Source organism: Eumetopias jubatus, unplaced genomic scaffold (assembly GCF_037043125.1).
Source record: "Eumetopias jubatus isolate StellerSeaLion01/CBP00866 unplaced genomic scaffold, mEumJub1_p1.0 scaffold_14, whole genome shotgun sequence".
Lineage (NCBI taxonomy): Eukaryota > Metazoa > Chordata > Mammalia > Carnivora > Otariidae > Eumetopias > Eumetopias jubatus.
In genome coordinates this window covers 16504824-16576912 of record NW_028274820.1, presented here as the reverse complement: position 1 = coordinate 16576912, position 72089 = coordinate 16504824, and positions in this window count along the sequence as shown.

Sequence of the window (72089 nt, the reverse complement as noted above, 5' to 3'; positions counted from 1 at the left end):
ACTACCATCTTGTTTCATGAAGAGAGAAGCGCTTTCTTGTTCTTTTAATAAATTGTACTTTTACTCACCATACAGTACATCATTCGTTTTGGATCGGGGTTCCCTGGTTCATTGTTTTCCTAGAACACCCAATGGTCCATTCGATACCTGCCGTCCTTATACCCACCACTGGGTTAACTCATCCATCCACCCGTACCCTGTAAAACCCTGCATTTCTTGGAGTCCGTACCGTCTCATGGTTCGTCTCCCGCTCCGATTTGCACCCCTGCATTTTTCCCTTCCTTCTCCTCACGCCCTCCATGCTATTCCTTATGTTCCACAAATCCGTGAAGCCCTATGATATTGGATTTCTCTGCTCGGCCAATTTCATTGAGCATGCTCTCCCCCAGCCCCATCGATGTTGATGGCAAAGTTGGGTATTCATCCTTTCTGATGGGTGAGAATTATTCCCTTGTAGAGATGGACCACATCATCTCTCTCCATTCATCTGTTGAAGGGAATGTCGGCTCTTTCCACGGGTTCGCTCGTGTGGACCTTGCTGCTATGAACATTGGGGTGCATGTGGCCCTTCTTTTCACCCCACCTGTGTCTTGGGGCAAATACCCAGGCGAGCAATTGCTGGGTCAAAAGCTAGCTCTGTTTTGAATTTTCTGAGGAAGCTCCACTCTGTTTCCCAAAACGGCTGTTCCAACGTGCATTTCCAATGCAGGGTTCGATCCCAGGACCTTGTGGTCATGAGCTGAGCCGAAGGCAGACGCTTAATCGACTGAGCCACGCAGGCTTCCCCCTTGCCCTTTGTTCGAACAAGATCTTGAGTCGCCATCAGAGGCCATCGTGCTGTCCCACACGCAGTCAGCACCCAGGGACGGGTGGCCAGTTCCAAGCGTGATCCCGTGCTAAGCAAGAGCTGACGTCCTAAGGGAAGTATGGCTCTCCTGTTCCTGAGCACTTGGTTTTTGGCCAGCTAAGTGCCGTGATTCCTAGCCGGCTTCCCCACATCCGCTGGATGATTGAGATGTCTTCATTTTGAAGAACAGACCATCACCACAAGGGCATCGTGTTCCTGGAGCTGGTCAGTGCAGACACAAAATTTTTCAAGGAATATGGCACCAAGAATCAGTTCCCAATACTTGGTCGTCAGGTGGCAGAACCAACAGGCTACCCCTGAATCACTGCTACCTCTAACCACTGATGGAAAAGGGCAAATAACAGCCAGCACCAGGAGCATCCCTTCCCTTTATGGAGGAGGAAGACAGGCCTCGAGCTAAAGCTTACCTGGGGTGGCACATGGCACTTTCCCTGAAGCCAAGTCCACAGCTGATTCTTATTCCCAAAAGTGCCAACCTGTTAGGAGAGTGTGCTAGTCACTCTGTGTCCCATTTGCGGTTGACATGGGACTCTGTCACTCTTTGTGGTGTTTCCCATGGCCTTGCCTGTTTGTTGAACAAAGGCTATGGGCACCTTCATGGGCCAAGGTGTTGTGACTCACCTTTAGAGCACCCAGGGATTGGTGGTGAGTTCCCACTCTGGACCTTTCCTAAGATAAGACAACCAGAGTCTCCTCTTTGAAAAAATGTTTGCCCTTCTGGCCCTGAGGACTTGGTACTTGGCCGGCTGAAGACGCACAGAGATGGGTGTCTAGCTTGCCATACTGGCTCCTGGGTGGTGGAGATGCCTTCATTCTCAAGAACAGATGGGATGTGGACGGCCTACTATGCTCTAGGGCCTGTTCAGGGCAGAAATAGCTTTCTTCAAGGAATAATGCTCCAAATACCCATTCCAAACATTGGATCCGCAGCTGGGAGTTGCAGCCTGCCACCTCAGAATCACGGCTGCCTCAAGGCACTGATGGAAAGGGCGGAAAACCTCCAATGTCAGAAACTTTCCTCTCCTTGGAGAAAGCTCAAGACATTGGGTGTAGGCATGGCCAGAGGGTTTGGGAGGGAGCTTGCCTCCATTTCTGGGGCAAGGGGAGCTGAAGTTAGACACCTCACTCTCAGATAACTTTCATTCCCATTGGAAGAGTTGAACTTTGGTTTTCCTTGAAGCCATCCCATCCTCTTGCTGTTTTGGTAGCTACGTTGTTTCACATGGAGGAATACTCTGGGTGGCATCTCACAACCCGTGTGTCCACCATACACACACGGTTGGTGGCAGGTTCCCATTGAGATCCTGTGCTAGGGGAGAGCAATGTGTCTGAGAGCCGAAAGGAAAGTTTCCCCTTCTGCCTCGGAGTGCTTGGTTCTTGTCCCGATCTTGGAAATGCTCTGTTTGGCAGCCAGCTGTTCTCCCTCCCCTGGCTGCCAGAGATGCCTTCGTTCGGAAGAGCAGACAGTTGACACATGTGCGGTGTGCTCCGGGACCTCTTCAGTGGAAAAAGAGCTCGTGCCAGGAATGCTCCTCCGATGGCTACTTCCAAACGCATCATCAGCTGGGAGAACCAGTCTGCTAACACTAAAGCGTTTCTGGTTTTGTTGTGTCCCCCCTCCCCGCCACAGACGGAAAGGCAGCAGGAGTGACATCCGATTCCAGGAGATTTCCCACTCTTTACGAAGGAAGAATGAAGGCCTCTTGTTTCTGTGGCTCCCAGGGGGAGGCCCTGGAGTTTTCCCATTGCCAAAGCCAACAGGCCTTTCTGATCCCAGATACTAACAGGTTTTGCTAGGTATTTTCGTCTCAACATTGGTGTATTCTCAACTCTAGGAAAGTCCGCATTGCCTCTCTGTCCGTTTCCATTCTTTGAACGCTATTTCGAACTAGGTTGTCCAGAACGGAGGCATCTCACCGAGCTAGGGAGGCAGGTGCCTTTCCTACCTGTCTACACACTTACCCAAGGGAGCCACACCACAAGCTCAGGGATAAGAGGGCCAGGGAACTCCCCAGGAATCCTAGGCGCTGCTGTGAGGAAAAGCACCTTCCAGTTGGAATGTGAACCAGGAGCGACATCAACAATCTGCAAGACTACAGGAATGTATATAAGCAGGGCCATTTTAAGTGAGATAAATCTGTAATGAGACATCTAATTTTTTCCCCTCCCGCAAGAAATGAGTCTTCTGGCCAAGCCTACGCACAGACATTCACTGCTTGCAAGCTTCCAATGCCTTAGGCCTCCTCAGGCGAACATAGTTCTGAACAGCATTCCCATGGGGCTCTGTGGCCAACACGTCCCCACAGTGACAAAAAATCTTCCAGATCCTCTAGCTGCATGAACAGGATATTGCTCTGAGACACTGGAGCACAAGGCCTACAAGGGGATCCTCGGCAGAAAAACAGCAAGAGGGTGGAAGTGGGTAAATCCTGGGCCAAATGTGTTGATTAGAGATGCGATGAGACACCATGTTTAGATTGAGGTGAGTAGGCCCATCTCCTCGCCACCCAATTTTCATTCCCAGGAATGAGAAACCACTGCGGCCTTGGGGAAAGGAAACCGTGCTCTAGGCGTGGGAGCCCTGTCACCAAGAACTCTGCGTTCTTCTCTTAAAATGAGAGGGAAATTTGGCGGTAGTGTTGTGTTGGTGCTGGTGGTGGTTGTGGGTGTGTTTGTTTTGCCCTTCCCATGAATGGATAGAGGCTGCAGTCATTCAGCTATACTAATGGGACTCCCAGGTGATGCTCAAGGTTTCAGATGCAAGCATTGGTGCTATAGTCCTGGAAAGGGCACCTCCTGAACGTACCAGATGCTCCAGCATGAAGCATATGGGTGAACTTTCTGTTCCTCAAAAGGAGGGCATCTCAAGGTCAAGGAGAGAAGAGCCACCTTTCCTTTCCTTTGGGCTATCACATAAGGAGAGGCTGACTGAGCACAGGACTGAAGTAGGAACTCACGACCAATCGTTGGGTCCTGGCTACTTGGGTAGAATCCCCTCCTCGCCGTGCGTAAACCAGCTCTAAATTTTAAAAAGCATCGGCAAGGGCATGGAAATGATTCCAGTGAAGGCCGAAATTTGACAATACAATTGGGACTAGGATACATCTGGTTAGGAAGTGTGTCACTTCATTTCCTTTTACCCAAGAAAGGAGGCCCAGTCCCTCTAAAAACCTGGGGCCAAGCCTGCACAGAAACATTCCTCGCAGGGTACGTCCAAATGGCTGAAGCTCTGAGGTCCCCATAGTTCTGAAAGCCCGTTACAAGGGGCAACGTGCCCCAATCTCTCCCACAGTCACAAGGACTTAGCTGGACCTTCTTAAATAGAGGCTATTACTCTGAGACACTGGATCGGAATGACGCCCAGGGCAATCTTAGATTGAAAAAAGAGCTAGAGGGTGGAAAATGATGCATGGAAGGCCAACGTTCTTCATTAGCGATGAGAATGGGCTAATGTGAAGAAAGCACAGTCTGCTGGCAAGCAGTCTGCCGCAGGGAAAGCGTACACCTGTGGGCTTGGGCCAAGGTCAACGTTCCTGCCCTGCACTTGGGAGCCCTGTCATTAAGAGGCCGGCATTCCTCCTTCAGAAAGCGGAAAGTCTGCTCTTGGTTTTGTTTTCTGTTTTTAAAATGGACCTTACCGTGCATGGGGAGACACAGAAGCAAATGAGGGTGACGCTTTTGTCCTCTTGGCTGATGTTCAAGTGTTCCAAAGCAGGCCTTTGGTGTAGTATTCCTTGAAAGGGCTCTGACTGTGCTGCTTCCTGTCTAATCTTCAGCATAATGGCACCTCAATCATCTAGGGGAGAACTAGAAGCTGGCTATCATTCAGCAGGCTTATGCCCCGAGAGCTCAGAAGCAGCTCAGGAGCAATAGGGCAATCTTCCTTTAGGATATCAGACCCTGAGACTCTCTCCTTGCACAGGACAAGGATGTGAACTTTCCAGCAATCCCTGGGTACGGCCTATGGGAGGAAAATCCCCTGGCTCCTTGAATGTAAAGCTAAACTTAGGAATTCAACAAGGTTTTGGAATTGTCTGGATGGATGGCCAAAAATCAACAATTTAAATGAAAATGCGACCAAGTCCCCAAATGAGAGGTGTCACTTCATTTTCTTTGAGCCCAGAAATAAGGAGAGCTCCTTCTAAATACCCATGGCAGAGCCCATATATAAACACCGTCCGTTGGGCAACTTCAAGTGCATCGGGACTCCAAATGTTAACAGATTTCTTCCAAGAAAAAGAATTTAAATACGACCAATTTAACCTAGAGCGCGTTACTAGGATCAGGGTTAGAATTTAGCGATCCATCTGTTGTGTATAGCACCCAGTGCTAATTACAAGTACTCTCCTTAATGCCCATTCCCCACTTTCCCCATTCCTCACCCACCTTGCTTCCAGCAATCCTCACTTTGTTAGCTGGAGTTAGGATACTCTTACGGTTTGTCTTCCTCTCTGGTCTTGTCTTATTTGATTTTTCCTTCCATTTCCCTTAGGTTCATCGGTTTACTTTTTATTTTTTATTGTATTTTTTCATTTAGACAGCATATAGAACAGCCGAGAATTCTGTCGTAGTGCTCAACAATGATTCCTAAGTTGCCGATAATACTCAGTGATCATGCCAACACCTGTCCTTCTTACTACCCAACACCTGTGTCGGGCTGTTTAGCTTCCCTTTCAACAGGTGTGAGCCCTAGACCACAACTGCTGGTTCCTGTTCCAGTGAGATTTCGAAGAGATCAGACGAGATTTGGAGGGAAATCTCACCCGACGTCCATAACATCTCCCGAGTTTTGGAGTGAATTCGCGCCCGATGTCCATGAGATCTCACGGGATTTGGAATGAGATCTCACCCGACATCCAGGAAATCTCAAGAGATTGCAAGTAAAATCTCGACCGCGGTCCATGAGATCTCACGAGATTTACAGTGAAAACTTTTGCAATATCCATGACATCTCACGAGATTTGGACTGAGCTCTCCAAGTTGTGATGAGATCTCACGAGATGTGCAGGAATATCTCGCCCGATGGCCATGAGATCTCACGAGAATTGGTGTGAAATCTCACCCGATATCATTGAGACCACACGAGATTTGGATTTGAATCTCGCCCAATGTCCAGGAGATCTCACGAGATTGGGACTGAAGTCTCCAAGGCTTGGATTGGATCTCACGAGACTTGGAATCAAATCTCGCCCGAACTCCAAGAGATCTCACGAGATTGAGAGTGAAATCTCGCCCAAGGTCCCTGCTCTCTCACGAGATTAGGAGTGAAACCTTGCCCAAGGTCCCTGATATCTCTCGAGTTTTGTAGTGAAATCTCGCCCGATGTCATTGTGACCTCAGGACATATGGAGTGCAATCTGGCCCAAGGTCCATTGTCTCACGAGTTTTGGAGACATATCTCACCCGATGTCCATGACAGCTCCCAAGATTTGGAGTAAAACCTCGCCTGATGTCCTTGAGATCTCACGAGATTTAGATTAAATCTCCATCCATAGCCATGAGATCTCAGGAGATTGGCACTGACGTCTCCAAGGTTTGAAGGAGCTCTCACAAGACTTGGAGTTAAATCTCGCCAAAGACCAAGAGACCTCATGAGGGTTGGAGTGAAATCTCGCCCATGGTCCCTGATATCTCACGAGATTTGTAATGAACTCTCACCCAATGTCATTGAGACCTCACGAGATTTGGACCGAAATCTCGACCAAGGGCCCTGATATCTCACGAGATTTCTTGAAACCTCGCGCGATGTCATTAGAACCACAGGAGATTTGGAGTGAGTCTCGCCCAATATCCATGAGATCTCGTGAGATTGGGACTGAAATCGCACCCGATGTCCATGAGATCTCACGAGATTTGGTGTCAAAACTCGCCGGATATCCATGAGATCTCACGATATTTCGATTGAATACTCACTCAATATCCATGAGATCTCATTCGATTGGCACTGACGTCTCCATGTTTTGGATGAGATCTCACGAGACCTGGAGTCAAAGCTCACCCAAAGTCCAAGAGATCTCGCGACAGTTGGAGACAAATCTCACCCAAAGTCCATGATATCTCACGAGATTTGAGGTGAAATCTCGCCCGATGTCCCTGTGACCTCAAGGAGATTTGGAGTGAAATCTCGCCCGATGTCCATGAGATCCCAAGTTATTTGGAGTGACATCTCAGCCGATGTCCATGCGATTTCACGAGATTTGGAGTAAATTCTCGCCTGATGTCCATGAGGTCTCACGAGATAAAGATTGAAATCTCGCTCAATATCCACGAGATCTCACGAGATTTGTACTGATGTCTCCAAGGTCTGGAGGAGCTCTCGCGAGACTTGGAGGAAAATACCCCGAATTCCAAGAGAGCTCACCAGAGTTGGAGTAAAATCTCAACCAAGGTTCCAGATATCTCAAGAGATTCCTGCGGAAATCTCGCCCGATGTCATTGGTACCTCACGAGATTTGGAGTGAAATATCGCGCAAGGTCCCTGATGTCTCACGAGATTTGTAGTGAAATCTCGCCCCATGTCATTGTGACCTCAAGAGATTTGGCGTGAAATCTCACCCAATGCCCATGATCTCACGAGATTTGCAGAGAAATCTCACCCGATATCCGTGAGATCTCACGAGATTTGGAGTCAAATCTCTCCTGATGTCATGAGATCTCACGAGGTTGAGATTGAAATTTCGCTCCATATCCATGAGATCTCATGAGATTTGGACTGAATTCTCCAAGGTTTGGATGAGATCTCCGAGACGTGGAGTCAAGTCTCGCTCAACGTCCAAGAGTCCTGGTGAGAGTTGGAGGTAAATCTCGCCCAAACTCCCTGATATCTCACGAGAATTGTAGTGAAATCTCACGCGATGTCATTGAGACCTCGCGAGATTTGGATTGAAATCTCGCCCGAGGTCCCTGAATATTACGAGATATGTAGTGAAATCTCGCCCGAAGTCATCGGGAACTCAGGAGTTGGGAGTGAAATCTCGCCCAATGTCCACGAGATCTCACGAGATTTGGAGGGATATCTCGCCCGATATCCATGAGATCACACGAGGTTCAGATGGAAAACTCGCTCGTATCCATGAGAATTCACGAGGTTGGCATTGACGTCTCCAAGGTTTGGAGGAGATTTAACGGGATGGGAGTCAAATCTCGCCCAAAGACCAGGAGACCTCACGAGAGTTGGGGTGAAATCTCGCCCAAGGTCCTTGATATCTCACGAGATTTGGAAGGAATCTCCCCCGATGTCATTGAGATCTCACGAGATTTGGATAGAAATCTCGCCCAAGGTTGCTGCTATCTCATGAGATCTGTAGTGAAATCTCGCCTGGACTCATTGGGACCTCAGGAGATTTGGAGTGAAGTCGAGCCCAATATCCATGAGCTCTCATGAGATTCGGAGTGAAATCTCAATCGATGTCCCTGCGATCTCAGGAGATTTGGTGTCACGTCTCGCCCGATTTCCATGAGATCTCACGACATTTAGATTGAAACCTCGCCCCGCGTCCCTGATAACTCACGAGATTTGGAGTGAAATCTGCCCGAGCTCATTGAGACCTCAGGAGATTTGGAGTGGAATCTCACCCGATATTCGTGAGTACTCACAAGATTTGCAGTCATCTCGCCTGATGTCCCTCAGTGCTCACAAGATATAGATTGAATTCTCGCTCCCTATCCTGAGATCTCACGGGTTTTGGACTGAAGTCTCCAAGGATTGGATGAGATCTCACGAGACTTGGAGTAAACTATCCGCGAATTCCCAGAGATCTCACGAGAGGTGGAGTGAAATCTCGCCCTAGGTCCCTTTTATCTCACGAGAGTTTAGTGAACTGTCGCCCAATGTCATTGAGACGTCCCGATATTTGGATTGAAATCTCGCCTGAGGTCGCTGATATCTCACGAGATTTGTGGTGAAATGTCGCCCAACGTGATTGTGACCTCAGGCTATTCGGAGTGAAATCTCACCTGATGTCCATGAGATCTCACGAGATTTAGATGGAATCCTCACTCAATATCCATGAGATCTCACGAGAATGGCACTGACCTCTCCAAGTGTTGGACGAGTGCTCATGAGACCTGGAGTAAAATCTCGCCCAAAGTCCAAGAGATCTCACGAGATTTGGAGAGAAATCTCACCCAAAGTCCGTGACATCTCACGAGATTTGGAGGGAATTCTCGCCCGATGTCCATGACATCTCACGAGATTTGGAGGAACATCTCGCCCAATGACCATGCGATATCTCAAAAGTTAGAGTGAAATCTCACCTGTTTTCCATGAGATCTCCAGAGATTTGGACTGAGGTCTCCAAATGAGGAAGAGAGCACACGAGAGATGGAGTAAAATCTCAGCTGAATTCCAAGAGATCTCACGGGATTTGGAGTGAAATCTCGCCCAAGTTCCCTGATATCTCACGACATTTGTCGTGAAATCTCGCCCGATGTCATTGGGACCTCAGGATATTCGGAGCGAAATCTCACCCGAATGTCCCTGAGATCTCTCGAGATATGCAATAAAATCTCACCTGATGCCCATCAGTCTCACGATATTGAGATTGAAATCTCGCTCAATACCCAGGAGATCTCACGAGATTGACAGTGATGTCGCCAAGGTTTGGAGGAGATCTCACAAGACTGGGAGTAAAATCGCGCCCAAATTCCAGAGATCTCACGAGAGCGGGAGGGAAATCTCGCCCAAGGTCCCTAGATCTCATGAGATTTGTAGTGACATCTCGCCCAATCTCCTTGTGAGCTCAGGAGGTTTGCAGTGAAATCTCGCCTAAATTCCATGAGATCTCATGAGATTTGGAGTGAAATCTGAACCGAGGTCCATGAGATCTCAGGAGATTTGGTGGCAAATCTCGCCCGATGTCCATGAGATCTCGCGAGGTTTAGGTTGAAAGCTCGCCCACGGTCGTCCCTGATATCTCCCGAGATTTGGAGTGAAATCTGCCCGAGGTCATTGAGACCACACGACATTTGGAGTGAAATCAGGTCCAATGTCCATGACATATCACGGGATTTGGAAAGAATTCTCACCCGATGTCCATAGGATCTCACGAGTGTTGGAATTACCTCGCCTGATATCCATGATTTCTCACGAGATATAGAGTGAATTCTCCCTCATTATCCTGAGATCTCATGAGATTTGGACTGAAGTCTCCAAGGATCGGATGAGATCTCTCGACACCTGGAGGAATTGATCCCCGAATTCCAAAGGATCTCACGAGAGCTGGAGTGAAATCTCGCCCGATGTCCATGAGATCTCACGAGATTGAGATTGAAATCTCGCTCAATATGCATGAGATCTCATGAGATGGGCACTGACGTGTCCACGTTTTGGATGAGACCTCACCAGACTGGGAGTAAAAGCTCACCGAAACTCAAGAGATATGACCAGCGTTGCAGGGAAATGTCGCCCAAGGTCCCTGCTCTCTCACGAGAATTGTAGTGAAATCTCGCCCGATCTCATTGTGACCTCAGGTGATGTGGAGTGAAATCTGGCCCCAGTTCCATGAGATCTCATGAGATTTGGAGTGAAATCTCAATCTTGTGAGATGATCCCAATGCTCACGTGAGGTCGGGATAGGACAGAGGTATCTTTCCTTTAGTTACACTGGGGTTGTGAGTTTAGTAGACAAACTTCGTGGTTTGAAATCCTTTTTTTTTTTTTTCATGAAGCAATCTCGTTCCAGGAAGAGAGGATGCTTACAAATGTATGCGTGGAAGCCAAAGGAAGGTGCCAACTACTTAACTGTCAGATATCACACTGTGAGGGAATGCATATTTCAACTACCATCTTGTTTCATGAAGAGAGAAGCGCTTTCTTGTTCTTTTAATAAATTGTACTTTTACTCACCATACAGTACATCATTCGTTTTGGATCGGGGTTCCCTGGTTCATTGTTTTCCTAGAACACCCAATGGTCCATTCGATACCTGCCGTCCTTATACCCACCACTGGGTTAACTCATCCATCCACCCGTACCCTGTAAAACCCTGCATTTCTTGGAGTCCGTACCGTCTCATGGTTCGTCTCCCGCTCCGATTTGCACCCCTGCATTTTTCCCTTCCTTCTCCTCACGCCCTCCATGCTATTCCTTATGTTCCACAAATCCGTGAAGCCCTATGATATTGGATTTCTCTGCTCGGCCAATTTCATTGAGCATGCTCTCCCCCAGCCCCATCGATGTTGATGGCAAAGTTGGGTATTCATCCTTTCTGATGGGTGAGAATTATTCCCTTGTAGAGATGGACCACATCATCTCTCTCCATTCATCTGTTGAAGGGAATGTCGGCTCTTTCCACGGGTTCGCTCGTGTGGACCTTGCTGCTATGAACATTGGGGTGCATGTGGCCCTTCTTTTCACCCCACCTGTGTCTTGGGGCAAATACCCAGGCGAGCAATTGCTGGGTCAAAAGCTAGCTCTGTTTTGAATTTTCTGAGGAAGCTCCACTCTGTTTCCCAAAACGGCTGTTCCAACGTGCATTTCCAATGCAGGGTTCGATCCCAGGACCTTGTGGTCATGAGCTGAGCCGAAGGCAGACGCTTAATCGACTGAGCCACGCAGGCTTCCCCCTTGCCCTTTGTTCGAACAAGATCTTGAGTCGCCATCAGAGGCCATCGTGCTGTCCCACACGCAGTCAGCACCCAGGGACGGGTGGCCAGTTCCAAGCGTGATCCCGTGCTAAGCAAGAGCTGACGTCCTAAGGGAAGTATGGCTCTCCTGTTCCTGAGCACTTGGTTTTTGGCCAGCTAAGTGCCGTGATTCCTAGCCGGCTTCCCCACATCCGCTGGATGATTGAGATGTCTTCATTTTGAAGAACAGACCATCACCACAAGGGCATCGTGTTCCTGGAGCTGGTCAGTGCAGACACAAAATTTTTCAAGGAATATGGCACCAAGAATCAGTTCCCAATACTTGGTCGTCAGGTGGCAGAACCAACAGGCTACCCCTGAATCACTGCTACCTCTAACCACTGATGGAAAAGGGCAAATAACAGCCAGCACCAGGAGCATCCCTTCCCTTTATGGAGGAGGAAGACAGGCCTCGAGCTAAAGCTTACCTGGGGTGGCACATGGCACTTTCCCTGAAGCCAAGTCCACAGCTGATTCTTATTCCCAAAAGTGCCAACCTGTTAGGAGAGTGTGCTAGTCACTCTGTGTCCCATTTGCGGTTGACATGGGACTCTGTCACTCTTTGTGGTGTTTCCCATGGCCTTGCCTGTTTGTTGAACAAAGGCTATGGGCACCTTCATGGGCCAAGGTGTTGTGACTCACCTTTAGAGCACCCAGGGATTGGTGGTGAGTTCCCACTCTGGACCTTTCCTAAGATAAGACAACCAGAGTCTCCTCTTTGAAAAAATGTTTGCCCTTCTGGCCCTGAGGACTTGGTACTTGGCCGGCTGAAGACGCACAGAGATGGGTGTCTAGCTTGCCATACTGGCTCCTGGGTGGTGGAGATGCCTTCATTCTCAAGAACAGATGGGATGTGGACGGCCTACTATGCTCTAGGGCCTGTTCAGGGCAGAAATAGCTTTCTTCAAGGAATAATGCTCCAAATACCCATTCCAAACATTGGATCCGCAGCTGGGAGTTGCAGCCTGCCACCTCAGAATCACGGCTGCCTCAAGGCACTGATGGAAAGGGCGGAAAACCTCCAATGTCAGAAACTTTCCTCTCCTTGGAGAAAGCTCAAGACATTGGGTGTAGGCATGGCCAGAGGGTTTGGGAGGGAGCTTGACTCCATTTCTGGGGCAAGGGGAGCTGAAGTTAGACACCTCACTCTCAGATAACTTTCATTCCCATTGGAAGAGTTGAACTTTGGTTTTCCTTGAAGCCATCCCATCCTCTTGCTGTTTTGGTAGCTACGTTGTTTCACATGGAGGAATACTCTGGGTGGCATCTCACAACCCGTGTGTCCACCATACACACACGGTTGGTGGCAGGTTCCCATTGAGATCCTGTGCTAGGGGAGAGCAATGTGTCTGAGAGCCGAAAGGAAAGTTTCCCCTTCTGCCTCGGAGTGCTTGGTTCTTGTCCCGATCTTGGAAATGCTCTGTTTGGCAGCCAGCTGTTCTCCCTCCCCTGGCTGCCAGAGATGCCTTCGTTCGGAAGAGCAGACAGTTGACACATGTGCGGTGTGCTCCGGGACCTCTTCAGTGGAAAAAGAGCTCGTGCCAGGAATGCTCCTCCGATGGCTACTTCCAAACGCATCATCAGCTGGGAGAACCAGTCTGCTAACACTAAAGCGTTTCTGGTTTTGTTGTGTCCCCCCTCCCCGCCACAGACGGAAAGGCAGCAGGAGTGACATCCGATTCCAGGAGATTTCCCACTCTTTACGAAGGAAGAATGAAGGCCTCTTGTTTCTGTGGCTCCCAGGGGGAGGCCCTGGAGTTTTCCCATTGCCAAAGCCAACAGGCCTTTCTGATCCCAGATACTAACAGGTTTTGCTAGGTATTTTCGTCTCAACATTGGTGTATTCTCAACTCTAGGAAAGTCCGCATTGCCTCTCTGTCCGTTTCCATTCTTTGAACGCTATTTCGAACTAGGTTGTCCAGAACGGAGGCATCTCACCGAGCTAGGGAGGCAGGTGCCTTTCCTACCTGTCTACACACTTACCCAAGGGAGCCACACCACAAGCTCAGGGATAAGAGGGCCAGGGAACTCCCCAGGAATCCTAGGCGCTGCTGTGAGGAAAAGCACCTTCCAGTTGGAATGTGAACCAGGAGCGACATCAACAATCTGCAAGACTACAGGAATGTATATAAGCAGGGCCATTTTAAGTGAGATAAATCTGTAATGAGACATCTAATTTTTTCCCCTCCCACAAGAAATGAGTCTTCTGGCCAAGCCTACGCACAGACATTCACTGCTTGCAAGCTTCCAATGCCTTAGGCCTCCTCAGGCCAACATAGTTCTGAACAGCATTCCCATGGGGCTCTGTGGCCAACACGTCCCCACAGTGACAAAAAATCTTCCAGATCCTCTAGCTGCATGAACAGGATATTGCTCTGAGACACTGGAGCACAAGGCCTACAAGGGGATCCTCGGCAGAAAAACAGCAAGAGGGTGGAAGTGGGTAAATCCTGGGCCAAATGTGTTGATTAGAGATGCGATGAGACACCATGTTTAGATTGAGGTGAGTAGGCCCATCTCCTCGCCACCCAATTTTCATTCCCAGGAATGAGAAACCACTGCGGCCTTGGGGAAAGGAAACCGTGCTCTAGGCGTGGGAGCCCTGTCACCAAGAACTCTGCGTTCTTCTCTTAAAATGAGAGGGAAATTTGGCGGTAGTGTTGTGTTGGTGCTGGTGGTGGTTGTGGGTGTGTTTGTTTTGCCCTTCCCATGAATGGATAGAGGCTGCAGTCATTCAGCTATACTAATGGGACTCCCAGGTGATGCTCAAGGTTTCAGATGCAAGCATTGGTGCTATAGTCCTGGAAAGGGCACCTCCTGAACGTACCAGATGCTCCAGCATGAAGCATATGGGTGAACTTTCTGTTCCTCAAAAGGAGGGCATCTCAAGGTCAAGGAGAGAAGAGCCACCTTTCCTTTCCTTTGGGCTATCACATAAGGAGAGGCTGACTGAGCACAGGACTGAAGTAGGAACTCACGACCAATCGTTGGGTCCTGGCTACTTGGGTAGAATCCCCTCCTCGCCGTGCATAAACCAGCTCTAAATTTTAAAAAGCATCGGCAAGGGCATGGAAATGATTCCAGTGAAGGCCGAAATTTGACAATACAATTGGGACTAGGATACATCTGGTTAGGAAGTGTGTCACTTCATTTCCTTTTACCCAAGAAAGGAGGCCCAGTCCCTCTAAAAACCTGGGGCCAAGCCTGCACAGAAACATTCCTCGCAGGGTACGTCCAAATGGCTGAAGCTCTGAGGTCCCCATAGTTCTGAAAGCCCGTTACAAGGGGCAACGTGCCCCAATCTCTCCCACAGTCACAAGGACTTAGCTGGACCTTCTTAAATAGAGGCTATTACTCTGAGACACTGGATCGGAATGACGCCCAGGGCAATCTTAGATTGAAAAAAGAGCTAGAGGGTGGAAAATGATGCATGGAAGGCCAACGTTCTTCATTAGCGATGAGAATGGGCTAATGTGAAGAAAGCACAGTCTGCTGGCAAGCAGTCTGCCGCAGGGAAAGCGTACACCTGTGGGCTTGGGCCAAGGTCAACGTTCCTGCCCTGCACTTGGGAGCCCTGTCATTAAGAGGCCGGCATTCCTCCTTCAGAAAGCGGAAAGTCTGCTCTTGGTTTTGTTTTCTGTTTTTAAAATGGACCTTACCGTGCATGGGGAGACACAGAAGCAAATGAGGGTGACGCTTTTGTCCTCTTGGCTGATGTTCAAGTGTTCCAAAGCAGGCCTTTGGTGTAGTATTCCTTGAAAGGGCTCTGACTGTGCTGCTTCCTGTCTAATCTTCAGCATAATGGCACCTCAATCATCTAGGGGAGAACTAGAAGCTGGCTATCATTCAGCAGGCTTATGCCCCGAGAGCTCAGAAGCAGCTCAGGAGCAATAGGGCAATCTTCCTTTAGGATATCAGACCCTGAGACTCTCTCCTTGCACAGGACAAGGATGTGAACTTTCCAGCAATCCCTGGGTACGGCCTATGGGAGGAAAATCCCCTGGCTCCTTGAATGTAAAGCTAAACTTAGGAATTCAAGAAGGTTTTGGAATTGTCTGGATGGATGGCCAAAAATCAACAATTTAAATGAAAATGCGACCAAGTCCCCAAATGAGAGGTGTCACTTCATTTTCTTTGAGCCCAGAAATAAGGAGAGCTCCTTCTAAATACCCATGGCAGAGCCCATATATAAACACCGTCCGTTGGGCAACTTCAAGTGCATCGGGACTCCAAATGTTAACAGATTTCTTCCAAGAAAAAGAATTTAAATACGACCAATTTAAACTAGAGCGCGTTACTAGGATCAGGGTTAGAATTTAGCGATCCATCTGTTGTGTATAGCACCCAGTGCTAATTACAAGTACTCTCCTTAATGCCCATTCCCCACTTTCCCCATTCCTCACCCACCTTGCTTCCAGCAACCCTCACTTTGTTAGCTGGAGTTAGGATACTCTTACGGTTTGTCTTCCTCTCTGGTCTTGTCTTATTTGATTTTTCCTTCCATTTCCCTTAGGTTCATCGGTTTACTTTTTATTTTTTATTGTATTTTTTCATTTAGACAGCATATAGAACAGCCGAGAATTCTGTCGTAGTGCTCAACAATGATTCCTAAGTTGCCGATAATACTCAGTGATCATGCCAACACCTGTCCTTCTTACTACCCAACACCTGTGTCGGGCTGTTTAGCTTCCCTTTCAACAGGTGTGAGCCCTAGACCACAACTGCTGGTTCCTGTTCCAGTGAGATTTCGAAGAGATCAGACGAGATTTGGAGGGAAATCTCACCCGACGTCCATAACATCTCCCGAGTTTTGGAGTGAATTCGCGCCCGATGTCCATGAGATCTCACGGGATTTGGAATGAGATCTCACCCGACATCCAGGAAATCTCAAGAGATTGCAAGTAAAATCTCGACCGCGGTCCATGAGATCTCACGAGATTTACAGTGAAAACTTTTGCAATATCCATGACATCTCACGAGATTTGGACTGAGCTCTCCAAGTTGTGATGAGATCTCACGAGATGTGCAGGAATATCTAGCCCGATGGCCATGAGATCTCACGAGAATTGGTGTGAAATCTCACCCGATATCATTGAGACCACACGAGATTTGGATTTGAATCTCGCCCAATGTCCAGGAGATCTCACGAGATTGGGACTGAAGTCTCCAAGGCTTGGATTGGATCTCACGAGACTTGGAATCAAATCTCGCCGGAACTCCAAGAGATCTCACGAGATTGAGAGTGAAATCTCGCCCAAGGTCCCTGCTCTCTCACGAGATTAGGAGTGAAACCTTGCCCAAGGTCCCTGATATCTCTCGAGTTTTGTAGTGAAATCTCGCCCGATGTCATTGTGACCTCAGGACATATGGAGTGCAATCTCGCCCAAGGTCCATTGTCTCACGAGTTTTGGAGACATATCTCACCCGATGTCCATGACAGCTCCCAAGATTTGGAGTAAAACCTCGCCTGATGTCCTTGAGATCTCACAAGATTTAGATTAAATCTCCATCCATAGCCATGAGATCTCAGGAGATTGGCACTGACGTCTCCAAGGTTTGAAGGAGCTCTCACAAGACTTGGAGTTAAATCTCGCCAAAGACCAAGAGACCTCATGAGGGTTGGAGTGAAATCTCGCCCATGGTCCCTGATATCTCACGAGATTTGTAATGAACTCTCACCCAATGTCATTGAGACCTCACGAGATTTGGACCGAAATCTCGACCAAGGGCCCTGATATCTCACGAGATTTCTTGAAACCTCGCGCGATGTCATTAGAACCACAGGAGATTTGGAGTGAGTCTCGCCCAATATCCATGAGATCTCGTGAGATTGGGACTGAAATCGCACCCGATGTCCATGAGATCTCACGAGATTTGGTGTCAAAACTCGCCGGATATCCATGAGATCTCACGATATTTCGATTGAATACTCACTCAATATCCATGAGATCTCATTCGATTGGCACTGACGTCTCCATGTTTTGGATGAGATCTCACGAGACCTGGAGTCAAAGCTCACCCAAAGTCCAAGAGATCTCGCGACAGTTGGAGACAAATCTCACCCAAAGTCCATGATATCTCACGAGATTTGAGGTGAAATCTCGCCCGATGTCCCTGTGACCTCAAGGAGATTTGGAGTGAAATCTCGCCCGATGTCCATGAGATCCCAAGTTATTTGGAGTGACATCTCAGCCGATGTCCATGCGATTTCACGAGATTTGGAGTAAATTCTCGCCTGATGTCCATGAGGTCTCACGAGATAAAGATTGAAATCTCGCTCAATATCCACGAGATCTCACGAGATTTGTACTGATGTCTCCAAGGTCTGGAGGAGCTCTCGCGAGACTTGGAGGAAAATACCCCGAATTCCAAGAGAGCTCACCAGAGTTGGAGTAAAATCTCAACCAAGGTTCCAGATATCTCAAGAGATTCCTGCGGAAATCTCGCCCGATGTCATTGGTACCTCACGAGATTTGGAGTGAAATATCGCGCAAGGTCCCTGATGTCTCACGAGATTTGTAGTGAAATCTCGCCCCATGTCATTGTGACCTCAAGAGATTTGGCGTGAAATCTCACCCAATGCCCATGATCTCACGAGATTTGCAGAGAAATCTCACCCGATATCCGTGAGATCTCACGAGATTTGGAGTCAAATCTCTCCTGATGTCATGAGATCTCACGAGGTTGAGATTGAAATTTCGCTCCATATCCATGAGATCTCATGAGATTTGGACTGAATTCTCCAAGGTTTGGATGAGATCTCCGAGACGTGGAGTCAAGTCTCGCTCAACGTCCAAGAGTCCTGGTGAGAGTTGGAGGTAAATCTCGCCCAAACTCCCTGATATCTCACGAGAATTGTAGTGAAATCTCACGCGATGTCATTGAGACCTCGCGAGATTTGGATTGAAATCTCGCCCGAGGTCCCTGAATATTACGAGATATGTAGTGAAATCTCGCCCGAAGTCATCGGGAACTCAGGAGTTGGGAGTGAAATCTCGCCCAATGTCCACGAGATCTCACGAGATTTGGAGGGATATCTCGCCCGATATCCATGAGATCACACGAGGTTCAGATGGAAAACTCGCTCGTATCCATGAGAATTCACGAGGTTGGCATTGACGTCTCCAAGGTTTGGAGGAGATTTAACGGGATGGGAGTCAAATCTCGCCCAAAGACCAGGAGACCTCACGAGAGTTGGGGTGAAATCTCGCCCAAGGTCCTTGATATCTCACGAGATTTGGAAGGAATCTCCCCCGATGTCATTGAGATCTCACGAGATTTGGATAGAAATCTCGCCCAAGGTTGCTGCTATCTCATGAGATCTGTAGTGAAATCTCGCCTGGACTCATTGGGACCTCAGGAGATTTGGAGTGAAGTCGAGCCCAATATCCATGAGCTCTCATGAGATTCGGAGTGAAATCTCAATCGATGTCCCTGCGATCTCAGGAGATTTGGTGTCACGTCTCGCCCGATTTCCATGAGATCTCACGACATTTAGATTGAAACCTCGCCCCGCGTCCCTGATAACTCACGAGATTTGGAGTGAAATCTGCCCGAGCTCATTGAGACCTCAGGAGATTTGGAGTGGAATCTCACCCGATATTCGTGAGTACTCACAAGATTTGCAGTCATCTCGCCTGATGTCCCTCAGTGCTCACAAGATATAGATTGAATTCTCGCTCCCTATCCTGAGATCTCACGGGTTTTGGACTGAAGTCTCCAAGGATTGGATGAGATCTCACGAGACTTGGAGTAAACTATCCGCGAATTCCCAGAGATCTCACGAGAGGTGGAGTGAAATCTCGCCCTAGGTCCCTTTTATCTCACGAGAGTTTAGTGAACTGTCGCCCAATGTCATTGAGACGTCCCGATATTTGGATTGAAATCTCGCCTGAGGTCGCTGATATCTCACGAGATTTGTGGTGAAATGTCGCCCAACGTGATTGTGACCTCAGGCTATTCGGAGTGAAATCTCACCTGATGTCCATGAGATCTCACGAGATTTAGATGGAATCCTCACTCAATATCCATGAGATCTCACGAGAATGGCACTGACCTCTCCAAGTGTTGGACGAGTGCTCATGAGACCTGGAGTAAAATCTCGCCCAAAGTCCAAGAGATCTCACGAGATTTGGAGAGAAATCTCACCCAAAGTCCGTGACATCTCACGAGATTTGGAGGGAATTCTCGCCCGATGTCCATGACATCTCACGAGATTTGGAGGAACATCTCGCCCAATGACCATGCGATATCTCAAAAGTTAGAGTGAAATCTCACCTGTTTTCCATGAGATCTCCAGAGATTTCGACTGAGGTCTCCAAATGAGGAAGAGAGCACACGAGAGATGGAGTAAAATCTCAGCTGAATTCCAAGAGATCTCACGGGATTTGGAGTGAAATCTCGCCCAAGTTCCCTGATATCTCACGACATTTGTCGTGAAATCTCGCCCGATGTCATTGGGACCTCAGGATATTCGGAGCGAAATCTCACCCGAATGTCCCTGAGATCTCTCGAGATATGCAATAAAATCTCACCTGATGCCCATCAGTCTCACGATATTGAGATTGAAATCTCGCTCAATACCCAGGAGATCTCACGAGATTGACAGTGATGTCGCCAAGGTTTGGAGGAGATCTCACAAGACTGGGAGTAAAATCGCGCCCAAATTCCAGAGATCTCACGAGAGCGGGAGGGAAATCTCGCCCAAGGTCCCTAGATCTCATGAGATTTGTAGTGACATCTCGCCCAATCTCCTTGTGAGCTCAGGAGGTTTGCAGTGAAATCTCGCCTAAATTCCATGAGATCTCATGAGATTTGGAGTGAAATCTGAACCGAGGTCCATGAGATCTCAGGAGATTTGGTGGCAAATCTCGCCCGATGTCCATGAGATCTCGCGAGGTTTAGGTTGAAAGCTCGCCCACGGTCGTCCCTGATATCTCCCGAGATTTGGAGTGAAATCTGCCCGAGGTCATTGAGACCACACGACATTTGGAGTGAAATCAGGTCCAATGTCCATGACATATCACGGGATTTGGAAAGAATTCTCACCCGATGTCCATAGGATCTCACGAGTGTTGGAATTATCTCGCCTGATATCCATGATTTCTCACGAGATATAGAGTGAATTCTCCCTCATTATCCTGAGATCTCATGAGATTTGGACTGAAGTCTCCAAGGATCGGATGAGATCTCTCGACACCTGGAGGAATTGATCCCCGAATTCCAAAGGATCTCACGAGAGCTGGAGTGAAATCTCGCCCGATGTCCATGAGATCTCACGAGATTGAGATTGAAATCTCGCTCAATATGCATGAGATCTCATGAGATGGGCACTGACGTGTCCACGTTTTGGATGAGACCTCACCAGACTGGGAGTAAAAGCTCACCGAAACTCAAGAGATATGACCAGCGTTGCAGGGAAATGTCGCCCAAGGTCCCTGCTCTCTCACGAGAATTGTAGTGAAATCTCGCCCGATCTCATTGTGACCTCAGGTGATGTGGAGTGAAATCTGGCCCCAGTTCCATGAGATCTCATGAGATTTGGAGTGAAATCTCAATCTTGTGAGATGATCCCAAGGCTCACGTGAGGTCGGGATAGGACAGAGGTATCTTTCCTTTAGTTACACTGGGGTTGTGAGTTTAGTAGACAAACTTCGTGGTTTGAAATCCTTTTTTTTTTTTTTTCATGAAGCAATCTCGTTCCAGGAAGAGAGGATGCTTACAAATGTATGCGTGGAAGCCAAAGGAAGGTGCCAACTACTTAACTCTCAGATATCACACTGTGAGGGAATGCATATTTCAACTACCATCTTGTTTCATGAAGAGAGAAGCGCTTTCTTGTTCTTTTAATAAATTGTACTTTTACTCACCATACAGTACATCATTCGTTTTGGATCGGGGTTCCCTGGTTCATTGTTTTCCTAGAACACCCAATGGTCCATTCGATACCTGCCGTCCTTATACCCACCACTGGGTTAACTCATCCATCCACCCGTACCCTGTAAAACCCTGCATTTCTTGGAGTCCGTACCGTCTCATGGTTCGTCTCCCGCTCCGATTTGCACCCCTGCATTTTTCCCTTCCTTCTCCTCACGCCCTCCATGCTATTCCTTATGTTCCACAAATCCGTGAAGCCCTATGATATTGGATTTCTCTGCTCGGCCAATTTCATTGAGCATGCTCTCCCCCAGCCCCATCGATGTTGATGGCAAAGTTGGGTATTCATCCTTTCTGATGGGTGAGAATTATTCCCTTGTAGAGATGGACCACATCATCTCTCTCCATTCATCTGTTGAAGGGAATGTCGGCTCTTTCCACGGGTTCGCTCGTGTGGACCTTGCTGCTATGAACATTGGGGTGCATGTGGCCCTTCTTTTCACCCCACCTGTGTCTTGGGGCAAATACCCAGGCGAGCAATTGCTGGGTCAAAAGCTAGCTCTGTTTTGAATTTTCTGAGGAAGCTCCACTCTGTTTCCCAAAACGGCTGTTCCAACGTGCATTTCCAATGCAGGGTTCGATCCCAGGACCTTGTGGTCATGAGCTGAGCCGAAGGCAGACGCTTAATCGACTGAGCCACGCAGGCTTCCCCCTTGCCCTTTGTTCGAACAAGATCTTGAGTCGCCATCAGAGGCCATCGTGCTGTCCCACACGCAGTCAGCACCCAGGGACGGGTGGCCAGTTCCAAGCGTGATCCCGTGCTAAGCAAGAGCTGACGTCCTAAGGGAAGTATGGCTCTCCTGTTCCTGAGCACTTGGTTTTTGGCCAGCTAAGTGCCGTGATTCCTAGCCGGCTTCCCCACATCCGCTGGATGATTGAGATGTCTTCATTTTGAAGAACAGACCATCACCACAAGGGCATCGTGTTCCTGGAGCTGGTCAGTGCAGACACAAAATTTTTCAAGGAATATGGCACCAAGAATCAGTTCCCAATACTTGGTCGTCAGGTGGCAGAACCAACAGGCTACCCCTGAATCACTGCTACCTCTAACCACTGATGGAAAAGGGCAAATAACAGCCAGCACCAGGAGCATCCCTTCCCTTTATGGAGGAGGAAGACAGGCCTCGAGCTAAAGCTTACCTGGGGTGGCACATGGCACTTTCCCTGAAGCCAAGTCCACAGCTGATTCTTATTCCCAAAAGTGCCAACCTGTTAGGAGAGTGTGCTAGTCACTCTGTGTCCCATTTGCGGTTGACATGGGACTCTGTCACTCTTTGTGGTGTTTCCCATGGCCTTGCCTGTTTGTTGAACAAAGGCTATGGGCACCTTCATGGGCCAAGGTGTTGTGACTCACCTTTAGAGCACCCAGGGATTGGTGGTGAGTTCCCACTCTGGACCTTTCCTAAGATAAGACAACCAGAGTCTCCTCTTTGAAAAAATGTTTGCCCTTCTGGCCCTGAGGACTTGGTACTTGGCCGGCTGAAGACGCACAGAGATGGGTGTCTAGCTTGCCATACTGGCTCCTGGGTGGTGGAGATGCCTTCATTCTCAAGAACAGATGGGATGTGGACGGCCTACTATGCTCTAGGGCCTGTTCAGGGCAGAAATAGCTTTCTTCAAGGAATAATGCTCCAAATACCCATTCCAAACATTGGATCCGCAGCTGGGAGTTGCAGCCTGCCACCTCAGAATCACGGCTGCCTCAAGGCACTGATGGAAAGGGCGGAAAACCTCCAATGTCAGAAACTTTCCTCTCCTTGGAGAAAGCTCAAGACATTGGGTGTAGGCATGGCCAGAGGGTTTGGGAGGGAGCTTGCCTCCATTTCTGGGGCAAGGGGAGCTGAAGTTAGACACCTCACTCTCAGATAACTTTCATTCCCATTGGAAGAGTTGAACTTTGGTTTTCCTTGAAGCCATCCCATCCTCTTGCTGTTTTGGTAGCTACGTTGTTTCACATGGAGGAATACTCTGGGTGGCATCTCACAACCCGTGTGTCCACCATACACACACGGTTGGTGGCAGGTTCCCATTGAGATCCTGTGCTAGGGGAGAGCAATGTGTCTGAGAGCCGAAAGGAAAGTTTCCCCTTCTGCCTCGGAGTGCTTGGTTCTTGTCCCGATCTTGGAAATGCTCTGTTTGGCAGCCAGCTGTTCTCCCTCCCCTGGCTGCCAGAGATGCCTTCGTTCGGAAGAGCAGACAGTTGACACATGTGCGGTGTGCTCCGGGACCTCTTCAGTGGAAAAAGAGCTCGTGCCAGGAATGCTCCTCCGATGGCTACTTCCAAACGCATCATCAGCTGGGAGAACCAGTCTGCTAACACTAAAGCGTTTCTGGTTTTGTTGTGTCCCCCCTCCCCGCCACAGACGGAAAGGCAGCAGGAGTGACATCCGATTCCAGGAGATTTCCCACTCTTTACGAAGGAAGAATGAAGGCCTCTTGTTTCTGTGGCTCCCAGGGGGAGGCCCTGGAGTTTTCCCATTGCCAAAGCCAACAGGCCTTTCTGATCCCAGATACTAACAGGTTTTGCTAGGTATTTTCGTCTCAACATTGGTGTATTCTCAACTCTAGGAAAGTCCGCATTGCCTCTCTGTCCGTTTCCATTCTTTGAACGCTATTTCGAACTAGGTTGTCCAGAACGGAGGCATCTCACCGAGCTAGGGAGGCAGGTGCCTTTCCTACCTGTCTACACACTTACCCAAGGGAGCCACACCACAAGCTCAGGGATAAGAGGGCCAGGGAACTCCCCAGGAATCCTAGGCGCTGCTGTGAGGAAAAGCACCTTCCAGTTGGAATGTGAACCAGGAGCGACATCAACAATCTGCAAGACTACAGGAATGTATATAAGCAGGGCCATTTTAAGTGAGATAAATCTGTAATGAGACATCTAATTTTTTCCCCTCCCGCAAGAAATGAGTCTTCTGGCCAAGCCTACGCACAGACATTCACTGCTTGCAAGCTTCCAATGCCTTAGGCCTCCTCAGGCCAACATAGTTCTGAACAGCATTCCCATGGGGCTCTGTGGCCAACACGTCCCCACAGTGACAAAAAATCTTCCAGATCCTCTAGCTGCATGAACAGGATATTGCTCTGAGACACTGGAGCACAAGGCCTACAAGGGGATCCTCGGCAGAAAAACAGCAAGAGGGTGGAAGTGGGTAAATCCTGGGCCAAATGTGTTGATTAGAGATGCGATGAGACACCATGTTTAGATTGAGGTGAGTAGGCCCATCTCCTCGCCACCCAATTTTCATTCCCAGGAATGAGAAACCACTGCGGCCTTGGGGAAAGGAAACCGTGCTCTAGGCGTGGGAGCCCTGTCACCAAGAACTCTGCGTTCTTCTCTTAAAATGAGAGGGAAATTTGGCGGTAGTGTTGTGTTGGTGCTGGTGGTGGTTGTGGGTGTGTTTGTTTTGCCCTTCCCATGAATGGATAGAGGCTGCAGTCATTCAGCTATACTAATGGGACTCCCAGGTGATGCTCAAGGTTTCAGATGCAAGCATTGGTGCTATAGTCCTGGAAAGGGCACCTCCTGAACGTACCAGATGCTCCAGCATGAAGCATATGGGTGAACTTTCTGTTCCTCAAAAGGAGGGCATCTCAAGGTCAAGGAGAGAAGAGCCACCTTTCCTTTCCTTTGGGCTATCACATAAGGAGAGGCTGACTGAGCACAGGACTGAAGTAGGAACTCACGACCAATCGTTGGGTCCTGGCTACTTGGGTAGAATCCCCTCCTCGCCGTGCGTAAACCAGCTCTAAATTTTAAAAAGCATCGGCAAGGGCATGGAAATGATTCCAGTGAAGGCCGAAATTTGACAATACAATTGGGACTAGGATACATCTGGTTAGGAAGTGTGTCACTTCATTTCCTTTTACCCAAGAAAGGAGGCCCAGTCCCTCTAAAAACCTGGGGCCAAGCCTGCACAGAAACATTCCTCGCAGGGTACGTCCAAATGGCTGAAGCTCTGAGGTCCCCATAGTTCTGAAAGCCCGTTACAAGGGGCAACGTGCCCCAATCTCTCCCACAGTCACAAGGACTTAGCTGGACCTTCTTAAATAGAGGCTATTACTCTGAGACACTGGATCGGAATGACGCCCAGGGCAATCTTAGATTGAAAAAAGAGCTAGAGGGTGGAAAATGATGCATGGAAGGCCAACGTTCTTCATTAGCGATGAGAATGGGCTAATGTGAAGAAAGCACAGTCTGCTGGCAAGCAGTCTGCCGCAGGGAAAGCGTACACCTGTGGGCTTGGGCCAAGGTCAACGTTCCTGCCCTGCACTTGGGAGCCCTGTCATTAAGAGGCCGGCATTCCTCCTTCAGAAAGCGGAAAGTCTGCTCTTGGTTTTGTTTTCTGTTTTTAAAATGGACCTTACCGTGCATGGGGAGACACAGAAGCAAATGAGGGTGACGCTTTTGTCCTCTTGGCTGATGTTCAAGTGTTCCAAAGCAGGCCTTTGGTGTAGTATTCCTTGAAAGGGCTCTTACTGTGCTGCTTCCTGTCTAATCTTCAGCATAATGGCACCTCAATCATCTAGGGGAGAACTAGAAGCTGGCTATCATTCAGCAGGCTTATGCCCCGAGAGCTCAGAAGCAGCTCAGGAGCAATAGGGCAATCTTCCTTTAGGATATCAGACCCTGAGACTCTCTCCTTGCACAGGACAAGGATGTGAACTTTCCAGCAATCCCTGGGTACGGCCTATGGGAGGAAAATCCCCTGGCTCCTTGAATGTAAAGCTAAACTTAGGAATTCAACAAGGTTTTGGAATTGTCTGGATGGATGGCCAAAAATCAACAATTTAAATGAAAATGCGACCAAGTCCCCAAATGAGAGGTGTCACTTCATTTTCTTTGAGCCCAGAAATAAGGAGAGCTCCTTCTAAATACCCATGGCAGAGCCCATATATAAACACCGTCCGTTGGGCAACTTCAAGTGCATCGGGACTCCAAATGTTAACAGATTTCTTCCAAGAAAAAGAATTTAAATACGACCAATTTAACCTAGAGCGCGTTACTAGGATCAGGGTTAGAATTTAGCGATCCATCTGTTGTGTATAGCACCCAGTGCTAATTACAAGTACTCTCCTTAATGCCCATTCCCCACTTTCCCCATTCCTCACCCACCTTGCTTCCAGCAACCCTCACTTTGTTAGCTGGAGTTAGGATACTCTTACGGTTTGTCTTCCTCTCTGGTCTTGTCTTATTTGATTTTTCCTTCCATTTCCCTTAGGTTCATCGGTTTACTTTTTATTTTTTATTGTATTTTTTCATTTAGACAGCATATAGAACAGCCGAGAATTCTGTCGTAGTGCTCAACAATGATTCCTAAGTTGCCGATAATACTCAGTGATCATGCCAACACCTGTCCTTCTTACTACCCAACACCTGTGTCGGGCTGTTTAGCTTCCCTTTCAACAGGTGTGAGCCCTAGACCACAACTGCTGGTTCCTGTTCCAGTGAGATTTCGAAGAGATCAGACGAGATTTGGAGGGAAATCTCACCCGACGTCCATAACATCTCCCGAGTTTTGGAGTGAATTCGCGCCCGATGTCCATGAGATCTCACGGGATTTGGAATGAGATCTCACCCGACATCCAGGAAATCTCAAGAGATTGCAAGTAAAATCTCGACCGCGGTCCATGAGATCTCACGAGATTTACAGTGAAAACTTTTGCAATATCCATGACATCTCACGAGATTTGGACTGAGCTCTCCAAGTTGTGATGAGATCTCACGAGATGTGCAGGAATATCTCGCCCGATGGCCATGAGATCTCACGAGAATTGGTGTGAAATCTCACCCGATATCATTGAGACCACACGAGATTTGGATTTGAATCTCGCCCAATGTCCAGGAGATCTCACGAGATTGGGACTGAAGTCTCCAAGGCTTGGATTGGATCTCACGAGACTTGGAATCAAATCTCGCCCGAACTCCAAGAGATCTCACGAGATTGAGAGTGAAATCTCGCCCAAGGTCCCTGCTCTCTCACGAGATTAGGAGTGAAACCTTGCCCAAGGTCCCTGATATCTCTCGAGTTTTGTAGTGAAATCTCGCCCGATGTCATTGTGACCTCAGGACATATGGAGTGCAATCTGGCCCAAGGTCCATTGTCTCACGAGTTTTGGAGACATATCTCACCCGATGTCCATGACAGCTCCCAAGATTTGGAGTAAAACCTCGCCTGATGTCCTTGAGATCTCACGAGATTTAGATTAAATCTCCATCCATAGCCATGAGATCTCAGGAGATTGGCACTGACGTCTCCAAGGTTTGAAGGAGCTCTCACAAGACTTGGAGTTAAATCTCGCCAAAGACCAAGAGACCTCATGAGGGTTGGAGTGAAATCTCGCCCATGGTCCCTGATATCTCACGAGATTTGTAATGAACTCTCACCCAATGTCATTGAGACCTCACGAGATTTGGACCGAAATCTCGACCAAGGGCCCTGATATCTCACGAGATTTCTTGAAACCTCGCGCGATGTCATTAGAACCACAGGAGATTTGGAGTGAGTCTCGCCCAATATCCATGAGATCTCGTGAGATTGGGACTGAAATCGCACCCGATGTCCATGAGATCTCACGAGATTTGGTGTCAAAACTCGCCGGATATCCATGAGATCTCACGATATTTCGATTGAATACTCACTCAATATCCATGAGATCTCATTCGATTGGCACTGACGTCTCCATGTTTTGGATGAGATCTCACGAGACCTGGAGTCAAAGCTCACCCAAAGTCCAAGAGATCTCGCGACAGTTGGAGACAAATCTCACCCAAAGTCCATGATATCTCACGAGATTTGAGGTGAAATCTCGCCCGATGTCCCTGTGACCTCAAGGAGATTTGGAGTGAAATCTCGCCCGATGTCCATGAGATCCCAAGTTATTTGGAGTGACATCTCAGCCGATGTCCATGCGATTTCACGAGATTTGGAGTAAATTCTCGCCTGATGTCCATGAGGTCTCACGAGATAAAGATTGAAATCTCGCTCAATATCCACGAGATCTCACGAGATTTGTACTGATGTCTCCAAGGTCTGGAGGAGCTCTCGCGAGACTTGGAGGAAAATACCCCGAATTCCAAGAGAGCTCACCAGAGTTGGAGTAAAATCTCAACCAAGGTTCCAGATATCTCAAGAGATTCCTGCGGAAATCTCGCCCGATGTCATTGGTACCTCACGAGATTTGGAGTGAAATATCGCGCAAGGTCCCTGATGTCTCACGAGATTTGTAGTGAAATCTCGCCCCATGTCATTGTGACCTCAAGAGATTTGGCGTGAAATCTCACCCAATGCCCATGATCTCACGAGATTTGCAGAGAAATCTCACCCGATATCCGTGAGATCTCACGAGATTTGGAGTCAAATCTCTCCTGATGTCATGAGATCTCACGAGGTTGAGATTGAAATTTCGCTCCATATCCATGAGATCTCATGAGATTTGGACTGAATTCTCCAAGGTTTGGATGAGATCTCCGAGACGTGGAGTCAAGTCTCGCTCAACGTCCAAGAGTCCTGGTGAGAGTTGGAGGTAAATCTCGCCCAAACTCCCTGATATCTCACGAGAATTGTAGTGAAATCTCACGCGATGTCATTGAGACCTCGCGAGATTTGGATTGAAATCTCGCCCGAGGTCCCTGAATATTACGAGATATGTAGTGAAATCTCGCCCGAAGTCATCGGGAACTCAGGAGTTGGGAGTGAAATCTCGCCCAATGTCCACGAGATCTCACGAGATTTGGAGGGATATCTCGCCCGATATCCATGAGATCACACGAGGTTCAGATGGAAAACTCGCTCGTATCCATGAGAATTCACGAGGTTGGCATTGACGTCTCCAAGGTTTGGAGGAGATTTAACGGGATGGGAGTCAAATCTCGCCCAAAGACCAGGAGACCTCACGAGAGTTGGGGTGAAATCTCGCCCAAGGTCCTTGATATCTCACGAGATTTGGAAGGAATCTCCCCCGATGTCATTGAGATCTCACGAGATTTGGATAGAAATCTCGCCCAAGGTTGCTGCTATCTCATGAGATCTGTAGTGAAATCTCGCCTGGACTCATTGGGACCTCAGGAGATTTGGAGTGAAGTCGAGCCCAATATCCATGAGCTCTCATGAGATTCGGAGTGAAATCTCAATCGATGTCCCTGCGATCTCAGGAGATTTGGTGTCACGTCTCGCCCGATTTCCATGAGATCTCACGACATTTAGATTGAAACCTCGCCCCGCGTCCCTGATAACTCACGAGATTTGGAGTGAAATCTGCCCGAGCTCATTGAGACCTCAGGAGATTTGGAGTGGAATCTCACCCGATATTCGTGAGTACTCACAAGATTTGCAGTCATCTCGCCTGATGTCCCTCAGTGCTCACAAGATATAGATTGAATTCTCGCTCCCTATCCTGAGATCTCACGGGTTTTGGACTGAAGTCTCCAAGGATTGGATGAGATCTCACGAGACTTGGAGTAAACTATCCGCGAATTCCCAGAGATCTCACGAGAGGTGGAGTGAAATCTCGCCCTAGGTCCCTTTTATCTCACGAGAGTTTAGTGAACTGTCGCCCAATGTCATTGAGACGTCCCGATATTTGGATTGAAATCTCGCCTGAGGTCGCTGATATCTCACGAGATTTGTGGTGAAATCTCGCCCAACGTGATTGTGACCTCAGGCTATTCGGAGTGAAATCTCACCTGATGTCCATGAGATCTCACGAGATTTAGATGGAATCCTCACTCAATATCCATGAGATCTCACGAGAATGGCACTGACCTCTCCAAGTGTTGGACGAGTGCTCATGAGACCTGGAGTAAAATCTCGCCCAAAGTCCAAGAGATCTCACGAGATTTGGAGAGAAATCTCACCCAAAGTCCGTGACATCTCACGAGATTTGGAGGGAATTCTCGCCCGATGTCCATGACATCTCACGAGATTTGGAGGAACATCTCGCCCAATGACCATGCGATATCTCAAAAGTTAGAGTGAAATCTCACCTGTTTTCCATGAGATCTCCAGAGATTTGGACTGAGGTCTCCAAATGAGGAAGAGAGCACACGAGAGATGGAGTAAAATCTCAGCTGAATTCCAAGAGATCTCACGGGATTTGGAGTGAAATCTCGCCCAAGTTCCCTGATATCTCACGACATTTGTCGTGAAATCTCGCCCGATGTCATTGGGACCTCAGGATATTCGGAGCGAAATCTCACCCGAATGTCCCTGAGATCTCTCGAGATATGCAATAAAATCTCACCTGATGCCCATCAGTCTCACGATATTGAGATTGAAATCTCGCTCAATACCCAGGAGATCTCACGAGATTGACAGTGACGTCGCCAAGGTTTGGAGGAGATCTCACAAGACTGGGAGTAAAATCGCGCCCAAATTCCAGAGATCTCACGAGAGCGGGAGGGAAATCTCGCCCAAGGTCCCTAGATCTCATGAGATTTGTAGTGACATCTCGCCCAATCTCCTTGTGAGCTCAGGAGGTTTGCAGTGAAATCTCGCCTAAATTCCATGAGATCTCATGAGATTTGGAGTGAAATCTGAACCGAGGTCCATGAGATCTCAGGAGATTTGGTGGCAAATCTCGCCCGATGTCCATGAGATCTCGCGAGGTTTAGGTTGAAAGCTCGCCCACGGTCGTCCCTGATATCTCCCGAGATTTGGAGTGAAATCTGCCCGAGGTCATTGAGACCACACGACATTTGGAGTGAAATCAGGTCCAATGTCCATGACATATCACGGGATTTGGAAAGAATTCTCACCCGATGTCCATAGGATCTCACGAGTGTTGGAATTACCTCGCCTGATATCCATGATTTCTCACGAGATATAGAGTGAATTCTCCCTCATTATCCTGAGATCTCATGAGATTTGGACTGAAGTCTCCAAGGATCGGATGAGATCTCTCGACACCTGGAGGAATTGATCCCCGAATTCCAAAGGATCTCACGAGAGCTGGAGTGAAATCTCGCCCGATGTCCATGAGATCTCACGAGATTGAGATTGAAATCTCGCTCAATATGCATGAGATCTCATGAGATGGGCACTGACGTGTCCACGTTTTGGATGAGACCTCACCAGACTGGGAGTAAAAGCTCACCGAAACTCAAGAGATATGACCAGCGTTGCAGGGAAATGTCGCCCAAGGTCCCTGCTCTCTCACGAGAATTGTAGTGAAATCTCGCCCGATCTCATTGTGACCTCAGGTGATGTGGAGTGAAATCTGGCCCCAGTTCCATGAGATCTCATGAGATTTGGAGTGAAATCTCAATCTTGTGAGATGATCCCAATGCTCACGTGAGGTCGGGATAGGACAGAGGTATCTTTCCTTTAGTTACACTGGGGTTGTGAGTTTAGTAGACAAACTTCGTGGTTTGAAATCCTTTTTTTTTTTTTTCATGAAGCAATCTCGTTCCAGGAAGAGAGGATGCTTACAAATGTATGCGTGGAAGCCAAAGGAAGGTGCCAACTACTTAACTGTCAGATATCACACTGTGAGGGAATGCATATTTCAACTACCATCTTGTTTCATGAAGAGAGAAGCGCTTTCTTGTTCTTTTAATAAATTGTACTTTTACTCACCATACAGTACATCATTCGTTTTGGATCGGGGTTCCCTGGTTCATTGTTTTCCTAGAACACCCAATGGTCCATTCGATACCTGCCGTCCTTATACCCACCACTGGGTTAACTCATCCATCCACCCGTACCCTGTAAAACCCTGCATTTCTTGGAGTCCGTACCGTCTCATGGTTCGTCTCCCGCTCCGATTTGCACCCCTGCATTTTTCCCTTCCTTCTCCTCACGCCCTCCATGCTATTCCTTATGTTCCACAAATCCGTGAAGCCCTATGATATTGGATTTCTCTGCTCGGCCAATTTCATTGAGCATGCTCTCCCCCAGCCCCATCGATGTTGATGGCAAAGTTGGGTATTCATCCTTTCTGATGGGTGAGAATTATTCCCTTGTAGAGATGGACCACATCATCTCTCTCCATTCATCTGTTGAAGGGAATGTCGGCTCTTTCCACGGGTTCGCTCGTGTGCACCTTGCTGCTATGAACATTGGGGTGCATGTGGCCCTTCTTTTCACCCCACCTGTGTCTTGGGGCAAATACCCAGGCGAGCAATTGCTGGGTCAAAAGCTAGCTCTGTTTTGAATTTTCTGAGGAAGCTCCACTCTGTTTCCCAAAACGGCTGTTCCAACGTGCATTTCCAATGCAGGGTTCGATCCCAGGACCTTGTGGTCATGAGCTGAGCCGAAGGCAGACGCTTAATCGACTGAGCCACGCAGGCTTCCCCCTTGCCCTTTGTTCGAACAAGATCTTGAGTCGCCATCAGAGGCCATCGTGCTGTCCCACACGCAGTCAGCACCCAGGGACGGGTGGCCAGTTCCAAGCGTGATCCCGTGCTAAGCAAGAGCTGACGTCCTAAGGGAAGTATGGCTCTCCTGTTCCTGAGCACTTGGTTTTTGGCCAGCTAAGTGCCGTGATTCCTAGCCGGCTTCCCCACATCCGCTGGATGATTGAGATGTCTTCATTTTGAAGAACAGACCATCACCACAAGGGCATCGTGTTCCTGGAGCTGGTCAGTGCAGACACAAAATTTTTCAAGGAATATGGCACCAAGAATCAGTTCCCAATACTTGGTCGTCAGGTGGCAGAACCAACAGGCTACCCCTGAATCACTGCTACCTCTAACCACTGATGGAAAAGGGCAAATAACAGCCAGCACCAGGAGCATCCCTTCCCTTTATGGAGGAGGAAGACAGGCCTCGAGCTAAAGCTTACCTGGGGTGGCACATGGCACTTTCCCTGAAGCCAAGTCCACAGCTGATTCTTATTCCCAAAAGTGCCAACCTGTTAGGAGAGTGTGCTAGTCACTCTGTGTCCCATTTGCGGTTGACATGGGACTCTGTCACTCTTTGTGGTGTTTCCCATGGCCTTGCCTGTTTGTTGAACAAAGGCTATGGGCACCTTCATGGGCCAAGGTGTTGTGACTCACCTTTAGAGCACCCAGGGATTGGTGGTGAGTTCCCACTCTGGACCTTTCCTAAGATAAGACAACCAGAGTCTCCTCTTTGAAAAAATGTTTGCCCTTCTGGCCCTGAGGACTTGGTACTTGGCCGGCTGAAGACGCACAGAGATGGGTGTCTAGCTTGCCATACTGGCTCCTGGGTGGTGGAGATGCCTTCATTCTCAAGAACAGATGGGATGTGGACGGCCTACTATGCTCTAGGGCCTGTTCAGGGCAGAAATAGCTTTCTTCAAGGAATAATGCTCCAAATACCCATTCCAAACATTGGATCCGCAGCTGGGAGTTGCAGCCTGCCACCTCAGAATCACGGCTGCCTCAAGGCACTGATGGAAAGGGCGGAAAACCTCCAATGTCAGAAACTTTCCTCTCCTTGGAGAAAGCTCAAGACATTGGGTGTAGGCATGGCCAGAGGGTTTGGGAGGGAGCTTGCCTCCATTTCTGGGGCAAGGGGAGCTGAAGTTAGACACCTCACTCTCAGATAACTTTCATTCCCATTGGAAGAGTTGAACTTTGGTTTTCCTTGAAGCCATCCCATCCTCTTGCTGTTTTGGTAGCTACGTTGTTTCACATGGAGGAATACTCTGGGTGGCATCTCACAACCCGTGTGTCCACCATACACACACGGTTGGTGGCAGGTTCCCATTGAGATCCTGTGCTAGGGGAGAGCAATGTGTCTGAGAGCCGAAAGGAAAGTTTCCCCTTCTGCCTCGGAGTGCTTGGTTCTTGTCCCGATCTTGGAAATGCTCTGTTTGGCAGCCAGCTGTTCTCCCTCCCCTGGCTGCCAGAGATGCCTTCGTTCGGAAGAGCAGACAGTTGACACATGTGCGGTGTGCTCCGGGACCTCTTCAGTGGAAAAAGAGCTCGTGCCAGGAATGCTCCTCCGATGGCTACTTCCAAACGCATCATCAGCTGGGAGAACCAGTCTGCTAACACTAAAGCGTTTCTGGTTTTGTTGTGTCCCCCCTCCCCGCCACAGACGGAAAGGCAGCAGGAGTGACATCCGATTCCAGGAGATTTCCCACTCTTTACGAAGGAAGAATGAAGGCCTCTTGTTTCTGTGGCTCCCAGGGGGAGGCCCTGGAGTTTTCCCATTGCCAAAGCCAACAGGCCTTTCTGATCCCAGATACTAACAGGTTTTGCTAGGTATTTTCGTCTCAACATTGGTGTATTCTCAACTCTAGGAAAGTCCGCATTGCCTCTCTGTCCGTTTCCATTCTTTGAACGCTATTTCGAACTAGGTTGTCCAGAACGGAGGCATCTCACCGAGCTAGGGAGGCAGGTGCCTTTCCTACCTGTCTACACACTTACCCAAGGGAGCCACACCACAAGCTCAGGGATAAGAGGGCCAGGGAACTCCCCAGGAATCCTAGGCGCTGCTGTGAGGAAAAGCACCTTCCAGTTGGAATGTGAACCAGGAGCGACATCAACAATCTGCAAGACTACAGGAATGTATATAAGCAGGGCCATTTTAAGTGAGATAAATCTGTAATGAGACATCTAATTTTTTCCCCTCCCGCAAGAAATGAGTCTTCTGGCCAAGCCTACGCACAGACATTCACTGCTTGCAAGCTTCCAATGCCTTAGGCCTCCTCAGGCCAACATAGTTCTGAACAGCATTCCCATGGGGCTCTGTGGCCAACACGTCCCCACAGTGACAAAAAATCTTCCAGATCCTCTAGCTGCATGAACAGGATATTGCTCTGAGACACTGGAGCACAAGGCCTACAAGGGGATCCTCGGCAGAAAAACAGCAAGAGGGTGGAAGTGGGTAAATCCTGGGCCAAATGTGTTGATTAGAGATGCGATGAGACACCATGTTTAGATTGAGGTGAGTAGGCCCATCTCCTCGCCACCCAATTTTCATTCCCAGGAATGAGAAACCACTGCGGCCTTGGGGAAAGGAAACCGTGCTCTAGGCGTGGGAGCCCTGTCACCAAGAACTCTGCGTTCTTCTCTTAAAATGAGAGGGAAATTTGGCGGTAGTGTTGTGTTGGTGCTGGTGGTGGTTGTGGGTGTGTTTGTTTTGCCCTTCCCATGAATGGATAGAGGCTGCAGTCATTCAGCTATACTAATGGGACTCCCAGGTGATGCTCAAGGTTTCAGATGCAAGCATTGGTGCTATAGTCCTGGAAAGGGCACCTCCTGAACGTACCAGATGCTCCAGCATGAAGCATATGGGTGAACTTTCTGTTCCTCAAAAGGAGGGCATCTCAAGGTCAAGGAGAGAAGAGCCACCTTTCCTTTCCTTTGGGCTATCACATAAGGAGAGGCTGACTGAGCACAGGACTGAAGTAGGAACTCACGACCAATCGTTGGGTCCTGGCTACTTGGGTAGAATCCCCTCCTCGCCGTGCGTAAACCAGCTCTAAATTTTAAAAAGCATCGGCAAGGGCATGGAAATGATTCCAGTGAAGGCCGAAATTTGACAATACAATTGGGACTAGGATACATCTGGTTAGGAAGTGTGTCACTTCATTTCCTTTTACCCAAGAAAGGAGGCCCAGTCCCTCTAAAAACCTGGGGCCAAGCCTGCACAGAAACATTCCTCGCAGGGTACGTCCAAATGGCTGAAGCTCTGAGGTCCCCATAGTTCTGAAAGCCCGTTACAAGGGGCAACGTGCCCCAATCTCTCCCACAGTCACAAGGACTTAGCTGGACCTTCTTAAATAGAGGCTATTACTCTGAGACACTGGATCGGAATGACGCCCAGGGCAATCTTAGATTGAAAAAAGAGCTAGAGGGTGGAAAATGATGCATGGAAGGCCAACGTTCTTCATTAGCGATGAGAATGGGCTAATGTGAAGAAAGCACAGTCTGCTGGCAAGCAGTCTGCCGCAGGGAAAGCGTACACCTGTGGGCTTGGGCCAAGGTCAACGTTCCTGCCCTGCACTTGGGAGCCCTGTCATTAAGAGGCCGGCATTCCTCCTTCAGAAAGCGGAAAGTCTGCTCTTGGTTTTGTTTTCTGTTTTTAAAATGGACCTTACCGTGCATGGGGAGACACAGAAGCAAATGAGGGTGACGCTTTTGTCCTCTTGGCTGATGTTCAAGTGTTCCAAAGCAGGCCTTTGGTGTAGTATTCCTTGAAAGGGCTCTGACTGTGCTGCTTCCTGTCTAATCTTCAGCATAATGGCACCTCAATCATCTAGGGGAGAACTAGAAGCTGGCTATCATTCAGCAGGCTTATGCCCCGAGAGCTCAGAAGCAGCTCAGGAGCAATAGGGCAATCTTCCTTTAGGATATCAGACCCTGAGACTCTCTCCTTGCACAGGACAAGGATGTGAACTTTCCAGCAATCCCTGGGTACGGCCTATGGGAGGAAAATCCCCTGGCTCCTTGAATGTAAAGCTAAACTTAGGAATTCAAGAAGGTTTTGGAATTGTCTGGATGGATGGCCAAAAATCAACAATTTAAATGAAAATGCGACCAAGTCCCCAAATGAGAGGTGTCACTTCATTTTCTTTGAGCCCAGAAATAAGGAGAGCTCCTTCTAAATACCCATGGCAGAGCCCATATATAAACACCGTCCGTTGGGCAACTTCAAGTGCATCGGGACTCCAAATGTTAACAGATTTCTTCCAAGAAAAAGAATTTAAATACGACCAATTTAACCTAGAGCGCGTTACTAGGATCAGGGTTAGAATTTAGCGATCCATCTGTTGTGTATAGCACCCAGTGCTAATTACAAGTACTCTCCTTAATGCCCATTCCCCACTTTCCCCATTCCTCACCCACCTTGCTTCCAGCAACCCTCACTTTGTTAGCTGGAGTTAGGATACTCTTACGGTTTGTCTTCCTCTCTGGTCTTGTCTTATTTGATTTTTCCTTCCATTTCCCTTAGGTTCATCGGTTTACTTTTTATTTTTTATTGTATTTTTTCATTTAGACAGCATATAGAACAGCCGAGAATTCTGTCGTAGTGCTCAACAATGATTCCTAAGTTGCCGATAATACTCAGTGATCATGCCAACACCTGTCCTTCTTACTACCCAACACCTGTGTCGGGCTGTTTAGCTTCCCTTTCAACAGGTGTGAGCCCTAGACCACAACTGCTGGTTCCTGTTCCAGTGAGATTTCGAAGAGATCAGACGAGATTTGGAGGGAAATCTCACCCGACGTCCATAACATCTCCCGAGTTTTGGAGTGAATTCGCGCCCGATGTCCATGAGATCTCACGGGATTTGGAATGAGATCTCACCCGACATCCAGGAAATCTCAAGAGATTGCAAGTAAAATCTCGACCGCGGTCCATGAGATCTCACGAGATTTACAGTGAAAACTTTTGCAATATCCATGACATCTCACGAGATTTGGACTGAGCTCTCCAAGTTGTGATGAGATCTCACGAGATGTGCAGGAATATCTAGCCCGATGGCCATGAGATCTCACGAGAATTGGTGTGAAATCTCACCCGATATCATTGAGACCACACGAGATTTGGATTTGAATCTCGCCCAATGTCCAGGAGATCTCACGAGATTGGGACTGAAGTCTCCAAGGCTTGGATTGGATCTCACGAGACTTGGAATCAAATCTCGCCGGAACTCCAAGAGATCTCACGAGATTGAGAGTGAAATCTCGCCCAAGGTCCCTGCTCTCTCACGAGATTAGGAGTGAAACCTTGCCCAAGGTCCCTGATATCTCTCGAGTTTTGTAGTGAAATCTCGCCCGATGTCATTGTGACCTCAGGACATATGGAGTGCAATCTCGCCCAAGGTCCATTGTCTCACGAGTTTTGGAGACATATCTCACCCGATGTCCATGACAGCTCCCAAGATTTGGAGTAAAACCTCGCCTGATGTCCTTGAGATCTCACAAGATTTAGATTAAATCTCCATCCATAGCCATGAGATCTCAGGAGATTGGCACTGACGTCTCCAAGGTTTGAAGGAGCTCTCACAAGACTTGGAGTTAAATCTCGCCAAAGACCAAGAGACCTCATGAGGGTTGGAGTGAAATCTCGCCCATGGTCCCTGATATCTCACGAGATTTGTAATGAACTCTCACCCAATGTCATTGAGACCTCACGAGATTTGGACCGAAATCTCGACCAAGGGCCCTGATATCTCACGAGATTTCTTGAAACCTCGCGCGATGTCATTAGAACCACAGGAGATTTGGAGTGAGTCTCGCCCAATATCCATGAGATCTCGTGAGATTGGGACTGAAATCGCACCCGATGTCCATGAGATCTCACGAGATTTGGTGTCAAAACTCGCCGGATATCCATGAGATCTCACGATATTTCGATTGAATACTCACTCAATATCCATGAGATCTCATTCGATTGGCACTGACGTCTCCATGTTTTGGATGAGATCTCACGAGACCTGGAGTCAAAGCTCACCCAAAGTCCAAGAGATCTCGCGACAGTTGGAGACAAATCTCACCCAAAGTCCATGATATCTCACGAGATTTGAGGTGAAATCTCGCCCGATGTCCCTGTGACCTCAAGGAGATTTGGAGTGAAATCTCGCCCGATGTCCATGAGATCCCAAGTTATTTGGAGTGACATCTCAGCCGATGTCCATGCGATTTCACGAGATTTGGAGTAAATTCTCGCCTGATGTCCATGAGGTCTCACGAGATAAAGATTGAAATCTCGCTCAATATCCACGAGATCTCACGAGATTTGTACTGATGTCTCCAAGGTCTGGAGGAGCTCTCGCGAGACTTGGAGGAAAATACCCCGAATTCCAAGAGAGCTCACCAGAGTTGGAGTAAAATCTCAACCAAGGTTCCAGATATCTCAAGAGATTCCTGCGGAAATCTCGCCCGATGTCATTGGTACCTCACGAGATTTGGAGTGAAATATCGCGCAAGGTCCCTGATGTCTCACGAGATTTGTAGTGAAATCTCGCCCCATGTCATTGTGACCTCAAGAGATTTGGCGTGAAATCTCACCCAATGCCCATGATCTCACGAGATTTGCAGAGAAATCTCACCCGATATCCGTGAGATCTCACGAGATTTGGAGTCAAATCTCTCCTGATGTCATGAGATCTCACGAGGTTGAGATTGAAATTTCGCTCCATATCCATGAGATCTCATGAGATTTGGACTGAATTCTCCAAGGTTTGGATGAGATCTCCGAGACGTGGAGTCAAGTCTCGCTCAACGTCCAAGAGTCCTGGTGAGAGTTGGAGGTAAATCTCGCCCAAACTCCCTGATATCTCACGAGAATTGTAGTGAAATCTCACGCGATGTCATTGAGACCTCGCGAGATTTGGATTGAAATCTCGCCCGAGGTCCCTGAATATTACGAGATATGTAGTGAAATCTCGCCCGAAGTCATCGGGAACTCAGGAGTTGGGAGTGAAATCTCGCCCAATGTCCACGAGATCTCACGAGATTTGGAGGGATATCTCGCCCGATATCCATGAGATCACACGAGGTTCAGATGGAAAACTCGCTCGTATCCATGAGAATTCACGAGGTTGGCATTGACGTCTCCAAGGTTTGGAGGAGATTTAACGGGATGGGAGTCAAATCTCGCCCAAAGACCAGGAGACCTCACGAGAGTTGGGGTGAAATCTCGCCCAAGGTCCTTGATATCTCACGAGATTTGGAAGGAATCTCCCCCGATGTCATTGAGATCTCACGAGATTTGGATAGAAATCTCGCCCAAGGTTGCTGCTATCTCATGAGATCTGTAGTGAAATCTCGCCTGGACTCATTGGGACCTCAGGAGATTTGGAGTGAAGTCGAGCCCAATATCCATGAGCTCTCATGAGATTCGGAGTGAAATCTCAATCGATGTCCCTGCGATCTCAGGAGATTTGGTGTCACGTCTCGCCCGATTTCCATGAGATCTCACGACATTTAGATTGAAACCTCGCCCCGCGTCCCTGATAACTCACGAGATTTGGAGTGAAATCTGCCCGAGCTCATTGAGACCTCAGGAGATTTGGAGTGGAATCTCACCCGATATTCGTGAGTACTCACAAGATTTGCAGTCATCTCGCCTGATGTCCCTCAGTGCTCACAAGATATAGATTGAATTCTCGCTCCCTATCCTGAGATCTCACGGGTTTTGGACTGAAGTCTCCAAGGATTGGATGAGATCTCACGAGACTTGGAGTAAACTATCCGCGAATTCCCAGAGATCTCACGAGAGGTGGAGTGAAATCTCGCCCTAGGTCCCTTTTATCTCACGAGAGTTTAGTGAACTGTCGCCCAATGTCATTGAGACGTCCCGATATTTGGATTGAAATCTCGCCTGAGGTCGCTGATATCTCACGAGATTTGTGGTGAAATCTCGCCCAACGTGATTGTGACCTCAGGCTATTCGGAGTGAAATCTCACCTGATGTCCATGAGATCTCACGAGATTTAGATGGAATCCTCACTCAATATCCATGAGATCTCACGAGAATGGCACTGACCTCTCCAAGTGTTGGACGAGTGCTCATGAGACCTGGAGTAAAATCTCGCCCAAAGTCCAAGAGATCTCACGAGATTTGGAGAGAAATCTCACCCAAAGTCCGTGACATCTCACGAGATTTGGAGGGAATTCTCGCCCGATGTCCATGACATCTCACGAGATTTGGAGGAACATCTCGCCCAATGACCATGCGATATCTCAAAAGTTAGAGTGAAATCTCACCTGTTTTCCATGAGATCTCCAGAGATTTGGACTGAGGTCTCCAAATGAGGAAGAGAGCACACGAGAGATGGAGTAAAATCTCAGCTGAATTCCAAGAGATCTCACGGGATTTGGAGTGAAATCTCGCCCAAGTTCCCTGATATCTCACGACATTTGTCGTGAAATCTCGCCCGATGTCATTGGGACCTCAGGATATTCGGAGCGAAATCTCACCCGAATGTCCCTGAGATCTCTCGAGATATGCAATAAAATCTCACCTGATGCCCATCAGTCTCACGATATTGAGATTGAAATCTCGCTCAATACCCAGGAGATCTCACGAGATTGACAGTGATGTCGCCAAGGTTTGGAGGAGATCTCACAAGACTGGGAGTAAAATCGCGCCCAAATTCCAGAGATCTCACGAGAGCGGGAGGGAAATCTCGCCCAAGGTCCCTAGATCTCATGAGATTTGTAGTGACATCTCGCCCAATCTCCTTGTGAGCTCAGGAGGTTTGCAGTGAAATCTCGCCTAAATTCCATGAGATCTCATGAGATTTGGAGTGAAATCTGAACCGAGGTCCATGAGATCTCAGGAGATTTGGTGGCAAATCTCGCCCGATGTCCATGAGATCTCGCGAGGTTTAGGTTGAAAGCTCGCCCACGGTCGTCCCTGATATCTCCCGAGATTTGGAGTGAAATCTGCCCGAGGTCATTGAGACCACACGACATTTGGAGTGAAATCAGGTCCAATGTCCATGACATATCACGGGATTTGGAAAGAATTCTCACCCGATGTCCATAGGATCTCACGAGTGTTGGAATTATCTCGCCTGATATCCATGATTTCTCACGAGATATAGAGTGAATTCTCCCTCATTATCCTGAGATCTCATGAGATTTGGACTGAAGTCTCCAAGGATCGGATGAGATCTCTCGACACCTGGAGGAATTGATCCCCGAATTCCAAAGGATCTCACGAGAGCTGGAGTGAAATCTCGCCCGATGTCCATGAGATCTCACGAGATTGAGATTGAAATCTCGCTCAATATGCATGAGATCTCATGAGATGGGCACTGACGTGTCCACGTTTTGGATGAGACCTCACCAGACTGGGAGTAAAAGCTCACCGAAACTCAAGAGATATGACCAGCGTTGCAGGGAAATGTCGCCCAAGGTCCCTGCTCTCTCACGAGAATTGTAGTGAAATCTCGCCCGATCTCATTGTGACCTCAGGTGATGTGGAGTGAAATCTGGCCCCAGTTCCATGAGATCTCATGAGATTTGGAGTGAAATCTCAATCTTGTGAGATGATCCCAAGGCTCACGTGAGGTCGGGATAGGACAGAGGTATCTTTCCTTTAGTTACACTGGGGTTGTGAGTTTAGTAGACAAACTTCGTGGTTTGAAATCCTTTTTTTTTTTTTCATGAAGCAATCTCGTTCCAGGAAGAGAGGATGCTTACAAATGTATGCGTGGAAGCCAAAGGAAGGTGCCAACTACTTAACTCTCAGATATCACACTGTGAGGGAATGCATATTTCAACTACCATCTTGTTTCATGAAGAGAGAAGCGCTTTCTTGTTCTTTTAATAAATTGTACTTTTACTCACCATACAGTACATCATTCGTTTTGGATCGGGGTTCCCTGGTTCATTGTTTTCCTAGAACACCCAATGGTCCATTCGATACCTGCCGTCCTTATACCCACCACTGGGTTAACTCATCCATCCACCCGTACCCTGTAAAACCCTGCATTTCTTGGAGTCCGTACCGTCTCATGGTTCGTCTCCCGCTCCGATTTGCACCCCTGCATTTTTCCCTTCCTTCTCCTCACGCCCTCCATGCTATTCCTTATGTTCCACAAATCCGTGAAGCCCTATGATATTGGATTTCTCTGCTCGGCCAATTTCATTGAGCATGCTCTCCCCCAGCCCCATCGATGTTGATGGCAAAGTTGGGTATTCATCCTTTCTGATGGGTGAGAATTATTCCCTTGTAGAGATGGACCACATCATCTCTCTCCATTCATCTGTTGAAGGGAATGTCGGCTCTTTCCACGGGTTCGCTCGTGTGGACCTTGCTGCTATGAACATTGGGGTGCATGTGGCCCTTCTTTTCACCCCACCTGTGTCTTGGGGCAAATACCCAGGCGAGCAATTGCTGGGTCAAAAGCTAGCTCTGTTTTGAATTTTCTGAGGAAGCTCCACTCTGTTTCCCAAAACGGCTGTTCCAACGTGCATTTCCAATGCAGGGTTCGATCCCAGGACCTTGTGGTCATGAGCTGAGCCGAAGGCAGACGCTTAATCGACTGAGCCACGCAGGCTTCCCCCTTGCCCTTTGTTCGAACAAGATCTTGAGTCGCCATCAGAGGCCATCGTGCTGTCCCACACGCAGTCAGCACCCAGGGACGGGTGGCCAGTTCCAAGCGTGATCCCGTGCTAAGCAAGAGCTGACGTCCTAAGGGAAGTATGGCTCTCCTGTTCCTGAGCACTTGGTTTTTGGCCAGCTAAGTGCCATGATTCCTAGCCGGCTTCCCCACATCCGCTGGATGATTGAGATGTCTTCATTTTGAAGAACAGACCATCACCACAAGGGCATCGTGTTCCTGGAGCTGGTCAGTGCAGACACAAAATTTTTCAAGGAATATGGCACCAAGAATCAGTTCCCAATACTTGGTCGTCAGGTGGCAGAACCAACAGGCTACCCCTGAATCACTGCTACCTCTAACCACTGATGGAAAAGGGCAAATAACAGCCAGCACCAGGAGCATCCCTTCCCTTTATGGAGGAGGAAGACAGGCCTCGAGCTAAAGCTTACCTGGGGTGGCACATGGCACTTTCCCTGAAGCCAAGTCCACAGCTGATTCTTATTCCCAAAAGTGCCAACCTGTTAGGAGAGTGTGCTAGTCACTCTGTGTCCCATTTGCGGTTGACATGGGACTCTGTCACTCTTTGTGGTGTTTCCCATGGCCTTGCCTGTTTGTTGAACAAAGGCTATGGGCACCTTCATGGGCCAAGGTGTTGTGACTCACCTTTAGAGCACCCAGGGATTGGTGGTGAGTTCCCACTCTGGACCTTTCCTAAGATAAGACAACCAGAGTCTCCTCTTTGAAAAAATGTTTGCCCTTCTGGCCCTGAGGACTTGGTACTTGGCCGGCTGAAGACGCACAGAGATGGGTGTCTAGCTTGCCATACTGGCTCCTGGGTGGTGGAGATGCCTTCATTCTCAAGAACAGATGGGATGTGGACGGCCTACTATGCTCTAGGGCCTGTTCAGGGCAGAAATAGCTTTCTTCAAGGAATAATGCTCCAAACACCCATTCCAAACATTGGATCCGCAGCTGGGAGTTGCAGCCTGCCACCTCAGAATCACGGCTGCCTCAAGGCACTGATGGAAAGGGCGGAAAACCTCCAATGTCAGAAACTTTCCTCTCCTTGGAGAAAGCTCAAGACATTGGGTGTAGGCATGGCCAGAGGGTTTGGGAGGGAGCTTGCCTCCATTTCTGGGGCAAGGGGAGCTGAAGTTAGACACCTCACTCTCAGATAACTTTCATTCCCATTGGAAGAGTTGAACTTTGGTTTTCCTTGAAGCCATCCCATCCTCTTGCTCTTTTGGTAGCTACGTTGTTTCACATGGAGGAATACTCTGGGTGGCATCTCACAACCCGTGTGTCCACCATACACACACGGTTGGTGGCAGGTTCCCATTGAGATCCTGTGCTAGGGGAGAGCAATGTGTCTGAGAGCCGAAAGGAAAGTTTCCCCTTCTGCCTCGGAGTGCTTGGTTCTTGTCCCGATCTTGGAAATGCTCTGTTTGGCAGCCAGCTGTTCTCCCTCCCCTGGCTGCCAGAGATGCCTTCGTTCGGAAGAGCAGACAGTTGACACATGTGCGGTGTGCTCCGGGACCTCTTCAGTGGAAAAAGAGCTCGTGCCAGGAATGCTCCTCCGATGGCTACTTCCAAACGCATCATCAGCTGGGAGAACCAGTCTGCTAACACTAAAGCGTTTCTGGTTTTGTTGTGTCCCCCCTCCCCGCCACAGACGGAAAGGCAGCAGGAGTGACATCCGATTCCAGGAGATTTCCCACTCTTTACCAAGGAAGAATGAAGGCCTCTTGTTTCTGTGGCTCCCAGGGGGAGGCCCTGGAGTTTTCCCATTGCCAAAGCCAACAGGCCTTTCTGATCCCAGAGACTAACAGGTTTTGCTAGGTATTTTCGTCTCAACATTGGTGTATTCTCAACTCTAGGAAAGTCCGCATTGCCTCTCTGTCCGTTTCCATTCTTTGAACGCTATTTCGAACTAGGTTGTCCAGAACGGAGGCATCTCACCGAGCTAGGGAGGCAGGTGCCTTTCCTACCTGTCTACACACTTACCCAAGGGAGCCACACCACAAGCTCAGGGATAAGAGGGCCAGGGAACTCCCCAGGAATCCTAGGCGCTGCTGTGAGGAAAAGCACCTTCCAGTTGGAATGTGAACCAGGAGCGACATCAACAATCTGCAAGACTACAGGAATGTATATAAGCAGGGCCATTTTAAGTGAGATAAATCTGTAATGAGACATCTAATTTTTTCCCCTCCCGCAAGAAATGAGTCTTCTGGCCAAGCCTACGCACAGACATTCACTGCTTGCAAGCTTCCAATGCCTTAGGCCTCCTCAGGCCAACATAGTTCTGAACAGCATTCCCATGGGGCTCTGTGGCCAACACGTCCCCACAGTGACAAAAAACCTTCCAGATCCTCTAGCTGCATGAACAGGATATTGCTCTGAGACACTGGAGCACAAGGCCTACAAGGGGATCCTCGGCAGAAAAACAGCAAGAGGGTGGAAGTGGGTAAATCCTGGGCCAAATGTGTTGATTAGAGATGCGATGAGACACCATGTTTAGATTGAGGTGAGTAGGCCCATCTCCTCGCCACCCAATTTTCATTCCCAGGAATGAGAAACCACTGCGGCCTTGGGGAAAGGAAACCGTGCTCTAGGCGTGGGAGCCCTGTCACCAAGAACTCTGCGTTCTTCTCTTAAAATGAGAGGGAAATTTGGCGGTAGTGTTGTGTTGGTGCTGGTGGTGGTTGTGGGTGTGTTTGTTTTGCCCTTCCCATGAATGGATAGAGGCTGCAGTCATTCAGCTATACTAATGGGACTCCCAGGTGATGCTCAAGGTTTCAGATGCAAGCATTGGTGCTATAGTCCTGGAAAGGGCACCTCCTGAACGTACCAGATGCTCCAGCATGAAGCATATGGGTGAACTTTCTGTTCCTCAAAAGGAGGGCATCTCAAGGTCAAGGAGAGAAGAGCCACCTTTCCTTTCCTTTGGGCTATCACATAAGGAGAGGCTGACTGAGCACAGGACTGAAGTAGGAACTCACGACCAATCGTTGGGTCCTGGCTACTTGGGTAGAATCCCCTCCTCGCCGTGCGTAAACCAGCTCTAAATTTTAAAAAGCATCGGCAAGGGCATGGAAATGATTCCAGTGAAGGCCGAAATTTGACAATACAATTGGGACTAGGATACATCTGGTTAGGAAGTGTGTCACTTCATTTCCTTTTACCCAAGAAAGGAGGCCCAGTCCCTCTAAAAACCTGGGGCCAAGCCTGCACAGAAACATTCCTCGCAGGGTACGTCCAAATGGCTGAAGCTCTGAGGTCCCCATAGTTCTGAAAGCCCGTTACAAGGGGCAACGTGCCCCAATCTCTCCCACAGTCACAAGGACTTAGCTGGACCTTCTTAAATAGAGGCTATTACTCTGAGACACTGGATCGGAATGACGCCCAGGGCAATCTTAGATTGAAAAAAGAGCTAGAGGGTGGAAAATGATGCATGGAAGGCCAACGTTCTTCATTAGCGATGAGAATGGGCTAATGTGAAGAAAGCACAGTCTGCTGGCAAGCAGTCTGCCGCAGGGAAAGCGTACACCTGTGGGCTTGGGCCAAGGTCAACGTTCCTGCCCTGCACTTGGGAGCCCTGTCATTAAGAGGCCGGCATTCCTCCTTCAGAAAGCGGAAAGTCTGCTCTTGGTTTTGTTTTCTGTTTTTAAAATGGACCTTACCGTGCATGGGGAGACACAGAAGCAAATGAGGGTGACGCTTTTGTCCTCTTGGCTGATGTTCAAGTGTTCCAAAGCAGGCCTTTGGTGTAGTATTCCTTGAAAGGGCTCTGACTGTGCTGCTTCCTGTCTAATCTTCAGCATAATGGCACCTCAATCATCTAGGGGAGAACTAGAAGCTGGCTATCATTCAGCAGGCTTATGCCCCGAGAGCTCAGAAGCAGCTCAGGAGCAATAGGGCAATCTTCCTTTAGGATATCAGACCCTGAGACTCTCTCCTTGCACAGGACAAGGATGTGAACTTTCCAGCAATCCCTGGGTACGGCCTATGGGAGGAAAATCCCCTGGCTCCTTGAATGTAAAGCTAAACTTAGGAATTCAAGAAGGTTTTGGAATTGTCTGGATGGATGGCCAAAAATCAACAATTTAAATGAAAATGCGACCAAGTCCCCAAATGAGAGGTGTCACTTCATTTTCTTTGAGCCCAGAAATAAGGAGAGCTCCTTCTAAATACCCATGGCAGAGCCCATATATAAACACCGTCCGTTGGGCAACTTCAAGTGCATCGGGACTCCAAATGTTAACAGATTTCTTCCAAGAAAAAGAATTTAAATACGACCAATTTAACCTAGAGCGCGTTACTAGGATCAGGGTTAGAATTTAGCGATCCATCTGTTGTGTATAGCACCCAGTGCTAATTACAAGTACTCTCCTTAATGCCCATTCCCCACTTTCCCCATTCCTCACCCACCTTGCTTCCAGCAATCCTCACTTTGTTAGCTGGAGTTAGGATACTCTTACGGTTTGTCTTCCTCTCTGGTCTTGTCTTATTTGATTTTTCCTTCCATTTCCCTTAGGTTCATCGGTTTACTTTTTATTTTTTATTGTATTTTTTCATTTAGACAGCATATAGAACAGCCGAGAATTCTGTCGTAGTGCTCAACAATGATTCCTAAGTTGCCGATAATACTCAGTGATCATGCCAACACCTGTCCTTCTTACTACCCAACACCTGTGTCGGGCTGTTTAGCTTCCCTTTCAACAGGTGTGAGCCCTAGACCACAACTGCTGGTTCCTGTTCCAGTGAGATTTCGAAGAGATCAGACGAGATTTGGAGGGAAATCTCACCCGACGTCCATAACATCTCCCGAGTTTTGGAGTGAATTCGCGCCCGATGTCCATGAGATCTCACGGGATTTGGAATGAGATCTCACCCGACATCCAGGAAATCTCAAGAGATTGCAAGTAAAATCTCGACCGCGGTCCATGAGATCTCACGAGATTTACAGTGAAAACTTTTGCAATATCCATGACATCTCACGAGATTTGGACTGAGCTCTCCAAGTTGTGATGAGATCTCACGAGATGTGCAGGAATATCTCGCCCGATGGCCATGAGATCTCACGAGAATTGGTGTGAAATCTCACCCGATATCATTGAGACCACACGAGATTTGGATTTGAATCTCGCCCAATGTCCAGGAGATCTCACGAGATTGGGACTGAAGTCTCCAAGGCTTGGATTGGATCTCACGAGACTTGGAATCAAATCTCGCCCGAACTCCAAGAGATCTCACGAGATTGAGAGTGAAATCTCGCCCAAGGTCCCTGCTCTCTCACGAGATTAGGAGTGAAACCTTGCCCAAGGTCCCTGATATCTCTCGAGTTTTGTAGTGAAATCTCGCCCGATGTCATTGTGACCTCAGGACATATGGAGTGCAATCTCGCCCAAGGTCCATTGTCTCACGAGTTTTGGAGACATATCTCACCCGATGTCCATGACAGCTCCCAAGATTTGGAGTAAAACCTCGCCTGATGTCCTTGAGATCTCACGAGATTTAGATTAAATCTCCATCCATAGCCATGAGATCTCAGGAGATTGGCACTGACGTCTCCAAGGTTTGAAGGAGCTCTCACAAGACTTGGAGTTAAATCTCGCCAAAGACCAAGAGACCTCATGAGGGTTGGAGTGAAATCTCGCCCATGGTCCCTGATATCTCACGAGATTTGTAATGAACTCTCACCCAATGTCATTGAGACCTCACGAGATTTGGACCGAAATCTCGACCAAGGGCCCTGATATCTCACGAGATTTCTTGAAACCTCGCGCGATGTCATTAGAACCACAGGAGATTTGGAGTGAGTCTCGCCCAATATCCATGAGATCTCGTGAGATTGGGACTGAAATCGCACCCGATGTCCATGAGATCTCACGAGATTTGGTGTCAAAACTCGCCGGATATCCATGAGATCTCACGATATTTCGATTGAATACTCACTCAATATCCATGAGATCTCATTCGATTGGCACTGACGTCTCCATGTTTTGGATGAGATCTCACGAGACCTGGAGTCAAAGCTCACCCAAAGTCCAAGAGATCTCGCGACAGTTGGAGACAAATCTCACCCAAAGTCCATGATATCTCACGAGATTTGAGGTGAAATCTCGCCCGATGTCCCTGTGACCTCAAGGAGATTTGGAGTGAAATCTCGCCCGATGTCCATGAGATCCCAAGTTATTTGGAGTGACATCTCAGCCGATGTCCATGCGATTTCACGAGATTTGGAGTAAATTCTCGCCTGATGTCCATGAGGTCTCACGAGATAAAGATTGAAATCTCGCTCAATATCCACGAGATCTCACGAGATTTGTACTGATGTCTCCAAGGTCTGGAGGAGCTCTCGCGAGACTTGGAGGAAAATACCCCGAATTCCAAGAGAGCTCACCAGAGTTGGAGTAAAATCTCAACCAAGGTTCCAGATATCTCAAGAGATTCCTGCGGAAATCTCGCCCGATGTCATTGGTACCTCACGAGATTTGGAGTGAAATATCGCGCAAGGTCCCTGATGTCTCACGAGATTTGTAGTGAAATCTCGCCCCATGTCATTGTGACCTCAAGAGATTTGGCGTGAAATCTCACCCAATGCCCATGATCTCACGAGATTTGCAGAGAAATCTCACCCGATATCCGTGAGATCTCACGAGATTTGGAGTCAAATCTCTCCTGATGTCATGAGATCTCACGAGGTTGAGATTGAAATTTCGCTCCATATCCATGAGATCTCATGAGATTTGGACTGAATTCTCCAAGGTTTGGATGAGATCTCCGAGACGTGGAGTCAAGTCTCGCTCAACGTCCAAGAGTCCTGGTGAGAGTTGGAGGTAAATCTCGCCCAAACTCCCTGATATCTCACGAGAATTGTAGTGAAATCTCACGCGATGTCATTGAGACCTCGCGAGATTTGGATTGAAATCTCGCCCGAGGTCCCTGAATATTACGAGATATGTAGTGAAATCTCGCCCGAAGTCATCGGGAACTCAGGAGTTGGGAGTGAAATCTCGCCCAATGTCCACGAGATCTCACGAGATTTGGAGGGATATCTCGCCCGATATCCATGAGATCACACGAGGTTCAGATGGAAAACTCGCTCGTATCCATGAGAATTCACGAGGTTGGCATTGACGTCTCCAAGGTTTGGAGGAGATTTAACGGGATGGGAGTCAAATCTCGCCCAAAGACCAGGAGACCTCACGAGAGTTGGGGTGAAATCTCGCCCAAGGTCCTTGATATCTCACGAGATTTGGAAGGAATCTCCCCCGATGTCATTGAGATCTCACGAGATTTGGATAGAAATCTCGCCCAAGGTTGCTGCTATCTCATGAGATCTGTAGTGAAATCTCGCCTGGACTCATTGGGACCTCAGGAGATTTGGAGTGAAGTCGAGCCCAATATCCATGAGCTCTCATGAGATTCGGAGTGAAATCTCAATCGATGTCCCTGCGATCTCAGGAGATTTGGTGTCACGTCTCGCCCGATTTCCATGAGATCTCACGACATTTAGATTGAAACCTCGCCCCGCGTCCCTGATAACTCACGAGATTTGGAGTGAAATCTGCCCGAGCTCATTGAGACCTCAGGAGATTTGGAGTGGAATCTCACCCGATATTCGTGAGTACTCACAAGATTTGCAGTCATCTCGCCTGATGTCCCTCAGTGCTCACAAGATATAGATTGAATTCTCGCTCCCTATCCTGAGATCTCACGGGTTTTGGACTGAAGTCTCCAAGGATTGGATGAGATCTCACGAGACTTGGAGTAAACTATCCGCGAATTCCCAGAGATCTCACGAGAGGTGGAGTGAAATCTCGCCCTAGGTCCCTTTTATCTCACGAGAGTTTAGTGAACTGTCGCCCAATGTCATTGAGACGTCGCGATATTTGGATTGAAATCTCGCCTGAGGTCGCTGATATCTCACGAGATTTGTGGTGAAATCTCGCCCAACGTGATTGTGACCTCAGGCTATTCGGAGTGAAATCTCACCTGATGTCCATGAGATCTCACGAGATTTAGATGGAATCCTCACTCAATATCCATGAGATCTCACGAGAATGGCACTGACCTCTCCAAGTGTTGGACGAGTGCTCATGAGACCTGGAGTAAAATCTCGCCCAAAGTCCAAGAGATCTCACGAGATTTGGAGAGAAATCTCACCCAAAGTCCGTGACATCTCACGAGATTTGGAGGGAATTCTCGCCCGATGTCCATGACATCTCACGAGATTTGGAGGAACATCTCGCCCAATGACCATGCGATATCTCAAAAGTTAGAGTGAAATCTCACCTGTTTTCCATGAGATCTCCAGAGATTTGGACTGAGGTCTCCAAATGAGGAAGAGAGCACACGAGAGATGGAGTAAAATCTCAGCTGAATTCCAAGAGATCTCACGGGATTTGGAGTGAAATCTCGCCCAAGTTCCCTGATATCTCACGACATTTGTCGTGAAATCTCGCCCGATGTCATTGGGACCTCAGGATATTCGGAGCGAAATCTCACCCGAATGTCCCTGAGATCTCTCGAGATATGCAATAAAATCTCACCTGATGCCCATCAGTCTCACGATATTGAGATTGAAATCTCGCTCAATACCCAGGAGATCTCACGAGATTGACAGTGATGTCGCCAAGGTTTGGAGGAGATCTCACAAGACTGGGAGTAAAATCGCGCCCAAATTCCAGAGATCTCACGAGAGCGGGAGGGAAATCTCGCCCAAGGTCCCTAGATCTCATGAGATTTGTAGTGACATCTCGCCCAATCTCCTTGTGAGCTCAGGAGGTTTGCAGTGAAATCTCGCCTAAATTCCATGAGATCTCATGAGATTTGGAGTGAAATCTGAACCGAGGTCCATGAGATCTCAGGAGATTTGGTGGCAAATCTCGCCCGATGTCCATGAGATCTCGCGAGGTTTAGGTTGAAAGCTCGCCCACGGTCGTCCCTGATATCTCCCGAGATTTGGAGTGAAATCTGCCCGAGATCATTGAGACCACACGACATTTGGAGTGAAATCAGGTCCAAGGTCCATGACATATCACGGGATTTGGAAAGAATTCTCACCCGATGTCCATAGGATCTCACGAGTGTTGGAATTATCTCGCCTGATATCCATGATTTCTCACGAGATATAGAGTGAATTCTCCCTCATTATCCTGAGATCTCATGAGATTTGGACTGAAGTCTCCAAGGATCGGATGAGATCTCTCGACACCTGGAGGAATTGATCCCCGAATTCCAAAGGATCTCACGAGAGCTGGAGTGAAATCTCGCCCGATGTCCATGAGATCTCACGAGATTGAGATTGAAATCTCGCTCAATATGCATGAGATCTCATGAGATGGGCACTGACGTGTCCACGTTTTGGATGAGACCTCACCAGACTGGGAGTAAAAGCTCACCGAAACTCAAGAGATATGACCAGCGTTGCAGGGAAATGTCGCCCAAGGTCCCTGCTATCTCACGAGAATTGTAGTGAAATCTCGCCCGATCTCATTGTGACCTCAGGTGATGTGGAGTGAAATCTGGCCCCAGTTCCATGAGATCTCATGAGATTTGGAGTGAAATCTCAATCTTGTGAGATGATCCCAAGGCTCACGTGAGGTCGGGATAGGACAGAGGTATCTTTCCTTTAGTTACACTGGGGTTGTGAGTTTAGTAGACAAACTTCGTGGTTTGAAATCCTTTTTTTTTTTTTTTTCATGAAGCAATCTCGTTCCAGGAAGAGAGGATGCTTACAAATGTATGCGTGGAAGCCAAAGGAAGGTGCCAACTACTTAACTCTCAGATATCACACATTGAGGGAATGCATATTTCAACTACCATCTTGTTTCATGAAGAGAGAAGCGCTTTCTTGTTCTTTTAATAAATTGTACTTTTACTCACCATACAGTACATCATTCGTTTTGGATCGGGGTTCCCTGGTTCATTGTTTTCCTAGAACACCCAATGGTCCATTCGATACCTGCCGTCCTTATACCCACCACTGGGTTAACTCATCCATCCACCCGTACCCTGTAAAACCCTGCATTTCTTGGAGTCCGTACCGTCTCATGGTTCGTCTCCCGCTCCGATTTGCACCCCTGCATTTTTCCCTTCCTTCTCCTAATGCCCTCCATGCTATTCCTTATGTTCCACAAATCCGTGAAGCCCTATGATATTGGATTTCTCTGCTCGGCCAATTTCATTGAGCATGCTCTCCCCCAGCCCCATCGATGTTGATGGCAAAGTTGGGTATTCATCCTTTCTGATGGGTGAGAATTATTCCCTTGTAGAGATGGACCACATCATCTCTCTCCATTCATCTGTTGAAGGGAATGTCGGCTCTTTCCACGGGTTCGCTCGTGTGCACCTTGCTGCTATGAACATTGGGGTGCATGTGGCCCTTCTTTTCACCCCACCTGTGTCTTGGGGCAAATACCCAGGCGAGCAATTGCTGGGTCAAAAGCTAGCTCTGTTTTGAATTTTCTGAGGAAGCTCCACTCTGTTTCCCAAAACGGCTGTTCCAACGTGCATTTCCAATGCAGGGTTCGATCCCAGGACCTTGTGGTCATGAGCTGAGCCGAAGGCAGACGCTTAATCGACTGAGCCACGCAGGCTTCCCCCTTGCCCTTTGTTCGAACAAGATCTTGAGTCGCCATCAGAGGCCATCGTGCTGTCCCACACGCAGTCAGCACCCAGGGACGGGTGGCCAGTTCCAAGCGTGATCCCGTGCTAAGCAAGAGCTGACGTCCTAAGGGAAGTATGGCTCTCCTGTTCCTGAGCACTTGGTTTTTGGCCAGCTAAGTGCCGTGATTCCTAGCCGGCTTCCCCACATCCGCTGGATGATTGAGATGTCTTCATTTTGAAGAACAGACCATCACCACAAGGGCATCGTGTTCCTGGAGCTGGTCAGTGCAGACACAAAATTTTTCAAGGAATATGGCACCAAGAATCAGTTCCCAATACTTGGTCGTCAGGTGGCAGAACCAACAGGCTACCCCTGAATCACTGCTACCTCTAACCACTGATGGAAAAGGGCAAATAACAGCCAGCACCAGGAGCATCCCTTCCCTTTATGGAGGAGGAAGACAGGCCTCGAGCTAAAGCTTACCTGGGGTGGCACATGGCACTTTCCCTGAAGCCAAGTCCACAGCTGATTCTTATTCCCAAAAGTGCCAACCTGTTAGGAGAGTGTGCTAGTCACTCTGTGTCCCATTTGCGGTTGACATGGGACTCTGTCACTCTTTGTGGTGTTTCCCATGGCCTTGCCTGTTTGTTGAACAAAGGCTATGGGCACCTTCATGGGCCAAGGTGTTGTGACTCACCTTTAGAGCACCCAGGGATTGGTGGTGAGTTCCCACTCTGGACCTTTCCTAAGATAAGACAACCAGAGTCTCCTCTTTGAAAAAATGTTTGCCCTTCTGGCCCTGAGGACTTGGTACTTGGCCGGCTGAAGACGCACAGAGATGGGTGTCTAGCTTGCCATACTGGCTCCTGGGTGGTGGAGATGCCTTCATTCTCAAGAACAGATGGGATGTGGACGGCCTACTATGCTCTAGGGCCTGTTCAGGGCAGAAATAGCTTTCTTCAAGGAATAATGCTCCAAACACCCATTCCAAACATTGGATCCGCAGCTGGGAGTTGCAGCCTGCCACCTCAGAATCACGGCTGCCTCAAGGCACTGATGGAAAGGGCGGAAAACCTCCAATGTCAGAAACTTTCCTCTCCTTGGAGAAAGCTCAAGACATTGGGTGTAGGCATGGCCAGAGGGTTTGGGAGGGAGCTTGCCTCCATTTCTGGGGCAAGGGGAGCTGAAGTTAGACACCTCACTCTCAGATAACTTTCATTCCCATTGGAAGAGTTGAACTTTGGTTTTCCTTGAAGCCATCCCATCCTCTTGCTGTTTTGGTAGCTACGTTGTTTCACATGGAGGAATACTCTGGGTGGCATCTCACAACCCGTGTGTCCACCATACACACACGGTTGGTGGCAGGTTCCCATTGAGATCCTGTGCTAGGGGAGAGCAATGTGTCTGAGAGCCGAAAGGAAAGTTTCCCCTTCTGCCTCGGAGTGCTTGGTTCTTGTCCCGATCTTGGAAATGCTCTGTTTGGCAGCCAGCTGTTCTCCCTCCCCTGGCTGCCAGAGATGCCTTCGTTCGGAAGAGCAGACAGTTGACACATGTGCGGTGTGCTCCGGGACCTCTTCAGTGGAAAAAGAGCTCGTGCCAGGAATGCTCCTCCGATGGCTACTTCCAAACGCATCATCAGCTGGGAGAACCAGTCTGCTAACACTAAAGCGTTTCTGGTTTTGTTGTGTCCCCCCTCCCCGCCACAGACGGAAAGGCAGCAGGAGTGACATCCGATTCCAGGAGATTTCCCACTCTTTACGAAGGAAGAATGAAGGCCTCTTGTTTCTGTGGCTCCCAGGGGGAGGCCCTGGAGTTTTCCCATTGCCAAAGCCAACAGGCCTTTCTGATCCCAGAGACTAACAGGTTTTGCTAGGTATTTTCGTCTCAACATTGGTGTATTCTCAACTCTAGGAAAGTCCGCATTGCCTCTCTGTCCGTTTCCATTCTTTGAACGCTATTTCGAACTAGGTTGTCCAGAACGGAGGCATCTCACCGAGCTAGGGAGGCAGGTGCCTTTCCTACCTGTCTACACACTTACCCAAGGGAGCCACACCACAAGCTCAGGGATAAGAGGGCCAGGGAACTCCCCAGGAATCCTAGGCGCTGCTGTGAGGAAAAGCACCTTCCAGTTGGAATGTGAACCAGGAGCGACATCAACAATCTGCAAGACTACAGGAATGTATATAAGCAGGGCCATTTTAAGTGAGATAAATCTGTAATGAGACATCTAATTTTTTCCCCTCCCGCAAGAAATGAGTCTTCTGGCCAAGCCTACGCACAGACATTCACTGCTTGCAAGCTTCCAATGCCTTAGGCCTCCTCAGGCCAACATAGTTCTGAACAGCATTCCCATGGGGCTCTGTGGCCAACACGTCCCCACAGTGACAAAAAATCTTCCAGATCCTCTAGCTGCATGAACAGGATATTGCTCTGAGACACTGGAGCACAAGGCCTACAAGGGGATCCTCGGCAGAAAAACAGCAAGAGGGTGGAAGTGGGTAAATCCTGGGCCAAATGTGTTGATTAGAGATGCGATGAGACACCATGTTTAGATTGAGGTGAGTAGGCCCATCTCCTCGCCACCCAATTTTCATTCCCAGGAATGAGAAACCACTGCGGCCTTGGGGAAAGGAAACCGTGCTCTAGGCGTGGGAGCCCTGTCACCAAGAACTCTGCGTTCTTCTCTTAAAATGAGAGGGAAATTTGGCGGTAGTGTTGTGTTGGTGCTGGTGGTGGTTGTGGGTGTGTTTGTTTTGCCCTTCCCATGAATGGATAGAGGCTGCAGTCATTCAGCTATACTAATGGGACTCCCAGGTGATGCTCAAGGTTTCAGATGCAAGCATTGGTGCTATAGTCCTGGAAAGGGCACCTCCTGAACGTACCAGATGCTCCAGCATGAAGCATATGGGTGAACTTTCTGTTCCTCAAAAGGAGGGCATCTCAAGGTCAAGGAGAGAAGAGCCACCTTTCCTTTCCTTTGGGCTATCACATAAGGAGAGGCTGACTGAGCACAGGACTGAAGTAGGAACTCACGACCAATCGTTGGGTCCTGGCTACTTGGGTAGAATCCCCTCCTCGCCGTGCGTAAACCAGCTCTAAATTTTAAAAAGCATCGGCAAGGGCATGGAAATGATTCCAGTGAAGGCCGAAATTTGACAATACAATTGGGACTAGGATACATCTGGTTAGGAAGTGTGTCACTTCATTTCCTTTTACCCAAGAAAGGAGGCCCAGTCCCTCTAAAAACCTGGGGCCAAGCCTGCACAGAAACATTCCTCGCAGGGTACGTCCAAATGGCTGAAGCTCTGAGGTCCCCATAGTTCTGAAAGCCCGTTACAAGGGGCAACGTGCCCCAATCTCTCCCACAGTCACAAGGACTTAGCTGGACCTTCTTAAATAGAGGCTATTACTCTGAGACACTGGATCGGAATGACGCCCAGGGCAATCTTAGATTGAAAAAAGAGCTAGAGGGTGGAAAATGATGCATGGAAGGCCAACGTTCTTCATTAGCGATGAGAATGGGCTAATGTGAAGAAAGCACAGTCTGCTGGCAAGCAGTCTGCCGCAGGGAAAGCGTACACCTGTGGGCTTGGGCCAAGGTCAACGTTCCTGCCCTGCACTTGGGAGCCCTGTCATTAAGAGGCCGGCATTCCTCCTTCAGAAAGCGGAAAGTCTGCTCTTGGTTTTGTTTTCTGTTTTTAAAATGGACCTTACCGTGCATGGGGAGACACAGAAGCAAATGAGGGTGACGCTTTTGTCCTCTTGGCTGATGTTCAAGTGTTCCAAAGCAGGCCTTTGGTGTAGTATTCCTTGAAAGGGCTCTGACTGTGCTGCTTCCTGTCTAATCTTCAGCATAATGGCACCTCAATCATCTAGGGGAGAACTAGAAGCTGGCTATCATTCAGCAGGCTTATGCCCCGAGAGCTCAGAAGCAGCTCAGGAGCAATAGGGCAATCTTCCTTTAGGATATCAGACCCTGAGACTCTCTCCTTGCACAGGACAAGGATGTGAACTTTCCAGCAATCCCTGGGTACGGCCTATGGGAGGAAAATCCCCTGGCTCCTTGAATGTAAAGCTAAACTTAGGAATTCAAGAAGGTTTTGGAATTGTCTGGATGGATGGCCAAAAATCAACAATTTAAATGAAAATGCGACCAAGTCCCCAAATGAGAGGTGTCACTTCATTTTCTTTGAGCCCAGAAATAAGGAGAGCTCCTTCTAAATACCCATGGCAGAGCCCATATATAAACACCGTCCGTTGGGCAACTTCAAGTGCATCGGGACTCCAAATGTTAACAGATTTCTTCCAAGAAAAAGAATTTAAATACGACCAATTTAACCTAGAGCGCGTTACTAGGATCAGGGTTAGAATTTAGCGATCCATCTGTTGTGTATAGCACCCAGTGCTAATTACAAGTACTCTCCTTAATGCCCATTCCCCACTTTCCCCATTCCTCACCCACCTTGCTTCCAGCAATCCTCACTTTGTTAGCTGGACTTAGGATACTCTTACGGTTTGTCTTCCTCTCTGGTCTTGTCTTATTTGATTTTTCCTTCCATTTCCCTTAGGTTCATCGGTTTACTTTTTATTTTTTATTGTATTTTTTCATTTAGACAGCATATAGAACAGCCGAGAATTCTGTCGTAGTGCTCAACAATGATTCCTAAGTTGCCGATAATACTCAGTGATCATGCCAACACCTGTCCTTCTTACTACCCAACACCTGTGTCGGGCTGTTTAGCTTCCCTTTCAACAGGTGTGAGCCCTAGACCACAACTGCTGGTTCCTGTTCCAGTGAGATTTCGAAGAGATCAGACGAGATTTGGAGGGAAATCTCACCCGACGTCCATAACATCTCCCGAGTTTTGGAGTGAATTCGCGCCCGATGTCCATGAGATCTCACGGGATTTGGAATGAGATCTCACCCGACATCCAGGAAATCTCAAGAGATTGCAAGTAAAATCTCGACCGCGGTCCATGAGATCTCACGAGATTTACAGTGAAAACTTTTGCAATATCCATGACATCTCACGAGATTTGGACTGAGCTCTCCAAGTTGTGATGAGATCTCACGAGATGTGCAGGAATATCTCGCCCGATGGCCATGAGATCTCACGAGAATTGGTGTGAAATCTCACCCGATATCATTGAGACCACACGAGATTTGGATTTGAATCTCGCCCAATGTCCAGGAGATCTCACGAGATTGGGACTGAAGTCTCCAAGGCTTGGATTGGATCTCACGAGACTTGGAATCAAATCTCGCCCGAACTCCAAGAGATCTCACGAGATTGAGAGTGAAATCTCGCCCAAGGTCCCTGCTCTCTCACGAGATTAGGAGTGAAACCTTGCCCAAGGTCCCTGATATCTCTCGAGTTTTGTAGTGAAATCTCGCCCGATGTCATTGTGACCTCAGGACATATGGAGTGCAATCTCGCCCAAGGTCCATTGTCTCACGAGTTTTGGAGACATATCTCACCCGATGTCCATGACAGCTCCCAAGATTTGGAGTAAAACCTCGCCTGATGTCCTTGAGATCTCACGAGATTTAGATTAAATCTCCATCCATAGCCATGAGATCTCAGGAGATTGGCACTGACGTCTCCAAGGTTTGAAGGAGCTCTCACAAGACTTGGAGTTAAATCTCGCCAAAGACCAAGAGACCTCATGAGGGTTGGAGTGAAATCTCGCCCATGGTCCCTGATATCTCACGAGATTTGTAATGAACTCTCACCCAATGTCATTGAGACCTCACGAGATTTGGACCGAAATCTCGACCAAGGGCCCTGATATCTCACGAGATTTCTTGAAACCTCGCGCGATGTCATTAGAACCACAGGAGATTTGGAGTGAGTCTCGCCCAATATCCATGAGATCTCGTGAGATTGGGACTGAAATCGCACCCGATGTCCATGAGATCTCACGAGATTTGGTGTCAAAACTCGCCGGATATCCATGAGATCTCACGATATTTCGATTGAATACTCACTCAATATCCATGAGATCTCATTCGATTGGCACTGACGTCTCCATGTTTTGGATGAGATCTCACGAGACCTGGAGTCAAAGCTCACCCAAAGTCCAAGAGATCTCGCGACAGTTGGAGACAAATCTCACCCAAAGTCCATGATATCTCACGAGATTTGAGGTGAAATCTCGCCCGATGTCCCTGTGACCTCAAGGAGATTTGGAGTGAAATCTCGCCCGATGTCCATGAGATCCCAAGTTATTTGGAGTGACATCTCAGCCGATGTCCATGCGATTTCACGAGATTTGGAGTAAATTCTCGCCTGATGTCCATGAGGTCTCACGAGATAAAGATTGAAATCTCGCTCAATATCCACGAGATCTCACGAGATTTGTACTGATGTCTCCAAGGTCTGGAGGAGCTCTCGCGAGACTTGGAGGAAAATACCCCGAATTCCAAGAGAGCTCACCAGAGTTGGAGTAAAATCTCAACCAAGGTTCCAGATATCTCAAGAGATTCCTGCGGAAATCTCGCCCGATGTCATTGGTACCTCACGAGATTTGGAGTGAAATATCGCGCAAGGTCCCTGATGTCTCACGAGATTTGTAGTGAAATCTCGCCCCATGTCATTGTGACCTCAAGAGATTTGGCGTGAAATCTCACCCAATGCCCATGATCTCACGAGATTTGCAGAGAAATCTCACCCGATATCCGTGAGATCTCACGAGATTTGGAGTCAAATCTCTCCTGATGTCATGAGATCTCACGAGGTTGAGATTGAAATTTCGCTCCATATCCATGAGATCTCATGAGATTTGGACTGAATTCTCCAAGGTTTGGATGAGATCTCCGAGACGTGGAGTCAAGTCTCGCTCAACGTCCAAGAGTCCTGGTGAGAGTTGGAGGTAAATCTCGCCCAAACTCCCTGATATCTCACGAGAATTGTAGTGAAATCTCACGCGATGTCATTGAGACCTCGCGAGATTTGGATTGAAATCTCGCCCGAGGTCCCTGAATATTACGAGATATGTAGTGAAATCTCGCCCGAAGTCATCGGGAACTCAGGAGTTGGGAGTGAAATCTCGCCCAATGTCCACGAGATCTCACGAGATTTGGAGGGATATCTCGCCCGATATCCATGAGATCACACGAGGTTCAGATGGAAAACTCGCTCGTATCCATGAGAATTCACGAGGTTGGCATTGACGTCTCCAAGGTTTGGAGGAGATTTAACGGGATGGGAGTCAAATCTCGCCCAAAGACCAGGAGACCTCACGAGAGTTGGGGTGAAATCTCGCCCAAGGTCCTTGATATCTCACGAGATTTGGAAGGAATCTCCCCCGATGTCATTGAGATCTCACGAGATTTGGATAGAAATCTCGCCCAAGGTTGCTGCTATCTCATGAGATCTGTAGTGAAATCTCGCCTGGACTCATTGGGACCTCAGGAGATTTGGAGTGAAGTCGAGCCCAATATCCATGAGCTCTCATGAGATTCGGAGTGAAATCTCAATCGATGTCCCTGCGATCTCAGGAGATTTGGTGTCACGTCTCGCCCGATTTCCATGAGATCTCACGACATTTAGATTGAAACCTCGCCCCGCGTCCCTGATAACTCACGAGATTTGGAGTGAAATCTGCCCGAGCTCATTGAGACCTCAGGAGATTTGGAGTGGAATCTCACCCGATATTCGTGAGTACTCACAAGATTTGCAGTCATCTCGCCTGATGTCCCTCAGTGCTCACAAGATATAGATTGAATTCTCGCTCCCTATCCTGAGATCTCACGGGTTTTGGACTGAAGTCTCCAAGGATTGGATGAGATCTCACGAGACTTGGAGTAAACTATCCGCGAATTCCCAGAGATCTCACGAGAGGTGGAGTGAAATCTCGCCCTAGGTCCCTTTTATCTCACGAGAGTTTAGTGAACTGTCGCCCAATGTCATTGAGACGTCCCAATATTTGGATTGAAATCTCGCCTGAGGTCGCTGATATCTCACGAGATTTGTGGTGAAATGTCGCCCAACGTGATTGTGACCTCAGGCTATTCGGAGTGAAATCTCACCTGATGTCCATGAGATCTCACGAGATTTAGATGGAATCCTCACTCAATATCCATGAGATCTCACGAGAATGGCACTGACCTCTCCAAGTGTTGGACGAGTGCTCATGAGACCTGGAGTAAAATCTCGCCCAAAGTCCAAGAGATCTCACGAGATTTGGAGAGAAATCTCACCCAAAGTCCGTGACATCTCACGAGATTTGGAGGGAATTCTCGCCCGATGTCCATGACATCTCACGAGATTTGGAGGAACATCTCGCCCAATGACCATGCGATATCTCAAAAGTTAGAGTGAAATCTCACCTGTTTTCCATGAGATCTCCAGAGATTTGGACTGAGGTCTCCAAATGAGGAAGAGAGCACACGAGAGATGGAGTAAAATCTCAGCTGAATTCCAAGAGATCTCACGGGATTTGGAGTGAAATCTCGCCCAAGTTCCCTGATATCTCACGACATTTGTCGTGAAATCTCGCCCGATGTCATTGGGACCTCAGGATATTCGGAGCGAAATCTCACCCGAATGTCCCTGAGATCTCTCGAGATATGCAATAAAATCTCACCTGATGCCCATCAGTCTCACGATATTGAGATTGAAATCTCGCTCAATACCCAGGAGATCTCACGAGATTGACAGTGATGTCGCCAAGGTTTGGAGGAGATCTCACAAGACTGGGAGTAAAATCGCGCCCAAATTCCAGAGATCTCACGAGAGCGGGAGGGAAATCTCGCCCAAGGTCCCTAGATCTCATGAGATTTGTAGTGACATCTCGCCCAATCTCCTTGTGAGCTCAGGAGGTTTGCAGTGAAATCTCGCCTAAATTCCATGAGATCTCATGAGATTTGGAGTGAAATCTGAACCGAGGTCCATGAGATCTCAGGAGATTTGGTGGCAAATCTCGCCCGATGTCCATGAGATCTCGCGAGGTTTAGGTTGAAAGCTCGCCCACGGTCGTCCCTGATATCTCCCGAGATTTGGAGTGAAATCTGCCCGAGGTCATTGAGACCACACGACATTTGGAGTGAAATCAGGTCCAATGTCCATGACATATCACGGGATTTGGAAAGAATTCTCACCCGATGTCCATAGGATCTCACGAGTGTTGGAATTATCTCGCCTGATATCCATGATTTCTCACGAGATATAGAGTGAATTCTCCCTCATTATCCTGAGATCTCATGAGATTTGGACTGAAGTCTCCAAGGATCGGATGAGATCTCTCGACACCTGGAGGAATTGATCCCCGAATTCCAAAGGATCTCACGAGAGCTGGAGTGAAATCTCGCCCGATGTCCATGAGATCTCACGAGATTGAGATTGAAATCTCGCTCAATATGCATGAGATCTCATGAGATGGGCACTGACGTGTCCACGTTTTGGATGAGACCTCACCAGACTGGGAGTAAAAGCTCACCGAAACTCAAGAGATATGACCAGCGTTGCAGGGAAATGTCGCCCAAGGTCCCTGCTCTCTCACGAGAATTGTAGTGAAATCTCGCCCGATCTCATTGTGACCTCAGGTGATGTGGAGTGAAATCTGGCCCCAGTTCCATGAGATCTCATGAGATTTGGAGTGAAATCTCAATCTTGTGAGATGATCCCAAGGCTCACGTGAGGTCGGGATAGGACAGAGGTATCTTTCCTTTAGTTACACTGGGGTTGTGAGTTTAGTAGACAAACTTCGTGGTTTGAAATCCTTTTTTTTTTTTTTCATGAAGCAATCTCGTTCCAGGAAGAGAGGATGCTTACAAATGTATGCGTGGAAGCCAAAGGAAGGTGCCAACTACTTAACTCTCAGATATCACACTGTGAGGGAATGCATATTTCAACTACCATCTTGTTTCATGAAGAGAGAAGCGCTTTCTTGTTCTTTTAATAAATTGTACTTTTACTCACCATACAGTACATCATTCGTTTTGGATCGGGGTTCCCTGGTTCATTGTTTTCCTAGAACACCCAATGGTCCATTCGATACCTGCCGTCCTTATACCCACCACTGGGTTAACTCATCCATCCACCCGTACCCTGTAAAACCCTGCATTTCTTGGAGTCCGTACCGTCTCATGGTTCGTCTCCCGCTCCGATTTGCACCCCTGCATTTTTCCCTTCCTTCTCCTCACGCCCTCCATGCTATTCCTTATGTTCCACAAATCCGTGAAGCCCTATGATATTGGATTTCTCTGCTCGGCCAATTTCATTGAGCATGCTCTCCCCCAGCCCCATCGATGTTGATGGCAAAGTTGGGTATTCATCCTTTCTGATGGGTGAGAATTATTCCCTTGTAGAGATGGACCACATCATCTCTCTCCATTCATCTGTTGAAGGGAATGTCGGCTCTTTCCACGGGTTCGCTCGTGTGGACCTTGCTGCTATGAACATTGGGGTGCATGTGGCCCTTCTTTTCACCCCACCTGTGTCTTGGGGCAAATACCCAGGCGAGCAATTGCTGGGTCAAAAGCTAGCTCTGTTTTGAATTTTCTGAGGAAGCTCCACTCTGTTTCCCAAAACGGCTGTTCCAACGTGCATTTCCAATGCAGGGTTCGATCCCAGGACCTTGTGGTCATGAGCTGAGCCGAAGGCAGACGCTTAATCGACTGAGCCACGCAGGCTTCCCCCTTGCCCTTTGTTCGAACAAGATCTTGAGTCGCCATCAGAGGCCATCGTGCTGTCCCACACGCAGTCAGCACCCAGGGACGGGTGGCCAGTTCCAAGCGTGATCCCGTGCTAAGCAAGAGCTGACGTCCTAAGGGAAGTATGGCTCTCCTGTTCCTGAGCACTTGGTTTTTGGCCAGCTAAGTGCCGTGATTCCTAGCCGGCTTCCCCACATCCGCTGGATGATTGAGATGTCTTCATTTTGAAGAACAGACCATCACCACAAGGGCATCGTGTTCCTGGAGCTGGTCAGTGCAGACACAAAATTTTTCAAGGAATATGGCACCAAGAATCAGTTCCCAATACTTGGTCGTCAGGTGGCAGAACCAACAGGCTACCCCTGAATCACTGCTACCTCTAACCACTGATGGAAAAGGGCAAATAACAGCCAGCACCAGGAGCATCCCTTCCCTTTATGGAGGAGGAAGACAGGCCTCGAGCTAAAGCTTACCTGGGGTGGCACATGGCACTTTCCCTGAAGCCAAGTCCACAGCTGATTCTTATTCCCAAAAGTGCCAACCTGTTAGGAGAGTGTGCTAGTCACTCTGTGTCCCATTTGCGGTTGACATGGGACTCTGTCACTCTTTGTGGTGTTTCCCATGGCCTTGCCTGTTTGTTGAACAAAGGCTATGGGCACCTTCATGGGCCAAGGTGTTGTGACTCACCTTTAGAGCACCCAGGGATTGGTGGTGAGTTCCCACTCTGGACCTTTCCTAAGATAAGACAACCAGAGTCTCCTCTTTGAAAAAATGTTTGCCCTTCTGGCCCTGAGGACTTGGTACTTGGCCGGCTGAAGACGCACAGAGATGGGTGTCTAGCTTGCCATACTGGCTCCTGGGTGGTGGAGATGCCTTCATTCTCAAGAACAGATGGGATGTGGACGGCCTACTATGCTCTAGGGCCTGTTCAGGGCAGAAATAGCTTTCTTCAAGGAATAATGCTCCAAACACCCATTCCAAACATTGGATCCGCAGCTGGGAGTTGCAGCCTGCCACCTCAGAATCACGGCTGCCTCAAGGCACTGATGGAAAGGGCGGAAAACCTCCAATGTCAGAAACTTTCCTCTCCTTGGAGAAAGCTCAAGACATTGGGTGTAGGCATGGCCAGAGGGTTTGGGAGGGAGCTTGCCTCCATTTCTGGGGCAAGGGGAGCTGAAGTTAGACACCTCACTCTCAGATAACTTTCATTCCCATTGGAAGAGTTGAACTTTGGTTTTCCTTGAAGCCATCCCATCCTCTTGCTCTTTTGGTAGCTACGTTGTTTCACATGGAGGAATACTCTGGGTGGCATCTCACAACCCGTGTGTCCACCATACACACACGGTTGGTGGCAGGTTCCCATTGAGATCCTGTGCTAGGGGAGAGCAATGTGTCTGAGAGCCGAAAGGAAAGTTTCCCCTTCTGCCTCGGAGTGCTTGGTTCTTGTCCCGATCTTGGAAATGCTCTGTTTGGCAGCCAGCTGTTCTCCCTCCCCTGGCTGCCAGAGATGCCTTCGTTCGGAAGAGCAGACAGTTGACACATGTGCGGTGTGCTCCGGGACCTCTTCAGTGGAAAAAGAGCTCGTGCCAGGAATGCTCCTCCGATGGCTACTTCCAAACGCATCATCAGCTGGGAGAACCAGTCTGCTAACACTAAAGCGTTTCTGGTTTTGTTGTGTCCCCCCTCCCCGCCACAGACGGAAAGGCAGCAGGAGTGACATCCGATTCCAGGAGATTTCCCACTCTTTACGAAGGAAGAATGAAGGCCTCTTGTTTCTGTGGCTCCCAGGGGGAGGCCCTGGAGTTTTCCCATTGCCAAAGCCAACAGGCCTTTCTGATCCCAGAGACTAACAGGTTTTGCTAGGTATTTTCGTCTCAACATTGGTGTATTCTCAACTCTAGGAAAGTCCGCATTGCCTCTCTGTCCGTTTCCATTCTTTGAACGCTATTTCGAACTAGGTTGTCCAGAACGGAGGCATCTCACCGAGCTAGGGAGGCAGGTGCCTTTCCTACCTGTCTACACACTTACCCAAGGGAGCCACACCACAAGCTCAGGGATAAGAGGGCCAGGGAACTCCCCAGGAATCCTAGGCGCTGCTGTGAGGAAAAGCACCTTCCAGTTGGAATGTGAACCAGGAGCGACATCAACAATCTGCAAGACTACAGGAATGTATATAAGCAGGGCCATTTTAAGTGAGATAAATCTGTAATGAGACATCTAATTTTTTCCCCTCCCGCAAGAAATGAGTCTTCTGGCCAAGCCTACGCACAGACATTCACTGCTTGCAAGCTTCCAATGCCTTAGGCCTCCTCAGGCCAACATAGTTCTGAACAGCATTCCCATGGGGCTCTGTGGCCAACACGTCCCCACAGTGACAAAAAACCTTCCAGATCCTCTAGCTGCATGAACAGGATATTGCTCTGAGACACTGGAGCACAAGGCCTACAAGGGGATCCTCGGCAGAAAAACAGCAAGAGGGTGGAAGTGGGTAAATCCTGGGCCAAATGTGTTGATTAGAGATGCGATGAGACACCATGTTTAGATTGAGGTGAGTAGGCCCATCTCCTCGCCACCCAATTTTCATTCCCAGGAATGAGAAACCACTGCGGCCTTGGGGAAAGGAAACCGTGCTCTAGGCGTGGGAGCCCTGTCACCAAGAACTCTGCGTTCTTCTCTTAAAATGAGAGGGAAATTTGGCGGTAGTGTTGTGTTGGTGCTGGTGGTGGTTGTGGGTGTGTTTGTTTTGCCCTTCCCATGAATGGATAGAGGCTGCAGTCATTCAGCTATACTAATGGGACTCCCAGGTGATGCTCAAGGTTTCAGATGCAAGCATTGGTGCTATAGTCCTGGAAAGGGCACCTCCTGAACGTACCAGATGCTCCAGCATGAAGCATATGGGTGAACTTTCTGTTCCTCAAAAGGAGGGCATCTCAAGGTCAAGGAGAGAAGAGCCACCTTTCCTTTCCTTTGGGCTATCACATAAGGAGAGGCTGACTGAGCACAGGACTGAAGTAGGAACTCACGACCAATCGTTGGGTCCTGGCTACTTGGGTAGAATCCCCTCCTCGCCGTGCGTAAACCAGCTCTAAATTTTAAAAAGCATCGGCAAGGGCATGGAAATGATTCCAGTGAAGGCCGAAATTTGACAATACAATTGGGACTAGGATACATCTGGTTAGGAAGTGTGTCACTTCATTTCCTTTTACCCAAGAAAGGAGGCCCAGTCCCTCTAAAAACCTGGGGCCAAGCCTGCACAGAAACATTCCTCGCAGGGTACGTCCAAATGGCTGAAGCTCTGAGGTCCCCATAGTTCTGAAAGCCCGTTACAAGGGGCAACGTGCCCCAATCTCTCCCACAGTCACAAGGACTTAGCTGGACCTTCTTAAATAGAGGCTATTACTCTGAGACACTGGATCGGAATGACGCCCAGGGCAATCTTAGATTGAAAAAAGAGCTAGAGGGTGGAAAATGATGCATGGAAGGCCAACGTTCTTCATTAGCGATGAGAATGGGCTAATGTGAAGAAAGCACAGTCTGCTGGCAAGCAGTCTGCCGCAGGGAAAGCGTACACCTGTGGGCTTGGGCCAAGGTCAACGTTCCTGCCCTGCACTTGGGAGCCCTGTCATTAAGAGGCCGGCATTCCTCCTTCAGAAAGCGGAAAGTCTGCTCTTGGTTTTGTTTTCTGTTTTTAAAATGGACCTTACCGTGCATGGGGAGACACAGAAGCAAATGAGGGTGACGCTTTTGTCCTCTTGGCTGATGTTCAAGTGTTCCAAAGCAGGCCTTTGGTGTAGTATTCCTTGAAAGGGCTCTGACTGTGCTGCTTCCTGTCTAATCTTCAGCATAATGGCACCTCAATCATCTAGGGGAGAACTAGAAGCTGGCTATCATTCAGCAGGCTTATGCCCCGAGAGCTCAGAAGCAGCTCAGGAGCAATAGGGCAATCTTCCTTTAGGATATCAGACCCTGAGACTCTCTCCTTGCACAGGACAAGGATGTGAACTTTCCAGCAATCCCTGGGTACGGCCTATGGGAGGAAAATCCCCTGGCTCCTTGAATGTAAAGCTAAACTTAGGAATTCAAGAAGGTTTTGGAATTGTCTGGATGGATGGCCAAAAATCAACAATTTAAATGAAAATGCGACCAAGTCCCCAAATGAGAGGTGTCACTTCATTTTCTTTGAGCCCAGAAATAAGGAGAGCTCCTTCTAAATACCCATGGCAGAGCCCATATATAAACACCGTCCGTTGGGCAACTTCAAGTGCATCGGGACTCCAAATGTTAACAGATTTCTTCCAAGAAAAAGAATTTAAATACGACCAATTTAACCTAGAGCGCGTTACTAGGATCAGGGTTAGAATTTAGCGATCCATCTGTTGTGTATAGCACCCAGTGCTAATTACAAGTACTCTCCTTAATGCCCATTCCCCACTTTCCCCATTCCTCACCCACCTTGCTTCCAGCAATCCTCACTTTGTTAGCTGGACTTAGGATACTCTTACGGTTTGTCTTCCTCTCTGGTCTTGTCTTATTTGATTTTTCCTTCCATTTCCCTTAGGTTCATCGGTTTACTTTTTATTTTTTATTGTATTTTTTCATTTAGACAGCATATAGAACAGCCGAGAATTCTGTCGTAGTGCTCAACAATGATTCCTAAGTTGCCGATAATACTCAGTGATCATGCCAACACCTGTCCTTCTTACTACCCAACACCTGTGTCGGGCTGTTTAGCTTCCCTTTCAACAGGTGTGAGCCCTAGACCACAACTGCTGGTTCCTGTTCCAGTGAGATTTCGAAGAGATCAGACGAGATTTGGAGGGAAATCTCACCCGACGTCCATAACATCTCCCGAGTTTTGGAGTGAATTCGCGCCCGATGTCCATGAGATCTCACGGGATTTGGAATGAGATCTCACCCGACATCCAGGAAATCTCAAGAGATTGCAAGTAAAATCTCGACCGCGGTCCATGAGATCTCACGAGATTTACAGTGAAAACTTTTGCAATATCCATGACATCTCACGAGATTTGGACTGAGCTCTCCAAGTTGTGATGAGATCTCACGAGATGTGCAGGAATATCTCGCCCGATGGCCATGAGATCTCACGAGAATTGGTGTGAAATCTCACCCGATATCATTGAGACCACACGAGATTTGGATTTGAATCTCGCCCAATGTCCAGGAGATCTCACGAGATTGGGACTGAAGTCTCCAAGGCTTGGATTGGATCTCACGAGACTTGGAATCAAATCTCGCCCGAACTCCAAGAGATCTCACGAGATTGAGAGTGAAATCTCGCCCAAGGTCCCTGCTCTCTCACGAGATTAGGAGTGAAACCTTGCCCAAGGTCCCTGATATCTCTCGAGTTTTGTAGTGAAATCTCGCCCGATGTCATTGTGACCTCAGGACATATGGAGTGCAATCTCGCCCAAGGTCCATTGTCTCACGAGTTTTGGAGACATATCTCACCCGATGTCCATGACAGCTCCCAAGATTTGGAGTAAAACCTCGCCTGATGTCCTTGAGATCTCACGAGATTTAGATTAAATCTCCATCCATAGCCATGAGATCTCAGGAGATTGGCACTGACGTCTCCAAGGTTTGAAGGAGCTCTCACAAGACTTGGAGTTAAATCTCGCCAAAGACCAAGAGACCTCATGAGGGTTGGAGTGAAATCTCGCCCATGGTCCCTGATATCTCACGAGATTTGTAATGAACTCTCACCCAATGTCATTGAGACCTCACGAGATTTGGACCGAAATCTCGACCAAGGGCCCTGATATCTCACGAGATTTCTTGAAACCTCGCGCGATGTCATTAGAACCACAGGAGATTTGGAGTGAGTCTCGCCCAATATCCATGAGATCTCGTGAGATTGGGACTGAAATCGCACCCGATGTCCATGAGATCTCACGAGATTTGGTGTCAAAACTCGCCGGATATCCATGAGATCTCACGATATTTCGATTGAATACTCACTCAATATCCATGAGATCTCATTCGATTGGCACTGACGTCTCCATGTTTTGGATGAGATCTCACGAGACCTGGAGTCAAAGCTCACCCAAAGTCCAAGAGATCTCGCGACAGTTGGAGACAAATCTCACCCAAAGTCCATGATATCTCACGAGATTTGAGGTGAAATCTCGCCCGATGTCCCTGTGACCTCAAGGAGATTTGGAGTGAAATCTCGCCCGATGTCCATGAGATCCCAAGTTATTTGGAGTGACATCTCAGCCGATGTCCATGCGATTTCACGAGATTTGGAGTAAATTCTCGCCTGATGTCCATGAGGTCTCACGAGATAAAGATTGAAATCTCGCTCAATATCCACGAGATCTCACGAGATTTGTACTGATGTCTCCAAGGTCTGGAGGAGCTCTCGCGAGACTTGGAGGAAAATACCCCGAATTCCAAGAGAGCTCACCAGAGTTGGAGTAAAATCTCAACCAAGGTTCCAGATATCTCAAGAGATTCCTGCGGAAATCTCGCCCGATGTCATTGGTACCTCACGAGATTTGGAGTGAAATATCGCGCAAGGTCCCTGATGTCTCACGAGATTTGTAGTGAAATCTCGCCCCATGTCATTGTGACCTCAAGAGATTTGGCGTGAAATCTCACCCAATGCCCATGATCTCACGAGATTTGCAGAGAAATCTCACCCGATATCCGTGAGATCTCACGAGATTTGGAGTCAAATCTCTCCTGATGTCATGAGATCTCACGAGGTTGAGATTGAAATTTCGCTCCATATCCATGAGATCTCATGAGATTTGGACTGAATTCTCCAAGGTTTGGATGAGATCTCCGAGACGTGGAGTCAAGTCTCGCTCAACGTCCAAGAGTCCTGGTGAGAGTTGGAGGTAAATCTCGCCCAAACTCCCTGATATCTCACGAGAATTGTAGTGAAATCTCACGCGATGTCATTGAGACCTCGCGAGATTTGGATTGAAATCTCGCCCGAGGTCCCTGAATATTACGAGATATGTAGTGAAATCTCGCCCGAAGTCATCGGGAACTCAGGAGTTGGGAGTGAAATCTCGCCCAATGTCCACGAGATCTCACGAGATTTGGAGGGATATCTCGCCCGATATCCATGAGATCACACGAGGTTCAGATGGAAAACTCGCTCGTATCCATGAGAATTCACGAGGTTGGCATTGACGTCTCCAAGGTTTGGAGGAGATTTAACGGGATGGGAGTCAAATCTCGCCCAAAGACCAGGAGACCTCACGAGAGTTGGGGTGAAATCTCGCCCAAGGTCCTTGATATCTCACGAGATTTGGAAGGAATCTCCCCCGATGTCATTGAGATCTCACGAGATTTGGATAGAAATCTCGCCCAAGGTTGCTGCTATCTCATGAGATCTGTAGTGAAATCTCGCCTGGACTCATTGGGACCTC